A 72089-nucleotide genomic window follows, 5' to 3' on the forward strand; every position below is an offset into this window, starting at 1 on the left:
AGGGGTTGATGGAGGTCCGGTCATGTAGCTATTGTGGTCTGTTCTTATAGAGGGCTTTGTATGCATGTGTCAGCACCTTGAATGTTATTCTTCTTTCAGTGTGTACCCAGTGTATGTTGTGTAGTTGTTTGGTAATGTGGTTGTGTTGTGAATTTTTGATGATGACTCAAGCTTTGGCGTTTTAGACAGTCTGTCGTTTCTGGAAGAGTTTTCTTATTATTACTGGCTTACACAGTGCTGCTGTAGTCCATTCTGTTAGTGATGAGTGCATGGGTTAGGTTTTTTTATGAGTTACTTGGATCCACTTTAATATTTTGAAAATTATGCTGATGTGTTTTAAGCATTTCGATGATATGGTGTTGATCTGGCTATTTATTGTAATTGAGGAGTGTAGTATGATGCCTTTCTTGCTTTTGAGTTCTGTTGGGGTGTTTTTTGTTTTAAAGGCAGAAGGCCACCATGTTTTGTCCCATGTGTATGAGGTGCAGCAAAGTATGACGAGTTTTATTTTCTCAGCGTTGACTGTCAGCCACCTGTTGCTCATCCAGGTTGCAATATCGTTCATCCCTTCTTGTCCATTGCTCCTACTTTAGTTGTCTTCCTTGGTCAATTTTAATATGACCTTGTTGTAATTTTTCTACCAGACAATTTTTTTTGTTTTTTGCCATGGTTGTGAGGTTTCGCTATGTACACGTTGATGAGTGTGGTGGTGATGGAGGCTCATTCTTGTACTCTTCATCTGATATCTGTTGTTTCTGAGACAAAGGGCAGGTGTCGGATTCAGTGTTCTGCATGGGAGGAAAGATCTTATCCAGTTTAATGCTATTTCTCACATGCCGACGTAATGGAGCCCATTGACGATGGTGTTGTCCGAGATGGTCTTTAAGCCTGCTGATAGCTCCAGAATGATGAGGGCTGCCGTGTGGCTTTTGTCAAGGAGCCTGCGTATGTTATTTGCGTCAGTGATCAGTCTGTTCTCGTTGCTGTGGTTTTTGCTGATTCTGATTCGAGTCGTGTCTCTCTTCTTTTTTCTATATAATTTGCTATCTCGGAGTCCAAGTCAGGTTCGATTAGTTTTGTGGTGAAAAGGAAGCATAAACACTGTCATCATTTTTGGGCGATTTTTTAGTTCTGTGGTGGGCATCTTTTAGTAAGGTGTTTACTTTGTCGTTCTTCCTGTTGTCAGTGAATTTTTGGCGGTCTTCTTGAATAAGTTCATATTTCTGCAAAGTTCTGGTTTGAAGGCATTGTCGGCTCTGTATAAAATGTGCATCTTGCAGGGCTCAGTAGGTGCTACGGACTGAATTCTTTTTATACAGTTTAAGGGGTTTTCTGGTTTGACAACTCTTCAGGTTAGAAGGGTTTGTTGGATGGCTTTGTTTTTCATGTTGGTTTAGTAGGTGTTCTTGTTTTTGTTCTCAATTTTGTATTAGAGCATTTTTATATTGTAGTGAATTAAATTATTTATTTTTTACACCAGTCATGGTATGCTTTGACCTTTTGATTGTTCGATATTTTTTTTGTAGTCATTTACGATGCCCGAACATTTACTTTGATTACTTGGCGTTTTCAGACTATTATTTCTTGGATGTCTTGTTTTTTGTGCTTTCTGATGAGTAATGTCTTGGTGGTGGGCTGTGATAGCTTATTTTTAGGCGTGGTGTCACTCTGGTGTTTTTCCGTTTCTGATCTTTTTCTCCATTGTTTGGCATGAGTTCTTGGATTCCTCTAGATCCATTGTGAACCTTAATGCTTGCATGGTGTGCTGTCTCTTGTTCGTCTTGATTGTGGGTGATTCTTTTGGCGCATTTGGCGATTCATTGTTAGACTTTGCTTGCCACTGTATTGCACTCTGTTGTATTTGGTTAAGGAGTGTATACTTTGTTATTTGTTCTGCATGGTGGTACAGCGTGCTTTTTACATCACATAGATATCTGCTGTGCTGTTCATAGCTCTTGTAATTTATAAAATAGTCTCTTACGCCTGATTTCATTTCCACAACTGTATTGTTTATGTCATGAAATTGAAATATAATTTCAAAGACCTAAAAATGTTACTATGTTTTGCATTGACATTTGCTATTCTGTATACTATTGTGTTCTACAATTGTTTATTTTTGTAAACTGTTCTAATACCTCTTTTTGTAGTGAGCTTTTGTCCATTTTTTTTTTAATACAACAAGATTGGAACTTTATTGGCCTGTATCCTTCATGGGGTTTTGCTTGGCAGTCATTAAGTTACTATCCCCTGCACACTTTTGTGTTTTGCTATATGTTATTTTGTATTTTAAATACTTTACTAGTCAATATAAACCATACATCTACCAAAGAACATACATAACCAGTCATATAATTTTTAAAGAAATTCTAAGAATTTATTGCCATCAATCTCGAATCATATACTTTGTTTCTACAAAACAAAAATGTATTTTTAATTCCACTCCTTTTTTTTTAAATTAGCAGTATGTTATGTTTTGTTAATATTCCCATAAATCATCAAAATTACATTTTAACAGCTAACAGCACCACCCGCCGCAATCTTATTAATGTCTGATGCTCTAGCCACTTTTGTGTGTACATCCTAATGGGATGTACAAGAACGCCGCACCCTTACCGGTCGGTAGTATTTCCGACAGGTATGGCTGGCGGTAAGACAAAGTCCCTCTTACATATTAATGTTCCCCTAAACATGTATATAGTCTAAAAAATATATATAAGTTACTTTTCATACAATTATTTAAAATGATCTTTGTTACTTTATCAAAATTATTATTAAAAATGTTTGTATAATATTTACTAGCATTATTCTTTTTTTCCAATAATATTTTGATTAGTTATAATTTTTTTTCATTTTTGTGCTTCGAAGGCTGACATGTTAGTTCCTTTCTATATATGTTTTCAGTATTTATTCATGTTTATATTTAATCTTAAATTATCCTTGATAATACTTAAGTTTAATTTATCATTTCCTCTCTTTTATATAGTTGTTTTTATGACCCTGTTGGTATTTGGCTGGTTTAAATGTGTGAAGTACTTTAAATACAATTACATTTTATTCATATTGTAAATTAATATTATGGGCATTATTACAATGTCAGGTGTTAAGCCTCTGAATGCTACTTGAAGATTTGCTGACCAACATGTCAGCTTTACAGTTTGACTTTTGAATTGGGATATTGGCTCTTTTATTGAGAAATACTTGATTGTTCCCGCTTGCTTTCAATGTGACTAAGGAGCCCATTGGCCAGTTGGAAACTAAATTCAAACCTTAAGGGCATTGTTTTCATTATCAGCATTACAATGTTAGTCATTATTTGCATTCATGTTTTTATGAATTTCAGGGGCTGTCATGAACTTCCTTTTGTGTCCTGTATCAGGGCCCCCTTTACTTGGAGCCTGCTGGTTTTGGCAATGTACCCCCCCTTGAAATCCATGCCCCGTGTGTTTTGTACTTGATGCTCCTACTCACACGTTGCTTATATTCTCACAATTTAGCAGTTCTCTAAGATACATTTTTTTACGCCCTCTTTTTGATCACTACACATTCTTCCTTATGGGTATAGGTTTTTGCATCCACGCTATGGGACCCATTAGGATGTCTGGCATTTTCATACACAATGCGGCACACACCTCTGTGGCTAGTGCATCCTAATATTGAGAGCTTGACCGCCGCTCAGCTTGCGGGCAGTCCCATTTTCCGCGAGGGTGGCATCCTAATGATCCCCCTATGTTTTTTTGCTATGTTCTCTGGAGATCAGTTCTGTGGCTCTACGGTTGCCCGGTTCACACACTACACCTTTTTCAGTGAAAGGCAACTATGGCCCACATTGGAATAGGGACACATATATTTCAAGGATACATATTTTTTTTTAGATTTAAAACATTCTTTGGGTGTTTACGTTTCTATCAACTCTTATTTCTATTTGTATGTGTATGGGCGTAATGCACCAAATATTAATTTTTATTAATTGAATATATTTTTTGTTTAATTGTGATTTATGTCTTGTTTGTTAATATTTTACAACTGTTAAACACTGTTTATTTATGTAATACTATAAATTCTTTTAAATTTAAAAAGAATTATGTTTTTAATGGCAATTATATTTAATTTTTTTAATGTAATAAGTGTCCCTTGTCCAATTTGCTATACAACATTCTGCACATGGATTTAAATACACTAGCTTTGTCATTTGTAATTTTTAAATCTTCCTATAAAGTTCAAGTTTGCAAAAAAATGTTTGCATTAATTTTGTTTCTCTTTTTTTTTATTTGATGTGAAGGTCTTGTTGGACATTACATTACATTACATTATTATAGCTAAAATCCACAGTTGTTACTTTAATTAGTAATATTTATTTCAGTTACGTGCACATACATTTTCTTTTGGTGTGGGTGAAATGTGTTATTTTGTCTTTTTGCTTAAAACTATGGAATAAATGTTTTTACAAAAGAAAACATACAACTGCATATTTTATTTCATATACATTAATTTTTAGAATGCAATTATACTCTTTATTATTTTACATGTTAAAAAGATGGCACTTCTTGGTTGGTTTCTATATTCAGATTTCTGTTTTCAATATTTTTCTAATTATATCTTAGAATTCATTTGTTTAATTTTTTATACTTGTCATTTCTGTGCACATAGACTAACCAGACCCATTGGGGGGGATTGACCCACCATAGTAATTACCTCGAAATGTTGGGAGTCTGAAATCTCTACATTAAGAATAATATTTTTATAGACATCAATTTTATTTTTTTAATTTATTTTTTTAAATTAGAAATATACAATGGTTATTAGATATAATGTTTGTTAAATTTTTAAATAGTGTTATGTAGTTTGGTATATATTTTACACCTCAGGCACGTGTTTTTAAATAATAATTACGTATTCTTTTGAAGAAGTGTTTTAATTGTATTATTTTATTAATTTGAATTTTACTTTTGTTTTTCAATTTTATAATCATGGTGTAATATGGTGAAAATGTTTTCATTCATAATTTTTTGTTGATTTAATATTTTTTCATTATTTATTCACTTTTTTAATGTAGGTAATTAATTTTGACATGAATGGTTCACTACTTTCAAGTTTGTTAATATTAATTGACTACTTGTTATTATTAACGGTAATAACCCAATCCCTGTTCATTTATTGTTAATTAATTAACTCTAAAAGTATTTTTACATTTTGCAATTCATTTTATTTGCATGTTCAATGTTTTATAGTTTGAAACAGCGTAAATTAAATATTTTCAGCCATTTATTTTTCTTACAAAATAATAATTTATGTGAATATTATACATGCAAAATATTAAATATTTTGTTACATTTGTGAAGTTTTGTGTATGTGCCTTAAGTAAAGATAGTCAATAAAGTTTAATATTAAAAAAATTCAGTTTTCTTCATATTAACTTCTTTTGTATATTTCATAGTGGTAATTATTTATATTGTGTTGTGTGTGTTGCATTACTATGTCTAAAAGTGTGTTGATGAACTTAAATTGACAGCATTTTATTTTAATTTCATATACGTTTTTAAAAAAAGAAATTCTAATGTTTTTTTTTTCTTTTACAGAAATTTACTTTACTATGATGTTACCTGTGTGGTAGGGTTTACGTTTGTTAAGATTAATCATTTCAAAGACTTTGAATTATTACTAATTCGTGAAATAATAATTACATCCTAATTATGTGTTTTTCTAAAAAATTTAAATTACTGTTGTTATGAATATTTTCTACTCTTACACTTCGGGACATATCTAACAATAACATAGTAATGTATAACATTTATTTTCAAAATAATTTCAAATTAAATATATTTACTTTACAAATCAATTTTTATTTATGCAACATCTATAAGGTCGCCTCATATGCTTTAGACATTATACTATTTTGTATTTACATTTTAAAAATCATATTTAAATGTATTAGATATAATTTTATTAAATTAAAATTTCCTTTTTTAAGCTATATGAATAGTTTGGATTATCTTTTTATTTTTTTAATTGCTATGTAGCTCACTTTAGTCACAATAATAATTGCTAACCATCTCCAACCTTAAAATTGCACTACTGTAGCTTTACTTACTTTATGACTAGTATTTTTTAAACCTTAACTATCCTTAAAATTCAAAAATGTTGGTCTTACAACATTTGGAATATTATTTTTTAGTCCATTGTATCTAACACTGTGATTAATGTGGCGCAGGATGTAGTTTTACTACTTAACTGTACTTCCTCCGGTTGGAAACACTTTTACTACTGGTATACTAATTGTATTGTAAAAATTACATTTGAACCCTCCGAAATTGATCATTTTTATTATAGTTTCACTCGCTATAGTGGGAAGAATATATTTTAATTGTACGCTAGCTAACACTATCCATAATGTTGAACTTAATGAACTTCATGCAGTAGATTTTATCCCTACACTACACTTTACTTTTACTACTGTTGCACTCCCTGTATTGTGAACAATACTTTGGACCTGTCCGCTATCAAATACTTTCCCTATTGTTGCACTCACTTTAGTGTAAAACGTTTGACCCCTAGGCTCTCCAACACTTTTCCGACACCTGCACTAATTGCAGTTTTATAAAATATGTATTATAACATACAATACAAAACTATTACATACAGTTACACACAATTTAGTGTTACTACTATATTTTACCCCGAATATATTACACTTTTTTCCATTTGTTCCACATTTTTGATGTTGATTATTAAATTTTGCACGTCCGCAATCAACACATTATTAAATACACTGTAGTGGGAATGCTACTTTTTGAACTTCCGCGATACTACACTTGCACCATTGTTGCACTCACTGTAGTTAGAACAACAATTTTTAGCCATCTATTTTTCAAAACTTTCCCTAGTGTTATATTTTGCGACTTGAAATTTTGAGGCCATCTACTATACACCTTTTTTCCTACTGTTGCACTCTTTGGCGTTTTCAATAAAATTCGAAACATTGTCTACATTACTTTAGGGTTACATTAACGCAAATAAAACTTACATTTCTTTTTATGTTCCTTGAGTGCTTAGATTAAAATGTTTTATATATTTTGATATACAGTTAGTTACATTACAAAAGTAACAGAATTTGTTACTTTTTTGACATGTATATTAAATCACTCTTTTTGTTTATTATTACATTTTACGTATTAAAGGAATTTCATATTACTTTATAATTTTGTAAATGTTACATATAATAAAACTATATTTATTTTTTACCGGGAAACTTAAATGGAGTCTTTCCTTTTTCTTTTGACATTTTTACATCTATATTTATAAGATATACATTGTTTACACACATATTAAGTTATTTCACTATTTAAGGCTATGTTCTATCTAAATTCAATTCATGATAATGTTTCACAAATTAACCATTCAATATATAATTATCGATTTCTATTTTTCCAAAATTAGTACTGGATTAATCATTTAATAAATACCATTTCAATTGGTGCAAAAATATTACATACTCACATTACGCATCTAAAACTTTTATATTCTATTGGCCTCTCTTTTGTGTCAATACAAATTATTAACTCTTTAACAGCTCTAAACTTTATCATAACTGGGTTCATACTTTAGTTCTTCATTTACCCCTACCAATCCAACATTTACTCTATCTTGCCATTAAAAATGATTTCTGTGAGTTAATTTGAGCAAACTGCAATACAATACTTCACATTGAGCATCATTTTAACATACATTACATTTGCCTTTTAACAAGACTTTCTATGGTTATTGTCACTGGATTATGATGTAACCACAGTCAACCAGTCAGGACCACAACCACTTCTATCTGACCCTTCATTATTTCAATATTGATTAGAATGGTCTGCCGACATAGCGCAGGCAGATACACCGATCTCCATGCATCATACAGGATTAATGAGGTAGTACGAGTGACTGGAATCCTTACAACATTGGCATTGAATGAGCACTCAATACTACTCACCTTATAATTACATTTTCTTCTTGCTCTGTAATACAGTTAAACAGCCATGAAGTGGCAGTCATAATGGGGTTACAAATTGCCCATCCTACACCCATTCCCCGTTATCTCTCTAAGAAGGTACATGTGGGCCACCTATGGTTCTCCCCTACATATCCCTGTACTGTTGTGCCTGACTCATACTACATGGATTGGTGACATCATATTTTAAAAATGTTGCGGCGTGTCATGCATGCCACCTCACATGCTGCAACACAAACAATACACATTGCATTTCTTCTGAATGTGCATGAAACGTAATGATAGAATGGGAACCTACAAATCTTAGTCGGCCAGTACTTATTCCACATCGTTTATTAAGACGTAACTTCAACAGACCTCATATTCAAAAATATGGTGCGGTCAAAAACTCCAGGTTGTCTATGGCTGTTTCTCTTGTGGTGAGGCAACAGCCCGCAGCGCAATGACCATATTTTAAAATTTTTGCTATGTAAATCCATGCAATCTGTGCCAGGCACCTTATTGCTGATGCAAGATAGTGCTTTTATTTTTAGGATGGCACCATACGTACACCCAAAGACCAAAGCCGTACCCCCTCTAAGTATGGTGGACCGGCCATGGACACCAAAGACACTTTCTATTTGCATCAACTGCTCTGTGGCAGTGTCATCATAATGCTGATGTTGTAAAAACTGACTGCTAAGGATTTGTACGCCATTCCAAATCTTCCACGCCCTCATTGATCAAGTCATAACCGAGTCATCTTTCAAAACTACTTTGGAGTCTGTCTTCCTTCTTTGCGATATGGTTGATGGACTCCAAACAACCCATGACAGCATGAAATTCTAAGATTAGCGACTGTAGCTTTTCTCCTCTAAAAATTAAATAAGGCTGATAATTTTATAATGATGATAGAGAGTATTAAACATTTTAAGCACTCACTCCGTTTACACTTAACATACAGTTCCATTCAATGACTGGATCATTGCGATTTCATTGTAGAAATGAAAACATTATAGTTTTTATTATGTAATTTTTTACCGATATAGAAATACTTAATTTATCCACTCAGCAATAAAGAGCAGGTACCATTAATGTAGCACTTTGTTATGATATATATGTACTTTTAAGTGCTTTTTGGCTACACCCTTTTTTGCGATTTATTTCTATTTTTTAAGTAAATATGCTACTCTAACATTTCTACAATGTTTACATTTAGCCATGTTTTATGCATACATTTTTTAAATTAAGATACATTATTCACATTACCAATAACCTTTCGTATATATATATTTATTTCGTGTAAATTTTTATATTCTTTGATCAATAATTAAACTAATAATTATAACTTTTTATTTTAAGTTTATTTTGTCTTGCTAAGTAAACCGATTTGTTTATGATATTTGTTAATTTTTAGTAACTCTTTAACATAATAAAAAATGTATTTGTTAATATTTTATGTTATTGTGACCGAGGTGATATGTTTCACAATAAGTGCAGATATAAATATGTGTTAATTTCTATAGTAAAACTCAATAATTTATATAATTTACATTTAAAAATATTAAATACCTATATGTTATCTAAATATATGACTGGTATAATACACACTGTTTCGGTTAAAATAAATAGCACATTTTATATATAATATACAATACGTTATTGAGTACAACTAATGCCAATACTTAATGTTAATACATTAATGATTAATATGTACACTTTACAAGAAACATAGGGCCCAATTAGGATCGCGGTGAATCCGCATCCTCCGGGCCGGCGGAAGCCACCGCCGGCCCGGAGGATGCGGATTCACCACTGCGGACACAGAAAAGACCCCCCCGCCAGATTAGGATGGCTGGGGGGGGTCATGTTTCCGTCCGCCGCTTTTCCGCCATGGTCGCCTTCCAACCGCGGCGGAAAAACTCTAATATGGCGGCGGTGTCTATCAGACACCGCCAGCCATATTAGGATGCCGGCGGAGACATGCTTTCCCATGGCGGGTTTTCCGCTGTAGAAAAGCATGTGGTGTTTTGAGTATGGGGGCCCGTTACGGGCCCCCAGGGATGTTGGGGGGTGGGTGGTGCACATGGGGGGTACCTATGGTACCCCCCTGTCTTTGCATGCACGAAGCAGCAGGCACCACACGGTGCCTGCCGCTTCATGCATGCAAATGAAAACATGCACATTTAACCTTGCGGCAGGTGCTGCTTGAAGCAGCATCCGCCGCAATGTTAAATATAGGGGATGTGACCGCCAGGGTGGCAGTCACATCCTAATTCCGAGGGAGGGAACGCCGCAGCCCCTGCGGACGGTCCCTCCACCTCGGGGGTGGCGGACAGATGCTGGTCCGTCCGCCATCCTAATCGGGCCCATAATTTTTAATTCTATATTAACGTCATCTACTTTGCTTATAATATATTTCTTGTTTAATAGTAAGTAGCTTAAACATTTCCATTTACTGTCTTGTCTTCTTTGTTCCAAATTTATTTTTTCCTTTCGGTGCAACAGTGTTTCATCCGACATTTAACGTTTCGTCACTCCTTTTTTGCACTTCCAGTTTGGCACTATTAATGCAGTCTCCAGCTGACTAAGGCTCTGGCCGCTGCATTTTGGATGCGTTGCAATCAAATAATTTCTGCTTGATTAGCACCTAACAGCAAAGAGCAGGCGTAGTCCAGTCTAGACAAAACCGTAGACTGGACAAATAGCTGCCTAGTAGCCGGGTCAAAGAATTTTAATACAGGTTTCAAGCTGCGCAAAATGCCAAAGCATGTGGTGGCAACCTTTTTGGTGTGAGTACAGAAGCTAAGGGAAGAGTCTAACCAGACCCCCAGATTTTTAACTTATGTCTTAGGCATAGGAGCTTTGCCCAATGTAGTTGCCCACCAATGATCTCCCCAAAGGTGAGTGCTCTTACCAATCAGTAACACCTCTGTCTTAGAAGCATTCAATTGTAGACAGCTATCAGTCATCCATTCTGACACATCAGCCAAACCAGCTTTGAATCTTGCAAGATCAGAGTCAATACCTTCCGTAAGGGCAACCACTAGCTGCGAAAAAGGAAGCTAGTTCCTCACATTGGGCTGCAGATATTGGAATGAGTTTTGGAGATTTTTTAGTGCACAGGTCCTTAAGAATCTTGAAAATGACTTTAGCTTGATTGGAACTAAGTTTTTTCTCGGCGGCATAATATTCCGCCCGAGTCATACATATGGCCCTATGGTAGGCTTTGAGCTCCGTTAGATAATGAGCTTTTTTCGCAGATGAATATTCTTTCCTCCACTCTCGCTCATGCCTTTTACAGGTCTTTTTCAGGGCCGCTAAGGTGTCATTATACCAGGGATTGGCATCCTGCGTACATCCTTTAACCCAGGTGGCTGGTATCAGTATATCCAGTGCCCGCGTGAGCCATGCACAAAAGGAATCATATCCTGTCTCGACTTTATCAACTGGGCCTAAAGGGTCGGATACTAGCAGTGCGTGAAAGTCTTCTAGTCGAAGCTTACGCCACGGTCTTTTAAGGACAGAGCGTTGGATAGTACAGGATGTGGATGTAGGAATAGAGAAAGTCATGTCAACCAGAAAGTGATCCGACCAAGCTACAGGAATGGGCATAGTAGTGTTGGGCATCTCGATGTTAGTAAAGGTCGGGTCCAACATATGACCTCCTATATGTGTGGGGCTCCTGACTATTTGAAGAAGCTGAAAAGCAGCTAAATCAGCAGTCAGGGCACGAATGGTCGGGTCATGTTCTAACTCGAAATGAAGATTATGGTCACCAAAGACACTAAAATTCGCTGATCCCACAGCAAACGCTCCTACTATCTCTAGGAGGGTGTCTTTAAACCCGGCAGCGTGTCCGGGGGACCAATATATTAACAGCCCTGAGAGGGTAAAGTGAGTGTTAACAGCAATGCTAAAATGTGCACATTCCCCACCATCCATGTTAACCTTCTCAAAGAGGCAAGAATAAACTGACCTCGTAATCACGGCAATGCCGCCTCCTCTGGTAGCTCTATTTACCATGGAGATCGAGTAATCAGGGGTAGAGCCAGGTTCGGAATGGCCGTCATGTCATCGCTCATCCAAGTTTCAGTAACGAAAAAGATATCTGGAGATTCATCAGTTAGAAGGTCGAGTATCTCCACATGATGCGTGTCTAGCGACCGTACATTCAACTGTAATATCTTAAACTGTTGTTGAACAGGTAGTTTAAAGGAAGCCCTTATCTTAGTGGGTATGGGAAGAGATAACACGCCACATGAACAAGTTTGAGGACCACTTAAGGGATATAGAGGGGCCATACAATCCTGAGACTTAAGAGGGTGCAAACTGACCAAGTCCTTTCAGGTGTAAAAACCACCGTCCGGCACATTTTGTCCAGCATGTCCTGCGAGAGGCGATGGACTGGCACGGTCGGGCGCAGACGGGCATGCCTTTGGCGCCCTGCCGGCGTGCCCGCTGCTCGGACGAATGCCCGTGGACATTTATAAGGCAGGAAGAGGGTGGGAGAATGACATCAACTAGTCCGCCACCCTCATAATCCCACCAAAACGGCAGGTTATCCCATAGTAGTCCCGCTGCAGCACCTCATCGGCTGCGAGGGAGTCAGGGGTAAGGATGCGGCGGAGATGGGTAAGTGAACAGTGCAAGAAAGGTCTTAGTGCAATTTACAGAACTAAAAAATGAACAGTATAAACAGATTTTTAAAAAAGTGTCACAAAGCCTGACTTCACCCGGCTTCGCCTCAGGCAAGTCTCTTCAATCTAGTGTGGTTGCGATGCTCCAGGCGTGGTTAAATCCTCGAGAGGGCGGCAGAATGACAGCAACTAGTCCGCCACCCTCACAATCCCCCCAAAATGGTGGCTTATCTCCTAGTGGTCCCGCTGCAGCGCCTAATCGGCTGCGAGGGAGTCAGGGGTAAGGATGCGGCGGAGATGGCTAAGTGAACAGTGCAAGAAAGGTCTTAGCCGCTCTTGCAATTCTAAGTACTTGGTTCTTGTGCAATCGAAAAGTTAAACCAATTGCTTTACCACTGTTAGTACGTTGTTTGTTAAGGACATTTTTTTTCTAAATAAAATGTATTTCTTTTACTGCTTTAATTACAGACAATTTTAATACATAAGTGAGTCTCATTAGAAATTGGAGGGTTTCCTTATTAAAGCAACAACTTGTAAAGTTTTTTTAGGACTTTATAGGATTTTTTTATTACAATGATTCATTTGGGTGACACGGAGTGCAATTTTTATTTCACACATCTTTTATTTGTTTGTAGATAAAGGAATGTGATAGCTGTCAAAAAGAACAACCTGCACTCCAGATTTCTGCAGAGTTGAAACCAATTAAAGTATGTACTATGTGTAGTATATCCCTTATTTTAAAATTTGGAAAGTATACTGGTCTGTAGCTCAAATTTGGATTATCTACTTAAAATGATTAATAATTCTGAATAACTTTAAAAATGTTTTTAATAAAAAGTAAAAACTTTTTTAATCATTAATATGTTTTGAAATGCGTAAATTAACAGGTTGAAGAAGTTTGGGAACTTGTAGGAGTGGATTTGATGGGACCTTTACCAACCACTCCTACCGGATACAAATACATTCTCACGGCCACTGATTACTTTTCAAAGTGGGTGGAGGCGTTTGCACTCTAATCTAAATCTGCAGCTGAGGTCACATCAAGACTACTTCAAATGTACTTACGCCATGGATGTCCAAAAAGGGTTCTTTCAGACCAAGGGCGTGAATTTGTAAATGAAGTGAGTATACAATACAAAATGAGAAAACACATTAAGCATTTTGCAGAATTAATGGAATGTGAGTAAAAAATAATTATTTTTTGTTTCTCCCAAAATCTGGATTATTAACAATTTTTGTTTGACTATTTGCTCTAAAATTTGTAATGTTTAAAGAAATGTTTTTAAAATGTGTCCTGTGCATTGTTTATGAATGTGTAAAAGGTCAATACAGGTGGAGTGAAAGTCTAACATTTTGAAAAGTAAACTTTCCTTTACTATTTTATCACTTTATATATTTCATTTACTGGTATTTCAGTATCAAAATTTGTGTATGTAATGCTAACAAAAAATATTATAAGGTCATGAAAATGAAAAATGGAAATTAATTATTTAAATACGTTTCGAAATCTAATGATTACGTAATTGACAACAGGAATTAGCAATCAGTCATATTTATTAACAGTTGTACCAGAAAAAACTTTAAACACCTTCATTATCAGTATTTTTGCATCTTTTGTGTCAAAAAAGCTTTAATTTTTATTAAAATACAAGGTGCCTAGCAATTGCTACTCATTCGTCAATGTTAAGCAAAGTTAATTAAAATTGATAACATTCTTGTCGTTTTTTTATAGATTTCCTTAGAAACTTATTGCATTTTAACTATAACATGCTTCTATCTTTATTTTAACATACAGATTAAACTCCAAAACCAATAAATGCAATAATATAATAATGTGGCTTAACCAGTTTTTCTATTTTTGCTTTCAAAGGTGTCTAACATTCGATTATTAAACAGAAATATATTGTTGGAAATTGATTGAGACTATATATGCTTACTTAAAATTTTTCAAAAAAACAAATTTCTTTTTATTTCACTTTCAGCTTAATTCAGAGTTATCGAAACTATTACAAATAGAACGCTCAGTGAGTGTAGCATATCACCCACAGACTAATGGGTTACATGAACATACTAATGCTAACATAAAAAGGTAAAATTGTTATGAATCAATTGTTTATACCCATTGTCATTGTTTTTTTATTTGAAAAATGTTTTCATTTACTATTTTTTAACTTTGCCAGTATAGTTGGGTATGATTTGCAATGGGTACTGACAAAGATATTAAAATGCATGCGGTTAAAAGAATCAAACAAAGTGTTCTGTCTAAAATGTAATTTCACCATTGATTGTGAACAAATAACCTGAATATTGAATTTGAAATTGCAATGTCCCTTTCCACCTTTCATTTCATGAATTTGCACACCCAATGGAATGACAGGCAGACTGTACCTTTGTTCCTCCATCTGAGGTCCCCTTCATGCCTGTCCAACCACATTGGGGCCCGGTGGGCACCTAGGTCAATGAACCGTGTTGCACTCAAGATGCAGGGATGTGTGAAGGTATATTTTACTGTATAGTGTTGCAATTTGCAGCGAGGAGCACATTGTCTAACATTTTTTTTTGTCACATTTAAAGTAAGTCAGATTTTAATGAAGGCAGCATGACTGCGGCTACATGTCTCTAGATCACACATCATCATTGGTGCATGTTGGATAAGAGTACGACCAGCAATTAAACACCGTCTTCGAATGTTTAAGAATCATTAAATGGATATGAAATTTATTTTATGTATAACCATATGGAAATACCTTGATATATTGTCCATTACAATTATGATATGTGCTATTTTTTTTCTATTTTAGAGCACATTGTCTAAATATGTCAATGAACACCAAAACGATTGGGATTTGGTTTTGGACCATGCCTTGTTTGCATTAAGATCAAAGCCGCATTCCACAACTAAAGTCTCGCCTTTCAAATTAGTGTATGGCCGTGAAGCAAAGTTTCCAAGTGAGGTTTCCGATGAACTGGTATGAGTAAAAAAAATGAGTTTTTTGATGTTGAATAAAAGTTAACCTATTAATTAACTTTTAGTGATTTATTACAACTATTTTCGGTGAAATAATTTTTAATTATTCTTTAACTTGGAGCAGAGTATTTTGTTCAAGAAATAAATTTCACATTCAATTCATATATTAAGACATTGAATAGCTTCTTCCTACTAAGGCTGGATTTAAAATGAGAAAAATGTATAACCTGCAGCATCCGATATCGTCGTTCGAACTTTATAAAAAAGGAATGTGCAAAATCCTGTAAAACCATGCACTAAAGTGCAACAGCTAGGGAAATACAATAAAGTGCAACAGCAGAGAAAGTGCAAGTGCTATAAAGTGCAAATACAAAAAATTTCTAATGATTATAAAGTGCAAAAATTATTTGAAAATATACTGGTACTCTTGATCAAGACGACTGCTTACATTTTCGGCATCAACATCAAATTCTAATTTTAATCATCCCCCCTTAATTATTCATGGTTTTCAAAATACTTACAGTTTCTTTCCAAATTCCAGATGGCTCCCAAACTACTGGCCTAACCTTTTCGAAATCCTGAGTCCTCTTCATTTGATTGCACAAATTCACTTGGGAGGAAACTTCCATTGATTTCCAGTTCTGCAGGAATAGAGAGCGGGCAACTGTATCAGATATAAATTTAAACACCTCCTCTGCATTATACATCATCGTCTTATCTTTACATATACCAAATAGGTCCACCTCGGACTTGGGTTGAAATTTTTTACCGGTAGCCCTCTCAATATATCCAATTATTGTCTCACCGACGGTTTCTACCTGTGGACAAGTAAATAAGATATGGTGCCACCCGCCCTGACCGTTGACTTGACATCTGAAACATTTATTTTAAACCTCGTGATATCTTTTCCCCAGGGCCTCCTGAGTCAATTAGACAAGCCAACGTGATAAAAATGCCATTCTTTTACAATTATCCGCACGTAGGGATTTACTTCCCAGATGACATATGGTCTCCAAAACCATGCGCGAAAAAACACATTGTGTATCAAGGCTTATTGTATCTAAATGGCATTCTATCAATACCGTTTCTCTAGGGCGGTGAAGCAACTTATACCAATTTCCTATACCATTTTCTTTGGCCCCATAAAGGGCTACTACCTACTTGTTTGCTAAATTAAAAAGTCTGCTTATATTTTCATTAATAAACTTGATGATTTGTACATATTCTAATAAAATGGGTCTCCTAGGACTATTTGGTCTTGCCATCACCAATTGCCAGGCTATCACCCTATTTAGTATAACAAAGTGTCCCAGCTCTCTTAGTCCACAAATATCCAAATTTGTTATGTGACTCAACTTTATTTGGAGGCCCAGTCTAGTACATTCCCTTAGACTTAAATAAGGTAAGCCTGATCAGCCAGCCTTTTAAACAAAATACTGAATTCTGGAAGAATATTACCTCATCATCTTATCTCTCCTTTATTTGGAAGCTTATACGTTTTTCAAAACACTTGATTTTGAGAACCTATTTTTTGCAACATTTTTTAAAGTAAGAAGCTATCTCGAGTATATTTTACTTCCATCAATCCCGCCACTGTATCGAAAAAAGCGGCCTCAAATTATGTTCTTCAATGTGGCGAAGTAAGGCCCCCCTGGTCGGAAGAAATTTGTACCACTGGCAGCTTGACCCTGGATTCTTTTTTCCACCTGAAAAAAAACTCTGACGATCGTTTCAAATTCATTAAGCAAATAAAAATTGATCTTATTTGGAACATTATTAAAAATAAATATGAGCAGCGGTAGTATCGACATTTTAACTAGTGATACCCTGCATACTAACTAAGGAGGCAGTAGAAGCCATTGATCTAAAAGTCTGTTAATTTTATTTTTAATTCTTATACAATTCAACGCATATAGCAGGTGGTATTCGCTACTCACAAATATCCCAAGATATCTGATTGGATCTTGGGTAGCAGCTTGAACCCGTAAAAATGAAGGACAATGATTTAGATTGTTATTAGGAGCAAGGATATCTTTTTTGTTAGCATTTGTTTTTTAGACCTCAACGTGCTCATATTCTCTACAGTCTCCTTAGTATACTTTATATATATTTTTTATTATGCAACAGATATTAAACTATGTCATCGACAAAGACTTTAAGCTCCGCCATCCAGGGGATAGGGTGTTGGATAGCAGCATTATTTCTTATTTTGATTACAAATGGCTCGTTAAAAAAAGTAAAAAGCAACTGGGACAATGGACAGCCCAGTCTAGTCCCTCGTATTATTATTTTCGATCCTGACAACTTTGATTTAATTATCACCTGAGCCGAAATCCATGATAGCTATTCCGTACCATATAAATTACTTGGACTTGAAATCTGAATTGCCCAAGTGAATACAACAGTGTCCTCCAGTTAACCAGGTCGAATTTTTTTTCTGCCTCGATCATTAATCATTTGTTAAATCTGTCTGCATCTTGTTTAGAGTTAGATTTACTTGCTTTCTAATGAAAATGTTTTGAAAGGTATTACAGATTCTTTATTTTGCTTATTTCTGTATTAGAATAATATGGCTTTAGAAAATAATCATTATCATTTATGTTTGATTTTAATTTTTTTTACATGAAAGTAGTTGATTATATTTATGGATAAATAATTATCATTATGCATATTTTTCAAATGTTAAGGTATTTGAAAAAATCTTCAAAAGCGTTGGTACATCATAACTATGTAAAACAGCGATTGAGTTTAATTTTTCCTTTCATAGCTTGAATTTTTACTACCAACGGAAGCAAAATATGCATGCATCATCAACCAAAAGGAAAAACAAAGAGAAGATTTGCATAAGCAGACCAAAGAAATAATTGTGCTCACGCAGGAAAAACAACAAGAAAATTTTAAAAAGAGAGTTGCACAAAAATATAAGCCTTGTACATTCACACAAGGACAGTCAGTGCTACTAAAAAACTCCAGGCGGAGTACACGGAAAGGAGGTGTCTTAGAACATAAATTTACTGGACCATATACCATTTTAGAAATTCAAGGAAAACGTGTACGTTTGCTTAATTCGAGAAAAATCGCCCTGCATACAACACACAATGTGGACATGTTGAGGTCTTATAAGTCGAGCGACATCAGAAAATCACTGAAAGGTATGTTTATTAATTTGCAAATTAGTTCGAATTATATACCATCACCCTGAGCAAAGTGCTCAGGACTTGTTTCTAAGATATTAAGTTAACAAAGAGAATGCGTCATTTATTTTTACAAATTTACTTTCCAGAAACCATGGACAGTCATGAATATCCGGAATCTAATCCAATGGAAACACTTTCAGCCGAAAATGAGGATTTACCTGAAAAAAAAAACATTAATGATGGGGGGTGAGTTTACTTTGTTTCACTATTTTACATTGTTTACCAATAATTGATAATCAAGATGTATAGGTGTTCTCTCAAGCGTGTTTGTTATAATTGATATATTTTAATAATTGTATATCATAGTAACTCAATAATTCAATATTTTTTCTAAAAAACATTTTGCCATGCAAACATGTAGTTTAAGTACATATTCAAGTTAGCGGAGCTGCGTAGCGGGCATGTCAACAGACGTTTGAATATGGAGCTCACGCATAGTTCACTTGCAACGGCGGCTGGTCAGCCATGCACAATGTGACAATGATCAGCTTTCTTAACCTTCACAATGGCCCCCAGTGCCGGTATACCTACGTGTAGCTTTTTGCGCTTTACAAATACTGGATTTACCTACTTATGATAATACATATTCGAAATTGCGAAACATTTATTTAGTTTTTGTAACACTGGCCATGTACCAAGACATATCTACATTGACCCTCTAAGCCTGCCCCTCCGCCGAAACTCTATTGTCTGTTCGTTATCCGCTCACATTTAGCTGGACAGCCTCTTGAGTCATAGACCGATTGCAGCTGAATGGAGCTCCAGTCCACCCCTTTATGCAAATGTGACACAGGTGTAGATGCCGAGCCCTTCCAGGCTGCCGAAATGTTGCATTTGGACAATAGCTGTCCATATGAACAACAGTCAGTACGAGAAGCATGCAACAAAACCTCCATTCTCCCCTCTAGAATGGCTAGACAACTATGGGGAACAACCAATCCCAATGTCATGTTTATTTTAAGCACAATATACGGAAAATATTTGGAGTTTATCAAGCATGACAAGATTTTGAGAGTAAAGTCAAATGGTTACACCTCTCAACGTGGACATGTTTGCGTCTGGAGTAAGCACGCTATGTGTGCCAGTACTGGGATTAAGATATGTGCAAAATAGCAAACAAATTTGATTTATTGTGTCTAGCATTGTTGATATAGTTAGCACTTTTTGAGCCATCAATGCATCCCTTTTAACTTCTTCCTCCAAATGGCATATCGATCAATAGAAACAATAATTTGTGGTTTAGGAAAAAGTACGACTAATAAACTGTAATATTTCAAACCGCTGGGCAATGAGTGCACTTGTATGTATGTTCCACTCTATAATGCATGTTGATTGTTGAATAGGCAGTGCACCTTTTCCAGAAGGGCATCTGTGTTGTACTTTTATTTGAGCATTCATTGTCTCCCAACCCACAATTCTACAAAAGGAGGTCCGTGTGTTACAGTGTGGCTAATTATTTCCCCATAGAGCAATGCTTTGGTCCGTGGGAACACAATGTATTCATGCTCCAGGCCGTATGCCTGATCGTATCATATGCCATTGAAGCAATTGTTGCTCCCCAGGAGAAGTGTGGGGAGATAGTACAGGAAGGTGGTTGTTATGTCCATTCTCCCATCACATGATGCACAGTTATAACTTTGTATGTGCCAGCCGGGGATATGAGTCATCCCAAAGGAAGGTCGTGGTCAACTAATGCAGTCCACGCAAGTACCTGTGAGTCTGGTGTACCATGAAATTATGTAGTACATTGAACAGACGATGCATAACCAAAAACAGGTAAAAAAAAAAAAGTAGCAAGTACAGAGGTTGCTTCGCCTTTTTCTCCTACTGTCAGTGGGCTCATCCATTGGCCTTGACTTCAGTCAATGTTAGCTGCAGAAAGTGGATACCATGTACACAGTTGTAGCAGTTGACCGTGGGATGGGAGCGGTGTGCACAATAAATCAATGCTTCTAATTTTTCTAATGTTTCATCAATTGAATGACAGTTGTTGTAAACGTGTTCTTGCAAATTTCAAATCACTATAACTATACAGCAGTATAAAGATTGCAAATATCGATTTCAAAGTCTCAACTCTCATTAATTTCAATTATTTACAAGCTGAAACGTTGTCTTAATAATATGCTTGTCAAGAAATCAAAGTTTCATAAGATATATAATATATTTACAACATTAAAAAAATATATATTGTTAGTGTAAATGACATTTGTTCAAAACATTGCATTTATGAAAAATGTTATGGATTTCACTGTTGACTGTATAAGTATGTGCTCACTTTTTTACTTTTACTTTTTGTTTTTGGTCTATTACTTTTGTTAATACATTATTAAGATACATTAATTCGTCGTTCGAACTTTATAAAAAAGGAATGTGCAAAATCCTGTAAAACCATGCACTAAAGTGCAACAGCTAGGGAAATACAATAAAGTGCAACAGCAGAGAAAGTGCAAGTGCTATAAAGTGCAAATACAAAAAAGTTCTAATGATTATAAAGTGCAAAAATTATTTGAAAATATACTGGTACTCTTGATCAAGACGACTGCTTACATTTTCGGCATCAACATCAAATTCTAATTTTAATCATCCCCCCTTAATTATTCATGGTTTTCAAAATACTTACAGTTTCTTTCCAAATTCCAGATGGCTCCCAAACTACTGGCCTAACCTTTTCGAAATCCTGAGTCCTCTTCATTTGATTGCACAAATTCACTTGGGAGGAAACTTCCATTGATTTCCAGTTCTGCAGGAATAGAGAGCGGGCAACTGTATCAGATATGAATTTAAACACCTCCTCTGCATTATACATCATCGTCTTATCTTTACATATACCAAATAGGTCCACCTCGGACTTGGGTTGAAATTTTTTACCGGTAGCCCTCTCAATATATCCAATTATTGTCTCACCGACGGTATTACTATTGTTAATACATTATTAAGATACATTAATTCAGATTTTTTTTAATTATTTTTAAATGTGTTAAGATGTGGTGAATTATAGGGTTATATGTTGTGGGGTCATTGAAAATTCATAAATTTAATTTTACAAATACAGTATTAGTATTCATTTGATTTTAATTTAAAATTGTTATTTTACATTAGTTTAGAAGTATTTTTATTAAAAAAAATCAATTTTAATTTTATTTTTAATTGTTCAACTTGTTAATAGAATTATTCTAATAATCGTGGGCTGTACGATTTAAGGAGGAAAATGGTGGTAAATTACTAAATATAAATCAATGTAAAAATAATTCTAAATAAATATTTACTTTTTTTAAATTAGTATTGCTGATATGTTAGTCTCTTAACATGTTGTTATTTTTTTTATTAATTACTTGTTATTTTTTTTAATTAGGCATTATTAGTATGAGTGGTTTGAATGTTTATAAGTGTTTTTGTTAGTAACAAATATATTTCTAAAATAGGCTTATTTTTATTAAAAAAAAGAAAGTTTCTTTAGGTTTTAATACTTATTTCTTTAAATAAAAATGTCAATTCATGTATTAATATATATTGAAAATTGTTTTTTTAATTGTCATTTATTTATGCAAATGTTTTCATGTTTTACTTACATGATGATTTTTAAATGCATATTTTTAGAGTTAATGTGTTGTAGAATATTAACTAAATTATTGGTTATATAATGGTAAAAAATAGTCATATTTTTTATTATGCGAAAAATGTGAAAATTTTTATGTGTGATATGTGTGCTTAATAGTTGCAAATGCTGGGCAAAAGATTTAATTACGTAACTTAATGATTACATTGTATTTGATATTACAATTAACGTGTACACTTATGGGCCCATTACGATGTCTGACAGGCTCAGGTCATCCCAACATCGGTCTTGAGTCATAACCAGCCGACTTACTGTCTTCTGTTATGGCCCTGCAAGTACGATGCGACTGAATCCTGTTCAGTGGCCCTCGTATACATTACAATGGGAGCATGAATTACAAGTGAAATGCATGCCAGCATCATGAAAAGCATGGGTGCCGTTCATCCATGCACTCTGGTGCTGGCACCCCAAGGTGCCCGCCACCTGCTGCAGGTATCAATGATGCCCCCAGGCGTAGTTACACATATGGGGGACCTGCTGGGTGCACTCCGATACAGTTGCCCAATGCCTTTTTGTGACGGAAACACCTGCACGAAAAGGCAGTTATAAAAATGCCCTCGAACTCCATTGGTCTTAAATAGGCTACCTGGGGAGTACTGTAGCATTTACGGTTGGTGAACTGGGTTTCCAAACCCGTCGTTAGCCATCCGGAAATCTTCATTCTATTCCCTTCTAACTGTGCCCATCTTATTGGGTTTTTCGGAAAGGAATCTAGCCGGCACATTCCAATGCGGTCGTAAGTGCTCCGAGCATTGTTCAGGGGCATTCTCAATTAATTTTGACCTTATTTGTGTCAAATTTGTAATGATTGTATTGGGTTATGGGGGAAAAAATATGTTTTCACAAATATATTTGGCATAAAAAGAATCAATTTTTAATTGGAAAATATGTTCTGATTTGTTTATTTATTGGGTTTTTGGTGGATTTTTAGTCATAAACCTAAAACGCTAATGCCATTTAATTGTTTCTATTCAAAATAGATTTTAGTATGATTATTACTTGTTTAATTTACAGGATATTCTGTTAATAAAGGTGTTATTCCTTTTTTTTTTATTTAACTGTGTAATGCCAATTATTTCGCAAATGGTAGGTTATGTTTTTGATTGAATGTAGGTAATTATTATATATGCTTAAAATGAACCTTTATTAAAAAGTATGTATTGTTAATTAAATCGATTATTTAACATATATAAATAATGTCATGATAATGTTTCATTTTTTACTGCTTTTAAAGAAAAAATGTTTTTATATTTTATATTCATTTTTTTGATTTATATATTTTTAATTAACATTACTATCAGTTACCAACACATTATAAACAAGTACATCATTTTTCGTAAATAACACTATCCTTCGTTTACGCATTGTCTCTTTGAGAATTACACATGAACACATGAGCTCTCACGCATTTATCATCAAACTAAACAATGCAATACTTCGTCCCACCGTACCCCCGTATTGATGGATACCACGTAATCCATGCCGCTAATGGCTCAAGAACTCTGGCAAATAGCAGCAGTTACAGGACGCACCCCAGCCTGGTGCCACGTCAAAATGGGAACCACTACGACAGTCGCCCATGGACTACAAACTGTGCCTTTGGTTTTGTGCACAGCAGTCGAATCCAATACCAAAAATGTGGCCAGAAACCAAGGTACGGTATCCCCGCCAAATAAAAGGCCATTCAACCATGTTGAAGTCCATTTTGTCGTCCATATAGACAATGGCCTTATCCTCCTGTATGGTTGTTATTATTGCCATCACACCATGTACTCTTTGGACATTCATTGCCGTGTTTCCGCCCGTCATGAAGCCAGATTGTTTGTGGTGTATTAAGGTTGGGAGGTGGGTCTGCAGCCTTGTTACCAGTACTTTTGAAAGGATTTTCGCATTAGATTTGAAGAGTTAAATCGGGCAGGAGGAGACACAGTCTTGTGTGGCATTAACCGGTTTATGAATTTCAATACGTTTTGCTACTTGATGGTCGTCCAGGAGTATCCCCTTCTCAAGGCTAGTCTCATACATCCTCAGCAAGAGTGGTTCTAACATGTCAGAGTCTTCCTTTTAAAGTTCTATCATGATACCATTAGGACCCTGTGCCATCCGGAAATGAAGAACTTTCATGGCTGCATTGATTTCCTCCACTGTTAGGCTCGCATCCAAAGCCGGGGTGTCCTGAGATGTCAATGTTGGCATAGGTATGTCTTTAATGTATGTCCAATTATCTATAAACATAGCTCTTTGGTATGGGGGTATAGACTGTTTTGTAATGGTGTTCAAACGCTGTGACACTACTGTTATGGTCTGTTGGTGTTTCCCCCGAGGGCAGGCAAATCTGAGCTACCCAAAGACTGAACCGTTCTTTTTTATTTAACCAGTCTAACAGCCTGCCTGCCTTGTCACAGATTTAAAATGTGTTATGTCGCGTTTTTTTTAATCTTCCCCTTGGCCAACTCACATTCAAAATCTCTGGATGCTTCTTTCACCAGGCTTAATGAGTGGGTTTTGGTGTCAATGGTATCAGTGTCAGTCGCACTATCAGCTCGACAAAGCACCCGTTTAAGCTCATCCACCTTTTCAGTTAGGTCCCGTTTGTAGGCAGTGATTAATGAAATTTTTTGCCCGGGGAGGACCGTTTTATACACTTCACATAGTGTGATGGGCAAGGCCACTGACTGTGTGGTTTCTATAAAATAATGTTCTGATCTCTTGTGAAGGTGTTTCCAAATTCTGGGTTCTTTGAGTTAGCCCGGGTGTACGGGGTATGTACGTTTTCTTAACATGAGGTGCGATGTATATGTCATGAATATGGGCCCATGATCAGAGATACCTCTGTGGAGGTGTTTTATCTCTACTATTCCCTCCATACTTGTAGGGGAAGCAAATTAAATACGTGATTGACTATTGTGTGCTCCTGAGTGGATGGTGTACTGGAGTTTATTAGGGTTCTGTGTGTGCAAAACAAATCTACCAACACAATTGCATTCTGGCATTTCCCAGAGGGGCAATTTGACCGTCTCTTGCAACTTGTGCGAGTATGTATCTAGTGCTGCGTCCATGATTGTGTTAAAGTCTCCTCCTATAATTAATTTCCCGGGTGGAAGTGCCAAAAGAAACATACCGATGGTTGGGCGGGCAAGGCTGTGGAGGACCGGAGGTAAGTAAACTGTCACAAGATGTTACGATTGCCCCTACCATTGACAGGATAGTGCTGCAAATTGCCCATGATCGCCCTTCCAGGTCTTGGTTACTATTAGAGGACAGCTTTTATTGATCTGTATCCCAACCACTTTTTAAACAGATGTGAATTCGGCATGTACCACCATTTGTAATCCCCATCTCTCGAACAAATTAGACGCTGTGCCGAACAGGTGTTATTCTTTAATGAGGGGGACTCATGGATCGGGTCGGGTCGCTTAAGGTATTGTAATACTAATAACCTCTTGATTTTGTTCCACAGTCTATTTACATTTAAAGGATATTACTGTTAGGTTGGAACCCAGTATTTGTGGGTCTTTCAGTTGTGGCCGGGGAGGGCTGAGCGTTACGTGCCCTAGCATTTGTAAGCAATCATTCTACATGGGAGCTTAGGGTATCTAAGGTCTCCTTGTGGCATCAATCTACTGGCAAAGTATATTGGCTGTGAATATTCTTTTTGAAGTCATGTAGAAACAACAAACCAAAATGTAAACTGCACCTTTCAATCCACACCCCTCCATGCTCCCATGCAGGACGGATTCCCAAATCCCCACTACACCAACATTGCAGAGTGCTTCAGTACAAAAAAAATATCTTGCATGTGTGAGGTGGAGTTTGAGATGTCCCTCGAGGATCCACATTGTCAACAACATTTATATCTCTTTGCAGAACAAATATCAATGTTTGTCCCTTTTACTGACCCAGTCCTTCCCACCGCAAGCAGGACTGGATTGGTTGCATGGTGCTGTCCATTATGAACTCAGGTCTCGCAGTCCTCCTCCGGCAGGTCCCTCTGTTGTCGCGTGGACTTCCTTTCTGGCATCCTTTCTGGCAGTTTCGTGACCTCATCTTTCAGCTTGCCCTTGGGATGATTTTTGCTTCTCGCCACCATCTTTTTCCCTTGACGATTTGCCCCTCTGTGTTGTTGACTTGCTGGTCTTACTGTACATCAGACATTGCGCCATCCCTCTAGCCAGTTATGTGCCTCATCTGGCGCTTTACAAAAAAAAATGTTTTTATGTCCGTCATAACATGCAGCTTACCAGGACAGAACAACATAGAGTAGGTCATTTTTCTGAACATTATTATTTTTTTTAAATGAAAGAAAAATCCTTCTTCTCTTGGTGACTGCGGCAGTATAGTCAGGGAGGAATGACACCACTGAGTTCAGGATGCACAGTAGCGTGCCACCGATGCCGACTGTACAATGACGTCGCGTTTGCAAAAGTAAAAAATGCGTGCCAGTTCTGCTCCGGTGTGGGCACCAGGATTTGGGAATTCCTCAAGGGAGTCTATGTGCCCTCTCGACCAAGAAGAAACTGGATAGTCTCCTCAGCTGGAGCCTCGTCTTGATGTGCTCTTTGACGTAAAAGTTCCATTTGCGGTCCATTTTATCTATCTGTAAATCCCTTAATCCTGACGTTCGTGCTTCAAGAGCATACTTATTGGTCACCCTGCTTAGCAGCCATGATCATGTTTTTTGCTTCTAGTTGCTTGACTTTTCGTTTTATAGTGGTGTTGTCTTTAACAAGGGATGACGTTTAATTTTGAACCTCATGTCACTCTAATGACCATTTTTTGAAAATCTGCACAAAGGAATGAGATGTCACCCGTGATTGATCCTACTGTTTCCTGTACATTTGTGAGGGCAACTATAATGTTCTGCAGTGTAACTTCATGTTTGCCTTGCTGTTTGGGTGTCTGCTTTTTGTAGGCAGACTTATTGGGTAAGGCAGGATAGTTTTTGGAATACGCATATTGGTCTAATTTGAGGTGCTGCTGTGAACCCTGACACCTGCCCCACATGAGCGTGCGAAGAATGGGCAAAAGATGCCCAGTCCGGGTGCGGAGCATTATTCGCCGCTGCCAGCTGTGTGGTAGTACCACTGTACAACCACACAGTGGATTGTACCACTGTAAAGGAGAGCTAGAGCCGCAGAAGCATCGCCAATCATTCAAAACCCTCTGCACAAACTACTGTTCCATCTTTTACGAAAAACAAAGATGTGCTTTAAAATCATCCCTATGCGTGTATAACATGAACCATAAAAGAAATTTCAACAGATATCATGCACCAGAAACTCTGCTTCCCGTGGGCTGAACACTCAATCAGCACACTACATGCCCCTGTGAGGCCTTCCAGAGGCATAATACTAATTGCAGGCCGATGCATTTTGTGCACTGCGTGGCTTGCCCCACCCCGGTGAAAGAGGTATGCCATCACTTGCGGATGGTCTCCATTGCTTCTCACTAGTGCATACTTTTGGCCACTGAAAAATGAAGTAGTGGCCTTTCGCAACGGACAATCTTGATCTGGACTGTTTTAGTCTTGTTTCATGCTCATGGCTAAAGCAGCTGTATGCGCACCTCGGTTTCAGTTCCACAAATGTGTAATTTCAGTTACTAAACAGTTGTGATAATACGGTATTTCATAGTTGTCCGCTGCAATCTTAAAGTGCAACTACGGTGTTTGTATTATAAAGCACACACCTGTTTTTAATTTTAATTTGGCCACTTCTCTTGTTTGTAGGTTATCTTCTTAAATTAATGTTGATTTGAAATTACAAAAATACAATAGATTACATAAGTTCCATTTTGTTTTTTAAAAGATCTATATATTATTGAAGGTAATATAACTTCTTGCTTCTTACAAGTGCTGTTTGATTTTCATCATAATAAAATTTATAAATTTGTGCTACCAACAACCCTAAGGCAGGTGATGGAACCCTGCAATTAGGATGTGCTCTGTCTAAACAGGATAAATCTAAAATTTTAACAACACCTTTGCAACAAGGGGCATGCCAATAGGTTGAAAAATGCTGATTGTTACATTGGAAATTAACCCTTTTAGCCTAAAAAAAAATGTTTTGCTTCCAAACAACAAATAAATCTCTGATAAACAATCACAGATTTTCTGATAGATAAAAAACTCACAATCACGAATGTTGGAACACAATGTTTGTATGTATTAATGTCTAAAAGTACTCGTCTAGAACAACTAGTTTTATCCTTGTACAAGATACAATTTGAGTAAGTGGTCTTAATCTAAGCCTACCATGTTTGTGGGTCAGCCTTCAACATGGGGTTGGCGGCTTTACATTCCACATTGTAGCAATGTATGAATAATACAAAGTAAATTTAATGTTTGGCAATAGTTTTAATCTAGATAACTTCAAATACATTAAAATCAATATATATCATTCAGTTGTTTTTTTTGGTTTATTTAATGTAAGTATTGAACGTAGTGTTTGATTTTTGGAAAAAGTTTTAAAATTATGTTTATCGCTTATGTTTCCACAGAGTTAAGGAAACATGCATTTAAAGACGTTGAAAAACTTTTTGCAGTGTGGCGTAAACCAGTAATTGGGCGTTTGGAAGCAATAGTCTCAAACTTTAAATTGTATGATTCATCATTCCATTGTCTAAAATCGACCCAATGGATATTTGAAGAGGTTGGTCTCCATTTCATGTATGCACAGCACATGGCAGAAGAAAAAATACAAACATTTATTATCCTTGTAAACGAATTTAAACAATTTCCAGCGAATATGGATGTGTTTGAAGTGAGATAATAGAAATTGATCCTGCGTGTTTATAATTGATGTTTAAGCTTGCGAACATCATGTAATTACCAGCATGTTTACTTTTTCAAAACTAAAAAGTTTTTTTTTAAAAAAAATCATATCAAGAATTAACTAACAATTTTCATGCACTGGTAGTTTTTAAAATTGCATACTGTTCATGAACAAATGTGCATGTCGATTTCAGTGCACAAAATATCAAACCCTGTCTGTATCCACATTTTTACAGGATGTACAAGTGTTCCTGTGTGCACCCCTTGTTTTCCACTCCGCCACAGGTTAATTGAAATGGAAACCTCTATCTAACAGTAGGTGGTGATGATACTCCTAATATGCTTTGTGGTAGCCTGGTGAATACATCAATCATATATTTTGCTTTGACAGTGCTGGCAGTGCTGCTGGTGTGGCGGATGCTGAACCACCACTGATAACCTTCATACAGTCTGCTTGTTTTCAATCGGACAGAGTGTAAATTAATCTTTTGTGCACTACTGATTCTAATTGTTTTAAATTTTATATTTCATATGTAATAGACGCGTACCTTGCCAATTTATGTCTGTCAAGACCCAATGTACGTATAGTTAGAACTATTTTGAAAAATAACACAAATTAAAAAAGATTTGTATGGATATGTTTAACGTGATGCTGGGTGTAATGGGATAGATAATTTGAATGTGATTATGAGCACTTTTTTGATTGGTTTGTTACAGTTTTCAACAGATAGATTTGGGGGATCAATGCTGCGGTGTAAAAAAAAAATATTATTAAGATGGGAAACCTGAGGATCTGTTCCTGGAAAATACGTGGTCTCAATGACAGGAAAAAAAGGGGGGTCTGCGCTCAAATTATACACTCCATGAGGATAGACTTATTATGTCTTCAGGAAACGCACCTCACTTGGAACAATAGGCATTTATTTAATGAATTGGGTCTGTATTTATTGGGATGTACCCGTCAAGGTACCACCACAAAGGGGGTGGCGATTCTCATGAGAAGAGGATTGGGCTTTGTTAAACGCTCCAAGGTTGATCAATACGGGCGATGGATGATTCTTGAGATCACTATAGACAGCAAAGATTGGACAATATCCTCAATTTACGCCCCAAATGTGGATGACCCCGACATTCTGAACTTCTTAAGCTTAGAACTAGCTGACTGGCCTTCTCCTTTAGTAATTTGCGGGGATTTGAATATTCATTTGGGAAGTGGTTTGGATATACGGGGTGAGTCAATCTATCCTGGTCTAAAAAAAAAGTCATATAAGGCATAGAGAGGGTTAGTACTGGATTTTGGTTTGTCTGATGTGTGCTATGTAAAACAGCCACTGTTGCCAGGTTATACATTTTTCTCCGCTCCGCATCAGAAGTTTGTCCGGTTGGACTATTTTTTTATAGATACTGAGCTTATTAATTGTATTTTGTTTGAGTTATTATATAGAATAATCTCAGACCACAATCCGGTACTGATACAGATTAAAATAGAGGCAGGATTCAAAGCAGAAGTAAGACCGTGGTCGTTTGACCGAAAACTGTTGGCAGACCCACTATATATCGACTCTATGGGTAACTGGATCAGGGAATTTTTTGAGTTCAACAGAGGAACTGCTTCTGTCCAAAATGTGTGGGATGCTTTCAAAGCCGGGGTTCCGCGGTTTAGACACTAGCATACTCGATTAAGAAACAAAGAGATATTCGGAAGAAACTGGATGGATACTACAAGGCGGTACAGGAATGGGAGGAGAAGTTAGTGACAGCTATTGGTCTATCCCAAGATATAGAACATATCCAAAATACTTTAGCTATACATAAAGCAAGGCTATATGAAGTATTCGCGACAAAACTGGCGGAGCAGTTAGCAATTTTCAGATCACAGGTTTACGAAGTAGGGGAAAATTCTGGCAGAATCTTGGCTAAAAAAATAAGGCAAAAGGAGGCATTCAATTCCATCAAAGCAATACAGGATGAGGCAGGCCAGATTCACAATAAGCCGGAAGAAATCCTTGAGGTTTTTAGGCAGTTTTACTCCAAGCTGTACGAGCAGGATCTTATAGGGTATAACAGTGACTCAATTGTGACTTTTATCACTGCAGATAACATCTCGAAATTAACCACCGCGCATGCACAAATTCTGGACTCTGATATTACCTGGGAGGAAATCAATCTGGCCCTGATGTCTCTTCCGGCTCGAAAAGCCATGGGACCTGACGGTATTCCTCTCAAATTTTTTAGATTATTTAGAACTTTATTGAAACAGGATTTGCTGGCTACTTTCTTGGCAGCACAGAAAGGGGTGGAGCCAGTGTCTTGGAGACAATCTACAATCATGGCGTTTCTTAAAAAAGATAAATCTCCCCTCAATCCGACCCCTTATAGGCTGATCTCGTTAATAAATGCAGACAGCAAACTCTTCTCAAAAATTCTAGCCTCTCGAATTGCAGGGATAATTTCTTGCATAGTTTCACGATGGCAGCACGGGCTCATTCCCGAGCGGGATACCACTGATCACGTACGGAGGGTCATTGCTTTGATGGACTGGGCACAGGGCACTAATACAGGTATAGGGGTCACCCTGTTAGATGCCGAGAAGGCATTCAACAGGGTAGCCTGGCCCTATCTTTGGGATTTCTTATCCTTGAAAGGGTCTGGCCCGCGTATGATTATGGCCCTGAAAGCTCTGTACGAATCACCATATTCTAGCATCAAACTTGGATCAAATAAATCTGATCTGTTTCCTATTTTTCGCGGTACAAGGCAAGGCTGTCCCTCCTCTCCGCTTCTTTTCGCTATTTACATCGATCTTTATCTGAATAAACTGAATCAGGCGGCGGATATAATCCCGGTAGATGTAGCGGGCACCAGTTACAGAGCATTAGCCTATGCGGACGATGTGGTGGTGGTCACCACAGATATTGTAAAGGCTTTGCCAAAGATTGAGGCGCTTGCTTCTCAGTTTGGTGCCTTTTCAGGTCATAAACTGAACATGTCCAAGACCCAAACATTATATGTTGGACAGAATCCCCCTGCACATCTTAACTTAGTACCAGTTGCAACCTATTTGGGAATCAAGATCACAACTCCGGTATCAGCTATTCCAGAATTACACTTTGGTTTAGTTGTTAAGAAGGCTAATTCCACATTGGAGCGCATCGACCACCTACATTTGTCTTTATATGGGATGAATAATGTCTTAAAGATGTTAGTACTCCCGAAACTGCTATATTTATTTAGAACTGTGCCTCTTGAATTTCCTCTTAGCTTTTTCAAACAATTAGAGAGGATGGTTGGGAGATTCTTATGGGGCTATAAACGTCACCGCAGAGCCTATAAAAAAATGATTCTTCCAAAGGCAAAGGGGGGTGGGGTATTCCACATTTCATTTTTTTTTATTTTGCGTCGGTACTACAGTTTATCACTCCCTTAATAATAGGTGCTAAAGCTCCAATTTTAGAATCCCATTCTCCATCCATATTTGAGTTTGCTCTAGGGGTTGAGGCCCGAGGCTGCTTGTTAAAAAATGTAGAGCCCAGTTACTACAAAAAAACAAAATGTAAGGTTCTCCAAGCAGCATACCGGGCTTGGACTTTAAATTCAGCGACATGTAGGGATACCAAGAATTTTGAGATATACGCCTTTGACCTCCCAACATATTTTTCCACCGATCTTTAGAGACCATACAATGACTAGATGGCGTAATGCTGGAATCAGCTCTCTTGGTGATTTATGGCAGAATAATTCTATGATATCCTTTACAGATCTTTGCCTCAAGTTTAGTCTTACAAACATTGATTATTTCAAATATCTTCAGTTGAATAGCTTTTTTAATACCCTTACGCCTTCGGAACGCTTGGGACTCTATAAGATCCCCTTGATTGATAGCTTCTATAATAAACAAAGGATTGTTTTTTTCTATAATTTTTTAATCTCTTTGTATCCAGATAACTTATTGAATATTCAAGCGAAGTGGGCTGAGAAGTTGGATTCTGATAATGCTATGGTTGAGGAGTCCATTTCATTGGCTAATTCCATTTTGCTGTCGGGTAGAACTCGCACACAGCATTACATGGCTCTTTGTGATCTCTACTATTCCCCTGCAAAAATCTCTAAGTGGGGTACTACAGCTGGTAAGTTATGTAGCGGATGTGGGCTACCTGGAGCGGATGCAGTTCACATGTTCTTCTCTTGCTCTAAATTAATCCCAGTATTGGCGGCAATTCAATCCTTTTTATCTATACTGTTTGGATCTCCAGTAAAATTAACAGCAGAGCTAGCATTGATAGGGGTATCTGTAGATACAGTGGCGGACGAGAAGAGAAACCTGTTGTATATATCAATGGCGATTTTCAGGGGCTGCATTACTCAGGAATGGATTAGCCCAGAACCATCATCTTTTTTCACATGGAGGGCTCGTCTTCTAGCTATGTTTAACTTAGAACATGCCATATATAAAACAAAAGGCCGGAAAAAAAGAGCTTTAGGAGAGAAAATTTGGGTGCCAGTCCAGCGGTGGATTCTGGGGGAATTGGGATAGCTGTACGCTGTCGATCTGTTTATTACGTATGTCTGTTAATTGATATAAACTGGAAGCCAATGTTAAAATTATCTTGTTTTTGGTCTCCCGATAGCTTTAGCTTTACTTTTGGTTGCTCTATCTTTTTCAGTTTGTATTTATGTTTTTCGCTCTTGGCTGTCCTTATATACAAAGTGAGATGTATGTAGTCTTATATTATTTGTGAATTTACTGAACTACGTTTGTATCCTGACCTGCTTCCAATAAAAAAAAATAAAAAAAATAAAAAAGGATATGTTTAACGTTTTCATTTTATTTTAACATTAGTGTTTGGCACTTTCTGCAACAGTTTCATCCTGTATATTCATGGGTCAATATCGTTCGTCTGTGTTTCGGGTAAATACATTATTTCCTTGTTTGACTTTTCAAACTTTCATGGTTTAATTATTTTTAATTGCAAATATTAAGGAGCATATATGAGGCATACAAATATGAAATTCAAAATTTTTAGCAATGGTCAACATCTCACCTGTCTGTATGCTGTGAACCTATGTCCCTGTGAAAAAAACAAATATGTTTACTTTGAGGAATAACATTTTTAAAACATTGAAACCTATAAAATAAACTAAGTTTAATAAGTATGGAATACAAGACACACCTTCAGTAATTCATGACAACATTCTATTATATGCAGGTACCTTATGAGAATAAGGAAACTGTTCTGTGTCCCACGAATACTGGAGCACATTGGATTCTTTTAGTGAGTGCAACTTTTTTTCTTTTACGTAAGAGCCAGAGTTTTTTACTTTATTGATGACAAATTAAAGAAGGTTTGTAACTGTAATAGAGGACTTGAAGGAACGTAAAATCTGTTTTCAGTTCCACACACACTTTTTTCTGGTCTTATTATGTATGTATGACAATTGTAATTGATTTCCAGCAATTGTAATAAAAAGTATCTGTGCTACGTCCACACATTTGACAAGGTGAGTACTTAGGTATACTCAATAGTGGCTACTGGTGTACAATTGTATGTTTAAAAACGTAAATAAAATGAATGTCAACAGGGCATAGTCAAACCAGGTGTTCTGCCAATTGATGAAGCATGTCATATGCCAGACTGTAAGAAAACTCTACAATATTTGTAAGAAAAATGCAATTACAGCATATGTAAGCTGATGCTAGCAGCAGTTTCTAAATGTAAATGTTTCTCAATTTATATTTTCAATATGCTTAAAAATTTAAAGTCAAACATAAATTAGGCCTTTGACTACTAAAGTCCGGTTGCTTTGTTATACGTTTATGCATGACAGAGCATGTGACTGACGCACAGACAGCATACGTAGTCCATTTGTCCCTCAATGTAAGATAAACATTCATTAGTTTATATGGTGTGACCTTCGCGCATTGTGTTTTGAACAACTAAAAACTGTCTACAACAAACCCTCCCATGTTTTAAAACCAACATGTTGGAGATATACATTCAGACATGTAAAACTTTAGTGGGATGTATCTTTAAATGCACAATAAAGCTTCTCTTGGAGGCCCACAGTTCTTCGCGGGCCTGTCTTTCATAACTGAACTGCAAGGTAAAGCTGCTGCTGCAAATAAAATGTTCTTCCCTACTGCTGATGAATCTACTTTTCAACAGTGTATGCCATAACAAAACATTTCGTGTCAAGGCTAGGTGTGACCACCTACCAGACATCGATGATTGTATTGCATTCGGCTAGGGGTGCTTGGTAGCACCTCTGAGATTGATTAAAGTACTCACTTGGTGCCTCCCTTGCAAACTCTACTTTGAAACCATGTCAGATAGATGTTTCCTCCAACACTGGCTTTTAACTGGGCAAAGGACATGGTAGTTTTTTCCCCACTGTGCAGGCCCATTTTTTATGTGGTGTTGGACACCACATTCATCCAAATCCTTTACAGTCGGTAATAAATTGATTACTTTTTGGTGTGTTACTTAGTTCGTCATTGGGCTAGTTTTACATCACATACCATTTAGCGTTTGACCATCTGGACACTCTCGAATGTAGTGGACCGCAATAAATGGAACCAAAAATGCAATTGGGGAAATTCCAGCAGATCCTGCTATTGTCATATTTATTTTCTTTTTTCTGAAACATCTGTGTGTGTGAACCATACAGGTTGTTCACAATGCCTGTGGTGAATCAAGACATCAAAAATAATCAAAATTTGAATGAGATAATTGTAGGAGAGTAGGGTCTGCTATCCTATGGTCACCCCAAATTTTTGCTTTTTGTTTCACTGGTTTATGACTTAATGTGGCTGTGGGCCTGCTAATCAGACCCAAAGCCTGCTGTTCTCTCTCTAAATTAATGCCAATGCACACTAGGTGCATTACGAATTGGAACTGGTTCACCCTATTGGCCCCTGTAACAGTGTACCCCAGGTACCCAGGGCATAGGTGTTTCCAAGGCCTACCAGGGGCTGCAGCACGTATTGTGCCACCCCTGGCGTGGCCTCCATATTTGACACAACTGGCTGATCACTCAGCTGGGGTAAGTCGGTGTAATCACCCCTTACTTAGGTATGGTATCTCTATATCTAACTTAAAATGGACACATATGTTCCTATCAGCCACTCCTATGGAAGGCCTGATCAATCCTGGAGGCAGAGTGCTTGGAAATATGTGAGATGGTGCTCTAGCATGAGCTGAGCCTGTCTGCAGCTTTCGGAACCACGTCCTTTAGCTGTTCCATGATACTGCCATACCATATAATCTTAAGTGCATTATGAACCTCGCGGTTAAATGCTGCCTTTGGTTTGGCTTTATCAAAACATGTCGAGTAAGGTATCATACGAATTGGAATACTACCCCCTCGCCAGTTTTGGCGACGGGGGTAGCATTCCACCCTTCTAGAGGGAGACGACATGTACATAACCTGAAACCCGGGTAAAGTTAAACATGAGCCTCAGCATCACAAAATGGATGCTGCCACCACAGACACAAGTCTGACCTCTTGCTGCTGGGAGTCCTTCCAGCGAGGGAGGTTTGGACAAAGGGTTTCCTGCCTTGGGAGGTGTTAGCACCACCCCAGACAGGATTTTGTGTATTGGGTAGGACAGGGCTGAATAGAATGAGACATGCCTGGGGCACACAAGGTGTCCCTGTGCATAGGCCAGTTCAAACCGGTGCTGGGGCTCTCCAGCCCCAGTCTTGGCGCGAAGCTGGACAAAGGAAAGGGGGTGTAACCACCCCCCTTCCTGGTCCCACCCAGAGGAGGGACCTAGCAGGTAATCCGGCCCCTAGATTTGGAATTAGAGTAGGAGCTGTGTCCCAAGACTTCAGATCATCCTGAATTCGACTTGAAACTAAGAAGAAAACTGGACTTCGACATTCTGCTGCACAGAAGACTGAAGAGAATCTCCCTTGTGGCCAAGGAGTGACCGCCCTGTGAATACAGGCACCAACCAGCAACTCGACATCTGATTTGCCGCCGCCAGAGCCCGACAAGACCTGGATTCCCAGACATCTCACAGCCTGATCCACAGTCCCTGAAAAGAAGAGACCCGTGGAGGCATCGAGAGACGTGGGACCAGCCATCTTGCAAGACCCCCGAGAAGCTGACTGCGCGGCACCCGAGGCCCCCTCGATGCTGTGCTTTGAAGTTTGAGAAGCCCCACCACCGAGCAGCATCTGCACCAAATATCAGCCCCCCAGCATCTCCACGATCTGCGTGGGGCCCTTTTGCACTTTGCCACTTGACGCGTCATCCCGGTCGCTAGCCCGTTGGCTGGTGGCCATCTTGGTGACAAAATCTATGATTGACACCACTGGTCTGGTTGCCCCAGAATGGCCCTCGCTCCTGTAAAAAGGAGTGGCCCCTCTGACCTTGCTGGTCCGAGAACTAAGCTTTCTTCACTTCCTGCGCGGCTTGCATTAGCCAAGGCCTGTTTGCTCCAATCAAGTTGCCGATACTGCCATCAGCTAGAGCCTTTGTGGGACAGCTTGTGATCGACTCCTGGACATCCTTGACCTCTTTGTGTCCACGTGGCTGCGGAGACAAGCTGCACCTCATCACCTGTTTGCACTCGACATCGCCTGGTTCCATCCTGGTTCCACGGTAGTCACTGGCTAGTGACTTTGAACATTGTCCCCTCTGCTTTCAGGTCTTCACCTCTTCAGATCCATCCTTGGATCCACCGGAACTCTCCTCGACAACCCGCCTGCAGCATCTTCATCTCCAGGCACCATCGACCTGCGTGACGAAACCCGACACTACTTGGCATCTATGCACCCGCTTCCTGTGGGTGAGGTAACTCAGCAACACCGGTGTTCCTACACTGGTACACACCTCTAGTGCCTAGATCTAAAGTTTTGTCCTTCTAGGTCAGTCGGAACGTTCCTAAAACAGTAACTTTATAACTTTTACGCACCATTGACATTGCATTGGTGCATGCGTGCATTTTGAGCACTGAACCCGAGTCCCGCTGGCCTTTCCCGACTTCTTCACTGTTAGTCCCGAACAGCTCCAGGGATTCCCCAGGCCCTAGGCCTATTTCCTTTCCCATTGGTGGTTCTTATACCACTATTTTAGTATATGGTTTAAGTGGCCCCTAGGGCTCATCCATGTTGTGCAACTTTTGTGTATTTAAACTGTGTTTTGTTTTAACGCATTTGCTTCTGTGCTCATAAAGAGTATAGGGGATATTTGTAGTAAATAAATATATATATATTTTCAATATATATCTGTGTGGTGTCCTTTCATTTGGTATTCAAGGGGATTGTGTATGGTAAAACAGCTTGCTTCACATGCCTTTACAGAGTTTAGCCTAAGACTGCTTTGTCCACGCTACTAGGATAGCTGGTCTATAAGGTTGACTTACAACCAATCATCATAAGGGTTGCTTGGCATGGTACAAGGTGATCACTAGAACTAGTGAGCATCATATACCAGGCCAACTTCTCACATTGGTGAGCAGCGGTTGGGATTTGAGCTTGCTGTTGTTTTACCATTACAATCTTTGAGAGTATCATTTGAAAGATCATACAGGCACCTGTTAGGTACATATAAAACAAGACTAGTATACTTAAGTTCTACTGAACTTAGTTGTTGTAGACGATAGGGAGTAGCACACCCTGACTACAACTCCTAGATAGGTTTAGTAGGTAAACACCAGTGTAGGTAGATTGCAACATATCCACCCACACTAGAGCAATGTCTGGAGCAGAGGGATCCACTGTACCTGTCCCTGTTGAGAGTGACCCTCCAAAGGCACCATCCAAATTTGCTATGTTAAACTTTAAAGAAATGAGGCAGCTGTGTACCTTAAGAGGTGTCAAGACGGGTCCAACCCCTACTACAGCACACCTCAGGGAGCTTTTAGACCAGTCTGAAGCTCTAAAGACCTCCCATCCTAACCCCAAAGGGTCTGGAGAAGGAGGCTCTCCCTCTGAAGATGATAACACTGATGTCCCTGTCCCTGTCATCCAGATAGATGAGGAAAACAAGACCACTGGGGATACTCAGCCTGAGTATGAGGAAGAGGAAGAGGAGGAGGAAGAAAGTGATTCTGGTGATGGTAGAAATAGTCAGGTGTTAGTCAGCAGGCTTAACCAGGCTAATTTAAGCCTATTTGGGACTGAAAGTGGGTCCAACCCATTCAGACCCCCAAGTGGACTTAACCAGGAGCAAAGGAGGAGGAGGAATCACTCAGGTGAATCCAACACCTCCCAAGCTTCTAGAGGTTCTAATGGTCACTCCAGAAGGGGGTTGACTAGCCCTCAGAGAAGAGAACATGAGGCCAAAATGAGAGAGGCTGAGCTTAGGATCCAGAAGCAAGAACTAGAAGTTGCCCTGGCCAAAGAGAAACTTGCTAGAGCAAGACAGCCTAGAGAGAGTGGATTAGGATCCACTGGTGGCAGCACTATCCTTAGGGATAAAGACAGGTCCTATGACAATAGAAACCGGAGTAAGATTGTGCCCCCCTACAAAGCTGGGGATGATATCCACAAATGGATGACGGCACTTGAGAGAGCCTGCAGAGTACAGCAGATCCCTCAGGAGCAGTGGGCAGCAACTTTGTGGCTCTCCTTTGAAGGTAGAGGCCGAGACAGACTCCTCACAGTTAGTGATGGGGATTCTAGAAACTACCTGGTCCTGAAGAGTGCTCTGATAGATGGGTTAGGCTTAACCACTGAACAGTACAGGTTAATGTTCAGAGAGACCCAGAACACACAGACTCAGGACTGGTCTGAATTTGTTGAATGTGCCACTAAGGCTCTGGAGGGCTGGTTGCTGGGAAGTAAGGTTACAGACTATGAAGGATTGTACAATTTGCTTATGAGAGAACAAATTTTAAATAATTGTCAGAACCAGCAGTTGCATCAACATTTGGTTGACTCAGATCTGACCTCTCCCCAAGAATTGGGAAAGAGGGCAGACAAATGGGTTAGAACCAGAGTTAAGCAAAAGAACCAGAACCAGAACCAGGGTGGTGACCAAAAGAAAACAGACCAGAAGGTTGGGGAGCAGAAAGCTAAAGACCAGAAGTGGTGTAGTGTGGCTCACTGGCTAGAGGCTGCAGGGCTGAGAGCAGAAGTCAGCCCGGGACCAGGGTTCAATTCCCGACGCGGCAGGGTCGTGGACCTTGGTCAGCGGACTCGATAATTCTCGCTTCGGTGCTTACTCTAATCAGGGGTTCCACTCGGCAACTCTGGGCATTAGCTTGCCTAATCTCCACAACGGCCCCACCAATTCCGGGGATGCCTGGCTCTACCTTGGGGACTCCCAGCAAGGGACCATCCCACAGGGAAAGCCAGGACGGGTTCCCCAGAGTTATACAGCGTCGGGACGCCCCGTTGCTGGGGCAGCTGTGCGCTTTACAAGTATACTACATTTACATTTACATTCAACAGGGCCCCAAACTAATACTGAGGGTGGGTCCCAAACTTCCAAGAAGAAGAAGAAAGAAGGTCAAAGAAAACCCTGGTGTAGTATTTGTAAAAACACATCTCACTGGACCAGTGAGTGTAAAAAGGGTGGAGCCCCCAACACTGCAGCCCCTAAGGCACCTGCACCCAATAGTACAGTCAGCACTGTTGGTCCACAAACTAAGGGGGTAGTAGGTATCACCTTGGGAACTGAGGGAGAGTCTGACCTAGTCAGAACCCCTACACAGGCTGTTCTGATTTGTGATGTGGAAATAGATTTGTCCACTACTGTCAGCCCCAGTAATCTGGGCAAGTACAGGCAGACGCCTTTGATTAATGAAAAAGTGGTTAAAGCATACAGGGACCCATGTGCCAGTGTCACTATTGTGACACCTAACTTTGTGGACCCTGGACAATACATACCAGGTGATAATTACCTGGTGACCAATGCTAGCAATGTCACTACTACACATAGTGTGGCAATTGTTAATTTCTCCTGGGGAGGGGTAACTGGCCTAAAAAGTGTTGTGGTTAGTGCAGATCTCCCAGTTGAATGTTTGTTGGGCAATGACCTGGAGAGCTCTCTATGGTCGGAAGTTGGGTACAGGACTCATGCAGAGATGTTAGGGATATCATCACATGTCCTTGCTGTGACCAGGTCACAGGCCAAAAAGTGCCTCTCTGAACCTCAGGTCTTGGATCCTGGAACAATGGACCAAGCACCTTCAAAGAAGAAGAACAGGAGGGTAAAGGCTGTGCCTTCCCAACTGCCTACAAGTGAGGATCAGCCTTCACAGGAAGATAATCTTGAGACCCTTGAAGGAACTGTCCCTGAAGAGCTTGAACCTGATCAGGTTGAGTTTCTGGGGACAGGGGGACCTTCTAGGGCAGACTTGGGGCAGGCTCAGTTAACCTGTCCTTCTCTTGAACCCCTCAGACAGCAGGCTGCTGCTGAGGCTGGTGGGAATGCTCAAGGTACCCATAAAGTGTATTGGGATGATGGGCTCCTTTATTCAGAGGGTAGAGACCCCAAGCCTGGTACAACCAGGAGGTTGGTTATACCTCTGCAATTTAGGGGCTTCCTTCTAACCTTGGCCCATGATATTCCCTTAGCAGGACACCCAGGCCAGAATAAGACTTGGGACAGGCTTGTCCCTCACTTTCACTGGCCTCACATGTCTGAAGATACAAATGAGTTTTGTCGCTCCTGTGTAACCTGCCAAGCAAGTGGCAAAGCAGGTGGAACAACAAAGGCCCCCCTGATACCACTACCTGTGGTGGGGGTCCCCTTTGAAAGAGTGGGGATTGATATTGTAGGTCCAATGGATCCCCCTACAGCATCTGGGCACAGATTCATACTGGTGGTGGTGGACCATGCCACCAGGTACCCAGAGGCAATTCCCCTTAGGACCACTACAGCTCCTGTTGTGGCCAGGGCCTTACTTGGAGTTTTCTCCAGAGTGGGGTTTTCTAAGGAGGTAGTATCTGATAGAGATGCCAACTTCATGTCAGGATACTTAACAGCTATGTGGAAGGAATGTGGTGTAAACTACAATTTCACCACTCCCTATCATCCACAATGCAATGGGCTTGTTGAGAGGTTCAACAAGACCCTAAAGGGTATGATCAAAGGATTACCAGAAAAGCTCAGGCGCAGATGGGACATCCTTCTACCCTGCCTTCTGTTTGCTTACAGAGGTCCCACAAATGGGGGTTGGCTTCAGCCCCTTTGAATTATTGTTTGGGCACCCTGTAAGAGGACCCCTGTGTTTAGTGAGGGAAGGATGGGAGTTACCTCTCAGAAAACCCAAGCAAGACATAGTGGACTATGTACTCGGTCTCCGCTCCAGGATGGCTGAGTATATGGAGAAGGCATCCAAAAACCTTGAGGCCAGCCAAGAATTACAGAAAGCTTGGCATGACCAAAAGGCTGTCTTGACTGAGTACCAGCCTGGACAGAACGTATGGGTGTTAGAGCCGGTGGCCCCAGCAGCACTCCAAGACAAATGGTCTGGACCCCATACTATCATTGAAAAGAAGGGAGAGGTTACCTACTTGGTGGACCTAGGAACTCCCAGGAGCCCCCACAGGGTGCTCCATGTTAACAGATTGAAGGCATATGTTGACAGGGCAGACATGGGCTTGCTCATGGCTACAGATGAGGGGCAGGAGGAAGAGAGTGACCCTCTCCCAGACCTGCTGACTCAGAACCCTGAGGATGGCTCAGTTGATGGTGTGGCCTTAGATGGCAGCCTCACTGAACATCAGTAAAATGACTGTAGACAAGTTTTGCAGTCATATAGACAAATGTTCTCATTGACACCCAGTCAGACTAACTGGTGTACCCATGTGGTGGACACTGGTGATAGTCTTCCTGTGAAAAACAAGATTTACAGGCAGCCTGACCATGTCAGAGACTGTATAAAGACTGAGGTGCAAAAGATGCTGGAATTAGGTGTTATTGAGCCTTCAGAGAGCCCCTGGGCTAGCCCAGTGGTTCTGGTCCCCAAACCTCACACCAAAGATGGCAAGAGAGAGATGGGGTTCTGTGTGGGTTACAGAGGACTCAATGCTGTCACCAGGACAGATGCACACCCTATTCCAAGGGCAGATGAGCTCATAGACAAATTGGCTTCTGCCAAGTATTTGAGCACATTTGACTTGACAGCTGGCTATTGGCAAATCAGGTTAGCGGAGGAGTCTAAAGCCAAAACTGCATTTTCTACCCCAGGTGGGCATTACCAATTTGTGGGGATGCCCTTTGGTTTCAAAAATGCACCTGCCACCTTCCAAAGGTTGGTGAATCAAGTCCTTACTGGGTTGGATGACTTTTGCGCAGCATATCTGGATGATATTGCTGTCTTCAGCTCCACCTGGGAGGATCACCTGGTCTACCTGAAGGAAGTGCTAGAGGCTCTGCAAAAGGCAGGCCTCACTATCAAGCCCACCAAGTGCCAGATAGGTCAGAGTAAAGTTGTATACCTGGGCCACCTTGTAGGTGGAGGCCAAGTTCAACCACTGGAGAGTAAGATCCAGACCATAAAGGACTGGTCCCCTCCAACTACCCAGACTCAGGTCAGAGCTTTCTTGGGCCTGACTGGGTACTACAGGAAGTTTGTTAAGAACTATGGGTCCATTGTGACTCCTCTTAATGATCTGACATCCAAGAAGATGCCCAAAAAGGTTCAGTGGACAGTAAACTGTCAAAAGGCATTTGATGACCTGAAGAAGGCCATGTGCTCTGCACCTATCCTGAAGAGTTCTGACTACTCAAGAGAGTTCATTGTCCAAACAGATGCTTCTGAGTTGGGAGTGGGAGCTGTGCTTTCACAACTTAATGTAGATGGTCAAGACCAGCCCATTACTTTTATTAGCAGAAGGCTGGCCCCTAGAGAGAAACGTTGGTCAGCCATTGAGAGGGAGGCCTTTGCTGTGGTGTGGGCCCTGAAGAAGTTGAGACCATACTTGTTTGGCACTCACTTCAAGAGTCAGACCGACCATAAGCCCCTCTTATGGCTTAATCAGATGTAGGGTGAAAATCCCAAACTGCTCAGGTGGTCCATTTCCCTACAGGGGATGGACTTTATAGTGGAGCACCGCCCAGGGACTGACCATGGTAATGCAGATGGTCTCTCCAGGTACTTCCACTTAGAACATGAAGACACAACTGGTCAAGGTTAGTCTAATGTCCCTGCGTTTGGGGGGGGGGTTGTGTAGAAGAGTAGGGTCTGCTATCCTATGGTCACCCCAAATTTTTGCTTTTTGCTTCACTGGTTTATGACTTAATGTGGCTGTGGGCCTGCTAATCAGACCCACAGCCTGCTGTTCTCTCTCTAAATTAATGCCAATGCACACTAGGTGCATTACGAATTGGAACTGGTTCACCTTATTGGCCCCTGTAACAGTGTACCCCAGGTACCCAGGGCATAGGTGTTTCCAAGGCCTACCAGGGGCTGCAGCACGTATTTTGCCACCCCTGGCCTCCATATTTGACACAACTGGCTGATCACTCAGCTGGGGTAAGTCGGTGTAATCACCCCTTACTTAGGTATAGTATCTCTATATCTAACTTAAAATGGACACATATGTTCCTATCAGCTACTCCTATGGAAGGCCTCATCAATCCTGGAGGCAGAGTGCTTGGAAATATGTGAGATGGTGCTCTAGCATGAGCTGAGCCTGTCTGCAGCTTTCGGAACCACGTCCTTTAGCTGTTCCATGATACTGCCATACCATATACTCTTAAGTGCATTATGAACCTTGTGGTTAAATGCTATCTTTGGTTTGGCTTTATCAAAACATGTCGAGTAAGGTGTCATACGAATTGGAATACTACCCCCTCGCCAGTTCTGGCGACGGGGGTAGCATTCCACCCTTCTAGAGGGAGACGACATGTACATAACCTGAAACCCGGGTAAAGTAAAACATGAGCCTCAGCATCACAAAATGGATGCTGCCACCACAGACACAAGTCTGACCTCCTGCTGCTGGGAGTCCTTCCAGCGAGGGAGGCTTGGACAAAGGGTTTCCTGCCTTGGGAGGTGCTAGCACCACCCCAGACAGGATTTTGTGTATTGGGTAGGACAGGGCTGAATAGAATGAGACATGCCTGGGGCACACAAGGTGTCCCTGTGCATAGGCCAGTTCAAACCGGTGCTGGGGCTCTCCAGCCCCAGTCTTGGCGCGAAGCTGGACAAAGGAAAGGGGGTGTAACCACCCCCCTTCCTGGTCCCACCCAGAGGAGGGACCTAGCAGGTAATCCGGCCCCTAGATTTGGAATAAGAGTAGGAGCTGTGTCCCAAGACTTCAGATCATCCTGAACTCGACTTGAAACTAAGAAGAAAACTGGACTTCGACATTCTGCTGCACAGAAGACTGAAGAGAATCTCCCTTGTGGCCAAGGAGTGACCACCCTGTGAATACAGGCACCAACCAGCAACTCGACGTCTGCTTTGCCGCCGCCTCCCGCCAGAGCCCGAGCCCAGAGCCCGACAAGACCTGGATTCCCAGACATCTCACAGCCCGATCCACAGTCCCTGAAAAGAAGAGACCCTTGGAGGCATCGAGAGACGTGGGACCAGCCATCTTGAAAGACCCCCGAGAAGCTGACTGCGCAGCACCCGAGGCCCCCTCGATGCTGTGCTTTGGGGTTTGAGAAGCCCCACAACCGAGCAGCATCTGCACCAAAGATCAGCCCCCCAGCATCTCCACGATCTGCATGGAGCCCTTTTGCACTTTGCCACTCGATGCGTCATCCCGGTCGCTAGCCCGTTGGCTGGTGGCCATCTTGGCGACGAAATCTACAATCTACACTGCTGGTCTGGTTGCTCCAGACTGGCCCTCGCTCCTGTAAAAAGGAGCGGCCACTCTGACCTTGCTGGTCCGAGAACTAAACTTTCTTCAATTCCTGCGTGGCTTGCATTAGCCAAGGCCTGTTTGCTTCAATCAAGTTGCCGATACCGCCATCAGCTAGAGCCTTCTTGGGACAGCTCGTGATCGACTCCTGGACGTCCTTGACCTCTTCGTGTCCACATGGCTACGGAGACAAGCTGCACCTCATCACCTGTTTGCACCCGACATCGCCTGGTTCCATCCTGGTTCCACGGTAGTCACTGGCTAGTGACTTTGAACATTGTCCCCTCTGCTTTCAGGTCTTCACCTCTTCAGATTCATCCTTGGATCCACCGGAACTCTCCTCGACGACCGGCCTGCAGCATCTTCATCTCCAGGCACTATCGACCTGCGTGACGAAACCCGACACTACTTGGCACCTATGCACCCGCTTCCTGTGGGTGAGGTAACTCAGCAACGCCGGTGTTCCTACACTGGTACACACCTCTAGTGCCTAGATCTAAAGTTTTGTCCTTCTAGGTCAGTCGGAAGTTTCCTAAAACAGTAACTTTATAACTTTTACGCACCATTGACATTGCATTGGTGCATGCGTGCACTTTGAGCACTGCACCCGAGTCCCGCGGGCCTTTCCCGACTTCTTCACTGTTAGTCCCGAACAGCTCCAGGGATTCCCCAGGCCCTAGGCCTATTTCCTTTCCCATTGGTGGTTCTTATACCACTATTTTAGTATATGGTTTAAGTGGCCCCTAGGGCTCATCCATATTGTGCAACTTTTGTGTATTTAAACTGTGTTTTGTTTTAACGCATTTGCTTCTGTGCTCATAAAGAGTATAGGGGATATTTGTAGTAAATAAATATATATATATTTTCAATTTATATCTGTGTGGTGTCCTTTCATTTGGTATTCAAGAGGATTGTGTATGGTAAAACAGCTTGCTTCACATGCCTTTACAGAGTTTAGCCTAAGACTGCTTTGTCCACGCTACTAGGATAGCTGGTCTATAAGGTTGACTTACAACCAATCATCATAAGGGTTGCTTGGCATGGTACAAGGTGATCACTAGAACTAGTGAGCATCATATACCAGGCCAACTTCTCACAATAATAAATCACCTGCATGTACAGGCACCCTAACTCTGCTGCACTGTATGCCTATTATGGGCTCCCATTGACTCGAACAGGATCAAGGAACATACTTTATGGTTCAGCATCACACTCAAGGCATGATCTGTACTGTAAATAATTTTTAGGCCAGTACACTGCATTTTATGTGCTGGAACATAAACCCTGTGCACTGAGACAACTTGCTGTTGTAATTGCGAGTTGCCTCCCCCAGAGATGTTTAGGCTCAAATGTGTTCATACCTCCATCATCATCTTCATCCAAGATCAGCACCTGGATAAACATTCTCTGCACTGCATGCCTGCATCTCTTTGTTGGCTGCTAGTGGCCCTTTAGCTACTCGTGTCATTTTTGACTGAGTGTCTTGTTTAACACCAGTGGATTGTACCAATTGCATGTGACTTGCTCTGACTCACCATCACATGGTGAGTCCTTTTGACCTACCTTTATCTGACACTGCACAATTATTGGTAACCTCATTGTTGTCATCTGTAAAGAAATATTTATGACCCTGTCGGAAAACGATCACTTTCGCTACAAATCGGATGTAATAAAGGTAGTATGCGGATACTGGTCGTCTAAGGCATTGCCAGTTCGACACATCTTGAAAGTTTAAACAAAATGTTAAACTCTCCTGCATTCCTGCATAGGTTGGCATTTGTATTCAGTGCCTCCTGGTCACTCCTGAGTGCCCATGACTCTGTAACCTCTGCTTGCAGGTACATCTTAACTTTATATCACGTCTGTGTTCCACAACTCTACATACTTTTTTAATGCTCGTATAGAGTAGTGCAGGCGCTGCCTCTATGAGGCATTAAGTAATCTTTCAATTGAGTGACGCTCCACTCAATTTCTACTGCCTCTTCCCATTGGTTTAACGTTGGCATCCTTTTTCGAAACGGGCTTCATATTGGCTGTAGAGCCGAAGCGTCACTTCCGTTTATTCCGGAAGCAGCACTGCCTAAAAACATTTTTGGTGCGCTTTCCTGGAGTTCCCTTATTCAGCACTTGTGTTTAATCAACTCTTTTTTAATTGTCAGACCACAACCAGCATTGCAAATGCTGGGTGTGCTCTGTACACTCATGCCGCCGCAGCGTTGCTTTCACCCATCTGCCGCCAGGTAGAAGCACCGTGTTCATGCTTTCACATTGATGCCGTTTTGTTTTCTTTGAAGTGGACTTTTTAAAATAAAATATAAAATTTTGAGTAAACATTTCCAGCAGCTGTGCATCCTGGAACAGCGAGTAATAAAAAAATGTAATAATGTTGCTATTTTAGTACTCTTATGTTTTTTGGAACTGCCTCAATAACATTTATTGCTATGGTGCAATGACTAATTTTGTGGAGCATTTCATGATATTTTATCTGTTTGGAAATTGAAATAATTTGAAGTTATCGCAGATTAAACTTTTATTATGAAATTGAGCTTGATTTCATTGTGCTAGTGATTATGTTTTTTTTGGAACACTGTATTATTATTTTTTAGTTACCCTTGTCCCAATACATTATGCATATTGAAACAAAGCTTTTTGATACTCATTTGGGACTAAGCAAAAAGGCAACTATTATCAGCTGCAACTTATAGAGCTTTACTAGGTTTTCTTACAAATCTAAAGTCGACTCAAATGGGTATTTTGTTTAGTGTATGGTGTTCCACTTACAAAAATAAGCACCATATACAAAAACAGTTGGTCAAATGCCATACTCAAATCTTGCATATGACAAAAATATTGCATAGTGTTTCTGCCTTACCCAAATACTAATAAAATCCACATTTTATATTAAATTACAGGATGAAACAGAAGGAATAATGTGAAGCTGTACGTGGGTACTTGTGTGATATTATCTGTGCCCATTTAATTTTTTTGAACTATTTAAAAAATTTTGTCAATACATTGATCGGTATGAACAGAGTGTTTAAAGTACAAATCACATGTATTTATTATGTTTGTATTCCCAATGGGGTTTTTCAAATTAAATTTACTTAATTCCCACAGGTATTAAAACCTATTACAAAGAAAGTTAGAGTGTATGATTCTATGACAGCCAATCTTCAGAGCTACAAAAAATTCTTGAATAATTGGAGGTACCCATTTCAGAAAAATGCTAGAATAATAAAAAAACAAAATGTATTTCTTTTAAGAATCAATCATTATTTATGACAATGGTTTTTACTTGTTTCATATTGATTTTGTTAGCTGGACCAGCTGTAGTTTGTAACATCTAAATTCATATGTCTCCAAAGGGCTTTCCTAGTGGCTATTAAGCATCCAGACGACCATTTAAGGGAATTGGTGATACAATCTACTCCCAAGCAAAAAGACACTTAAAACTGCGGTGTTTTTTGCATGATGGTTATATATTTTCCAAACCCTATTTATCATTAATTGTGTTAGCAAATGTAAGAATGTTTAATTTTTTCCGAAAAACTTAATTCTTTTTGTGATATAAATGATTGTTCTCAGTAATGTTCATTAACAGTAAATAGAGTTTTGACTAAGCCAAAATGTGTGGTACAAGGAAACTTTGCCGGTTATTCTAACAATCTTTCATGTTAAAACATTTCAAGACACTTTGATCCCTTTTAAGATGCTAGTTTAAATAATAAGTAAAAAACACAGCAAGACTGGGGTCAGAGCTATTTTCTACCTGCACACTGTTCCACTATGTATAGTCTATTATCAAATGCTCAGAACCCTGTGCGTATTGGTCGAGGGCGTGACCCGTGAACACCCCCTAAATAGTGATGCAAAACATCACATACAATGAGAAAAGCACAGTGACCCGCAAAAGGGAAATTATACACAAATTATAATTTTTGCCAAATAGTGCAACAGTATTTTTCAGACATATAACATAAACACTTTCCAACAAAAAGGTGAAGTCCAAGTCTTGAAAGTTGTGTTGGGAACCTTTTTATTCAAGAAAATTGGAAATTCTGAAAATTGCTAGCTGCCAACGCGTTTCGTCACCAACGTGATATTAAGACCTTCTTCTTTCGCATAAGCAGAAACACCAATAGTAAGTCAAATTACCCAGTTTAGATAATACGATCGGATATATGGGTAGGTCGTATGATCCGTCAATATTATCAATTGTAAGTTGTGTTTATGCCCGCAACAGTATGAGCATAATGAAAAAAGCTGATTTTACAGTTGGCTTTGTTGTTGTTTGAAAGAATGTATAACTTTACAAATGAAAAAAACGGCATATTCTTTTTTCTTCATCTTTGGTCATCCTGTCTTTCAGCTTTCGCAATGTACTAATAAAACACTTATTTATAAGAAAAAGATTAAGCATTCTGAATACTTCCAATTTACCTTTGTGAATGTTGCCTAAATTATTTTTCTGAAATAAAATGTAAAGTCTTTGTTCTCTTTCCCTTTTTAAGTTAAATGCAAAATTTAAGAAACATGGCAGAATTGATTGTGAGCAACAGTTAAATTAAGTAAGTGTGTCATTTACTTGACCTGCTTGATGGTGTTTCTTCTCTCTGGCAGGTATCTGGCAGTGCCATGATACATGTTGCATGTAATGTTTTTGGGGCACAACTTGTGACCTCGAATTTCACAATGCGGAGGGCCAGGGGGACATGTGGCCCTGTTATTGTTCACCAAAGTAACTTTTCCAATGCCTTTTAATTGTGTGCTAACCATTGTAAATGGGTAGACGAAATCCAGAAAATTCATCTTAAAATGTATGCTATGCGGTATGCGCTGACTTTCAAAGATTTCATCGCTCACAACCGCACAGTCAATGTCAATGAGCCCATTAAAGTCTGAGCAGTATTCCAGCATGGGTTTTAACCAGACCACTAGTATGGCAATAATGCAGTCTGGTTTCAGACCTCTGATGTGTTTGTGGAAACTCCAATGAGCTTTTTTGCCTTTTTCTAATCGACATCCTATTAACACAATTATTTAGTTAAACATATTATTAATAAATATGATCATTTTTACAAACATTACTTTGTACTCGACCATTACTTATGCTAGTATGAATTTCATATGTCTTCTTAGTTTGCAGATCACTACCTGAGTCAGCAGTCACTAGCAGACATTGATCAAAAAAAAACAAAAATTGATGATTTAAGATTAAAGATTGCGCTGGATCTAATGTATTCATCAGGTTGGAGTTGAACATTTTTTGTAAATTTTTTTGAAATTGGTCATGCAATTGAGTCAACAGATTGTTTATATTGGTTTGTTATCTATTAATTTTTTGGGATAATTATATTAAAATAAAAAACATTAAAAATATTGAAAAAAGTATTCAAAAGTATAAAGTTATGTAAATGTTGTGTGTGAATGTATAAAAAGGTCCAATGTTTTTATATTTTGGGACTTTTTGAACATTTCTTAATCACAGTAATATGTATTTGTTGCAGTAAAATTGTTAAATTATGTTAATTTGTCTACCTTTTATTATTTGAATATTACCTCTGTGATCCTTACCTACCGTTCAATATGACACAGGAAGGACATCAGTCCACCAGCCGTCATATTGTTCACGGTACCACCATCAAGATGTACAGCAGTGCCATCAGCACAATTAGAATGCGTCAGACAGTAATGCGGGGGCATTTTTGGCCTTTCAATTTATGGACGGTGATGCTGGCTGCTTTACAGTGTGCAATGGTAAAAGTCAACTATGTATTTTTCTAAACCTAAAGGGTGTGCACACGAGTGCAGGTAATTGCTTGCTAAACTCCAAAACAATATAGACTTTTTTCGCACTGTGCTTTACTAAGATCATGCCTTTGAAAAAGCACATTTAATAAGGTGCATTATCTTTCTTCTTTTCAGCATCAACTGAATGAAACTTGTTTTTATAATTATCAAGAAATACACAGAACTCACGATACTAAGGAATCTCTGGGTCCTCTTAAACTCCGCATTTGATAGGTACTTTCCTAAATATTAAATATCCCCCTATCCCTGTGAACTAATATGATAATTTAGGAAATATCTCTCACTTGAAAGTCAACTAATGTTAGTGCATTTCCTTCCTATGTTAATTTTTTTCTCAGTGCTTAAAACGAAGCCTTCATCTACTCGGCTTCCTGTTTTTAAGACTTTTCCAGCTCTACTCAAGGTAAGAATTGTAGGATAAAATAAATAATAGAGTAGCTTCTCTAGAATTAAAAAATAGATCAAGTGAATAACTAGGGATTATGTAATAACTCTATTTGAAAAGTCTGGAATAATAGGCCCTCTCTTTTTGATAGCATGCCACAATAGATGTTTTTCCCCCCTTTTTTTGTAAAGTTTCGTCGGGCTCTTCAGATAGGTTATACTATGAGAGAGAGATGGGAGCATATCTCCTTGCGAACGATAAATTAGATAGGCAAAAAAGTATGGCATAGATCGTAAACTTTTGTTCCCCCCTCTACTAATTTCCCCTTTCCCTCTACCCTGACCCCCTCTCCACCTTCCTTTCCCCCCCGTTCTCTTCTCTCTACCCCTCCCCCACCCCCCTTACCCCCCTTTTCTTTCTTTCCTCCTATCTTCCTGTTTTTCTCTCTTTTCTTTCTTGTTCTCCTCTTTTCTAGCCCTAAAACATTGTGAAAATAAGTTATTGATTTGCTTACACAAATGTTTTAGTTAATTGTATTGTAAATTTATATATATATGTATATAGAAATATGTGTATATAGGAAATATATCTGTCTAAATGGTCTCTCTAGCGATGTATCATGTTATATATATATGTATTTTTTCATGTCTGACAAACAGATGGTAATATCACTGTATATAGTAATAAGGCATTAATTGTGACTGACATAAGGAGATTTTGTGACTCTTTGTTTGTTTAAACCTTAGAATTTTGCTGATATTGTCCTGAGGAAGACACAAAAAGCTGTGTCGAAACGCATCGACAGAAATCAGCATCCTCAACATTTTCTGGGCATTATCATTATAACGTTTTTGTGACCTATGTATATTTCTTTGGAGTAACAGCTTATTTTATAAAAATCAATTTTTTTATCCTCTCATTTTTAATCATGTGTATCAATGAATATGTTCATATCAATGTTTTATTAATGTAATTAAACTTTTCACTTTATCATATAATAATTTTCCTTGAGTCCCTCTTCTCCTTATGGTGTGTCTTTCTTCCTGTTTTTGTCAGACTTTGTATTTTTGGCTTGGGCCTTTACCCTTGCATATGTTTGCTTAACCCTGACCCAGGAAATTTATCCCTTTCAGGGGGTCCCTGTTACCTCACCAAAAGTCAACTATGTACATTTTTCATGAACAATATGTCAGGCAGAACGCGTGGACTGACACTTTGTTCATTGAAATGTATGTGTGTTCCTGTACACACCAAGGGCACACCCCCAATCCCACAGAGGGTGCAAGCAACATTCCGCCAAAGACATTCCCTGATAGTCAATTTAGCAGTGGGAATATCAACAGCTGATCCTAATCACTACGTCAGTGCGTGTAAAGCACGGATGCAGTGATGCCATTGTGCAGTGGTACGCAAGGCGAACATAAACGGACCACCTTGCTTGACCCGCTGCGTAACCAATGAGATTCCCAAAGCCATTCCAATGTTGCATAGGGTGAATCAGATTGTGATGGTGGTAGGATCGCCAATGCTGGTGCGGGGCTGGTAATCGTCACGCCATCATAAAGAGCACCTTAGATACAAAAAAGGTTGAATAAAACTAGCACTAAATGATAATTGCTTTGAATGTACTAATTTGTATGCATATGAACATGCAGAGTAGTAGTCAACATAGAATTTCGATGATTCGTATTTTTGGTGAAATTTCTGCCAATTTTAATAATAATAAATTTCCATCCTCTATACATACCTGCCCTTAAAAACGTTTTTTGCGGGGTGGTACTGTTTAAAACATGTACCAGATGCACCTGAAATGTTTAAGGTTTTATTTTGTTTCACCAATAAGATATTCTAATCAAACTCAATATTACATCTAGATCCCGTCGACGATTTCTGCAACCAAAAAAAGTCGCATGAAGATGCAGAAACATATATGGTAAATATCATGATTTTTTAAAATAAGAACAATTGTAAATAGCAGAATAATAATAATAAATGCTAAAGAATCGTTTTTTCAAAAAATAAATCACTTGCAGTACTACATTCTTTTTGAACATTGTGTTTGTCCCTTATTGGCTAAGTAGTTGGGCTGCTGTTGATCGGGTGACCTTGTTATAAAACAAGGGGTAACCCGATTGTAGTCAAAGGACCTGGGTATCAAGTATTATAGTCAACAGTTGGTCCTAGACATCAAATCAGCATATACAATATAAAGATATAGTTTGATTAGTCACTTTTGTCATTACTAGATTAAATCCATTATGGTTCATTTAGAACAGACCATGACAGATACAGTAGTCCAAAATATCAGTTGATACAAGAAAAAATACACATAAAACCAAGCAATTATGTCTCACCAGAGTCCGAGAGACTTACTCATTTAATATATAATTTTTGAAAATAGCAAATATAAAATACAAATATTTACAAATGGGGTTCACTGTCAATAAGTGTGCACAGAAAAGAGTGAAAGTAAGTGCTCGTGTAAAGTGACCAAGATGGTCAGTGTAGAAAAAATAGAATTTTTTAAAATGACAAACGTAAGTGAGCCTGTCCTAAAATAAAAGCTCGCAAAAATGTGATTCTTTCTTGCTGGCACATGGTTGGATAGTCCTCCGTATTCCTGGATTGGCACAGGAGACAACGGGAAAAGGGAGGAAGGGGGAAGGGACAGGAAAACGTTGGTACAGGCTCCAAAGGAAGAGAATTGTCGACGTTTCGACCCAAAACAAAATACTGGGTGGGTAGGTTCCTCAGGGGCGGGTCTTTATCAGGACGAGGGAGGGGGGGGGACAATGTGCACGTAGGTTAATGACCCCAATATCAGTGGGTACCTGTAACAACAAATGAATATGCGGACTAAATATCTCCAAGTACTGTCATGGAAGTTGTAAAACGATCAAAGACAAAACGGCACTCACCCTTAACCGGCGTGCCACATGTGCGACGTTAGTCCGCACCCAAAAAGATTTGCCAGTGTGCTGAAGTGAGCACTAGAAAGAGAGACACACAGTAGCCATTAATGCTACTAATTGTCACATGGAGTCATCATGTAACACATGCTTTTTTAATTTGCACATCGTACATTTGCCAAATAACAACACACAAACACCCTGGAATATATCGCCATGTAGGTGTAGATTCTTAATTTGGGTAATGGCAAACACATCAATAAATAATGAACACTCTCAGTATTGTTCATCATTATTTGTCTACCTACAACGGGCCACAGTGGCTCACCAAATGACTCTAAAGTAGCGAGAAGGTTCTCAACAGTTCTAATCTGTAATTGAAGCAGCGTAATGCAGTAAATGAAACACTCACCAACAAGACGTTCCTTGACACAAATCTCGGTCTTCGATATCAATTCACTACAAAAAGGGGACAGAATATCTCGATTACAAACAAACTCCCTACCCAGAACGAGCAATCGTTAAATAAATAAGTCAGGGCCAGCAGTTCTTAACCTCGTACCTTTAGTCCGTCTCCCAAGACGCCAAACAACCAGTATGCCTCCGTCCACAAGTTGTAACGGCTCCGATCGGGTGACCAGCACAGTTGTGGCAGCTTGGGTGTGCCTGATCTACCTAATGGCAATCTGGCTCTTTGAAAGCCCCATTATAACTTGTACCGGCGAGCATCACTGGAACTGTAATGTCTTCCACCACCATGAAAACCATGTATGGAAAGTAAACGAATGTGCATGAGTACCAAATGCTTGACAACGATGTACAATAAGCGCTGGAGCATTTTAATTTTACACTGGGATCAATGGAACATCATGTGCATTTACAAACTACTTTAACAGTTGGTAAAGTGCGTAAGAAATGCAGCACTCTGCCCTTATTTCCCTCACTTAAATCATTGATTCGAATAAATACTCTCCCAGGCAAATACATCTATTAAAGTAGGTGAGTATGATCTGCTTTCTAATAGTTACCATCACATTATGGTGATGTATCACTGGTTTACACTTACACTGACTGGGAAACGTCTATTCAGGACCACAGTCTAGGTGTTTTGTCCTCTACACTGACTAAATTTATTTTAATTACACTCCAGAGTGTATTCCGTGGTACCCTTGCCAATGCCTCAAGAATGGTACGAAATGTAACATAGAGCATCGTTAACCGACAAAACTCTCGATGACTCAAACATGTTTTGTGCCAACCCCGAGAGGACATTCAAAATGAAACTATAGGTTCGCTACAGCAGCCTCTGTAAGGTGGTGCATGCAATTATAAATCATCGCACATATAAACCTTTAATTCACGCATAATGCAGGCATTATCAATCTTGATGGCAGGGTGCTTGTTTTTTTGTGTGAGAGGCAGCAGCCGTAGTAAAAAATTGTGCATGGTTGTCTGTGGTGCAAGCTACAATATATATTATTGGTGCATTATAACCTGGCAGAAATTTCTAACTTTAAGAAAGATGTGTACAAAGATATAATGGTTTGTGTCAAACAACTTCGAACCATAACTGCCCGCAAGTAACTGACAGGAGGAGGTATGATTGCTCCCTCTTCGAAATACTTATGTGTAACCAAGGTATACCTGGTACCAGCTTCTTCAAACATAGGAACACAAAATGGATGCTGCCAGCACCCAAGACATGTATGCCCTCATGCTGCACTAGCAAAATTCGAGCAGAAGAAGGCCTTACAATAGGTTTGCTGTCGCAGTGAGTTGTGTTCACATCTCAGCAAGGCTTTTGTATATTGGCTCTTGGTGAGTGCATGCTTAGAGTGCCATACATTCTGCACTGGGGGCACATTTATTATCACTGTGGATAGTGCAGCTGAAACAGGTTGCAGGGGCCATTTACTCGAGCACTGGCACACGAATGGACAAAGGTTATGGGTATAGCCACCCTTCTGTCCTAATAATCCTTTAATAGAGTCCAATTGCATCGTGCACCGCGTGTAATTGGGTATGAATTAGCAATCATGAATAATAATTTTGTTGATTTTCCATTGACTAAACTCTGCCAATAAAAACCAAATAATTTGATGGTTTAAACAGCCTTGGATAACTGAATAATCTCCCCTTCACCAGAAGACAACCAAACGTATCTGACCCGTTCGTATATCCCTTGATCCTGACAAGTCAGAAGTTTTCTCAAAGACAGGAGGTGGGTTCTTGAGTGTCTGTGAGGTCCATCAGCTCACCCAGCGAACCTGAGACCGGTATCCCTCGTGTGTAGCATGCAAACTGTAAAACTTGTGTAACCTGTATTTTTGCAGAAGGAAATGTTTTTTTTGTCAGTCGTTGACGGTGTGCTTTTGCGTACGTATTGTCCAGACTACCATCAGCATTTCCCAGATAAAGATGTACGGCCCCCAAAACATGTCTGCTCTGTGTGATGGTGTTTTTCAAGTTTGATCGTGGTCCCCTTGCAATTCCAAGTCTGTTAGACTGTGTGTCCTGGCGCGTGTTGCTTTGAATTACTTTTCCCTTCCCTGGTTGTTCCATACATTACTATATTTCCAATTATATTGGAGAGTCTCCTTTACCATGCTAATTCACACCTTAACCAGTTTCCTCTGCCCTTGTGTGTTTACTTTAGCAATGATTGTTGGTGTTTAATACGTACAATGACCCCTCGGAAATGAACATCATTTGTGTGACATATCAAATATGGACTGTGGTAATTGTGTACCACTAATGGTGACCATGGGTAAAGAGTCATGCATTCTATCGTCACACAATTTAGGCTGATAAAAGTGTAGTGCTAATTATTTCTTATAGTAGATTATTAAATTATCACGATACGCATTATTGATTAAAATTACATCTATTTATAAATACATTATTTTTATTGATCAATATAATATGATATTGGAAACCATGTAGACAGTATGGAACTTATCTATAATTTGTTTTCAATTTGTCAGCAATTTTTGCAACACAAGGCGTCTATAAGCATACTGATTGATTATAGAAAATAATGCTAAATGATATAAAAAAAAATTAAAGGCATGTTGCTTCCATTAATGGTTAGCCGGTGGGAAAATCTAATAATATTAACCAGCGTTTTTTTTGTGCATTCTTGGAAATGTTATTCATCATGTAAACAGGAAAAAAAGGATATTCAGAAAGCACATGTTGTTCTTCACTCTAAGGTCTTGAAAGTACTCCTAAATCGAACATGCAAGGGTTACTACCCTGGAAATTCATGGACAAATTTTAAGTCTGTTCTTCCTTTGACTTGTTTCAACACCTTAACTGCCCAATTTTAATGCAGAGTAAAGTATACGTTAAGGAACAAATTCATTCAACATGAGAAATAAACCTGTTTACATATGTAACATTTTGAATGGGGAACATCCTTTACTACGCGGTAATAACACCGCAGTGCCATTACCACGCTGGTTTCACAACTTGCGCTGGAGGGCGCTCTAGGCTAAGGAAAAGTAGATTTACTATTCCAGCACCTTCCCTACTGTACGTAGGCTGGTGTTGGAATAGTAAATCTTACTATTCCAAAGTCCAGCACACTACAGTGCAAGACGTGTTAACGACTTGCATTGTAAAACCTGTGTGGTGATGGTCTGTGGTGTTTTATACCGCGTTGTAGTGACATACATCCCAATGAACACCTTAGTTATTGTACATACTCTTATAAACATTGTAAAGAATCTTAGCAATCTCATTTTTTTGTTGATCTATTTTGAATAAGGTACTTACAATAGAATATGATTCTCTTTTAATTTAGTTTGTTTTGTCATTAAAATGATAAGAAGTAAGTGTTGTTCAATTTGTGTTTAACGATGTCTAACTATCTGCTGTTTTTTTTTAAGTTTTACATACACATTTAGATGAATAAAGCATTGAATATTTGTAAACCACCCATTTAAATGTAATGTACATTTTTTTAAACCATAAACTTTTATATAAAGAAAAATAGAGATGGATATAATTCAATACCTATGCCAACATGAAATAACTCATCATCGGTGATGACGTGTTCGTGGAGGTGCCACACCACCCATGTTGGGAAACTTACTGCATGTCAAAGGACCCAATGTGCCATGGATTGAGGATGTACATTCCACAATCTGTATATACCTGTGTTACATAACAATTTTTGTTCATGCTTCCAAGAATCCATGTTTCAACAGCTGATTGAGTAACCACCCTGTTTGGAACATATAACAACTGTCTTTGCCCTTAACAGGTGTAGTATATTCATTGTGCGAGAGCAGTCTATCATCATCTGCGGGTGTCAAACTTGTCTGTGTTGGCAGTCTGCTAAAAACTGACCAGGCAACAAACCAGTCATCACAAGTTCTTTATGTTACACCCTTAACATGCACTCTGTGTTTGAAAATTAAAGAATCCAATGCAGTTATTGGTATGTGTTTATCAATACAAGATGTTTAAGGCCAAACATAATTGGTTTACGTTAGACCATCATTGCCTTGGTAAGGTTAATAGTGCCCGTACTTTGATCTAATTCTATGTTCAGTTGTACTGTCAGTAATTGGACTGTAGAGTGCATTGTTAGATGTGATAATCCTAATATGTTCTGTTACTGACTAAAATGAACAATGCCTTTTGTGATAATAAGGTATGTTGTATTGTTGATTTTGAGATATTTCCGTCATTTGGTAGTGCGCATAATAAACAATTTTGTTTTCATAAATTGTAATTTAAAAAATATTCCTTTTTGCATTATGATATCCATGCAGTATTGGGACTCTGTGTGTGGGTTTCTTCAAGGATCTCATAAAAGTTTCAATATATATGCATTTACTTCTAAGGGACCATTTTTAATACCCATATTTGGTTTTAAACATGTTTACCACTTAATGGAAATTACCCGTGGTGCTAACATCCATCTCGAATGTGAATCAAAGTATGCATTTAACATGGTTTTTGAAAGAATTTGCGCACTATGTGAAAAGTTTGTATGAACGTATTTACAAAAAAATTAATTTTCACCCTTACATCACAAAAAAAAGAAGTTTAGCCGCCTTATTCAATTGGTACAGGGTCTTATACATACTTTATACAAAGTCAAATACATTTTTAAAAAAAATGTAGATAAGCTTACATTTTAAAGTGAATAATAAGTTTTCTTTTTTCCCTTTAAAAACAGGCGTTTTGTGACGATTGTGGACATTGGATTCATCTTCCTTCCATTAAAACAAATGTAACTTCCTTATTACAGACTGAAGACTTTAAATGTAACAAATGCATTTAATACTAATCTTGTTAAAAGAACTGTCAGAGTATTGAAAACACTGTCTCAGTGATGTGAATGGATTTTTTAACATACCTTTAGCGTATTTTCAAATTGTTGCAAAGACGAAATGTGTTGTTTGTGTTGCTCACATTTAATCTTATTTATGCAAATATATATTTAATAATTATTTTTCAATAGCAGAACACAATTAACTTTTTTGCTTGCAAATAGTTTTTATAACGTTTGATAAATAAATTAATATTGTTTCACAATGTATTGTGTTTTATTAATTATAGAAAATTCACCATTGATAAAAAAAAAATCCCTTTGCATGACATGATAAATAGAAGTTTTTGTCAACGTGTAGCAATGGTAAAATGTAATCATCATTTAATATTAAGTAGCCAGTTAAAATGTTGATCTTTTTTACCCAGTCTATTTAGTTACATAAGAAAAGAAAAAAGAAACATGCTGCAACATTCTTCTTTGTTGCAATTTGTTTTTTGAAATCTGTTAAGATAATACATCACCTAAATCTTCATGATTATTGCGCGGGAAACAGTATGAATGTAAAAATACTAAGAATGTTGAGACACTTAGTGGTAAAACATTTCTTTGTAAATGCATCCTAAGCAATAAAGTCACAGTTGATGCATTAGTCTTACCTTTATAGCAATCCTAAAGCCTTAACTTAGAAGAATGATAAATGAAACAAGCTTCAACTTTATTTTGTTTTAACTTTATTGATAGTGTAATCTCTTATTAAAGTAAATCACATAATTCATAAAAGTGTTTAAAATAAATAAAAAGTATGTTCAAAAATTAAAGTAAATTCCGATACAGCTGTAACCCTTTTTTCCCTAGTGCATCTGAAACTATATATATATATGACATTTTCTTTGATAAGTATATACATCGTATGTCTACTGTGTGATCTAACCCACTCTGAAATGGCCGCTGCATTTTCTTGCACTGTAAAGTATTGTCCGTTTTTCAGTTCGTTGGCCAACCTTAAATGTTGCTGCCAGATGGTCGTAAATGTAAACACTGAAAAAGGACTTGGCGTCCGAAACGCGTCTGTTGCACGAGTTGAAATGGTTCTGAGCTTGGATATTTACCCCGAGTATCGGCGCGAAGCTTGCACCCGCTATTGAGTGCCTTGGGATTGCCGGTGCATCTTGGAGCTTCAATATATATATATATATATATAAAGGGTATTATCTAATAAAAAGCAATCTAAAATGAAAACAACAAACATGAAGAACAATTTTTTTATCTTTAAAAATGCTTAATATGGTACAGGCATGAACTAAACAGAATTCATTAACTTTAAAAAACTGTACGTAAAGCTTGATCAGTAAGATAGTTTACAACGGAGAATCTGTGTACCTGACGAAGTTGCCAGTGTACTAGTCAAGAAGTCTTGAAATTATTGTCCGCCATCATTGTGAGATTTGCTTTGAATATGTAGCCAATTCCTCTTTTTAGACATTATACCTATAACTTTGATTGCTTTCCATGCCATAAGCGCCTAGCCATTAATTAACTGAGCGTAGAGTATTACTCAATACTACTATGGCCTTAATGGGAACTTTCATCATTGAAAAGAGGCAACAATGTGTCATTAAGGCATGTGCCGCTCGATCATGTTTAAGAAAATGCATTTCCAAATGTAGGTAACTTGTCCTTTTTGATTAAAACTGAGTACCAAGAGTTAACTCACCTCTGATCGAATACACAATCAATGCATGAAACATAGCTTTGACTGTGTCAAATTGAAAACAATAATTCCTGCATACAGGACAAACAGGCCAACAGTTAAAACTTGGGAATGTAGGCAGTAGTATGCACCGTCTTTGGGATGGAATGGTCAATTTGATAGTTGATACTAATGTTGAATAAGAAGACTATGCTGGAGAGCTGTGGTGGCTTCCTTTGCCAGGGACAAATGGTACATAAGAATGTCATACGTTTTTTCCTACAATAAGGCATAATTGATCTTGAAATAGAGCATGGGTACTCTCAAACTTTTTCTCGGTGGCCAAATTTACATTATGGTTTGTGTCCGAGGACCGGGCCGGTGGGGGCGGGGACAGTGGGAAAGGAGGCGGGGCTAGAGCACAAATAAACCTGTGACCATGAGGTTGATCACAGGTCCCTGAAGCGGACGCCTTCGTCCACTGAGCCAACGGACCCGGCATACACACATCTCGCTCTCTTTCTCTCCCTCCCTCCCTCCCTCTCTTTCTGCCTCTCCCTCCCTCTCTCTCCCTCTCCCTCTCTCTGTCTGTCTTTCTCTGTCTAACTCACTCTGACTCTCTCACTCCCTCTCTCCATCTCTCCCTCTCTCATTCACTCTGACTGTCTTACTCCCTCTCTTCCTCTATCTCACACACCCTGACTTTCTCACTCTCTCTTTCTCTGTCTCCCTCTCTATCAGTTTACTTGTCCATCATTCTATTTCCCTCTCCCTCACTCTATTTCCCTCTCCCTCACTCTATTTCCGTCTCCATCACTCTATTTCACACTCCCTCACTCTATTTCACACTCCCTCGCTCTATTTCCCTCTCCCTCCTTCCCTCTCCCTCCCTCTCCCTCATTCCCTCTGTCCCCCTCTCTCTCCTTCCCTCTCCCTCACTATGAGGTCTCCATCACTCTGAGCTCTCCCTCTCTCTCGTTCCCTCCCCCTCAAATTGAGGTATTCCTCTTTTTGAGGTCTCACTCTCTCTCCTTCTGTCTTCCTCCCTTGCTCTCCCTCACTCCTCTCCCTCCCTCCCTCACTCTCGCTCTCCCTCGCTCCTTCGCTTGGTCTCCCTCCCTCACGCTCCCTCCCTCGCTCTCCCTCCCTCGCTCTCCCTCCCTGGCTTTCCCTCGCTTGCTCGCCCTCCCTCGCTCTCCCTTGCTCCCTCGCTCTCCCTCCCTCCCTCGCTTGCTCTCCCGCCCTCCCTCATTTGTTCTCCATGCCTCCCTCGCTTGCTCTACCTCGCTCTCCCTCGCTTGCTCTCCCTCCCTCCCTCGCTCTTCCTCGCTCCCTCACTCTCCCTCCCTCACTCTTCCTCGCTCCCTCACTCTCCCTACCTCGCTCTCCCTACCTCGCTCTCCCTCCCTTGCTCTCACTTCCTCCCTTTCTCTCCCTCCCTCCCTCGCTTGCTTGGTCTCCCTCCCTCGCTCTCCCTCCATCGCTCTCCCTCCCTCCCTCTCCCTCCCTCGCACTCCCTCGTTCCCTCACTTGCTCTCCCTCCCTCCCTCGCTATCCCTCCTAACCCTGCCTGTGTGTGCCCTTGCTGTGACAGCTCCCATGCATGCACACACACAGCCGGTGCGGCCACGGAAGGCTTGCCGGGCCGCTACCGGACCGCGGGCCGTACTATGAGAACCCCTGATATAGAGGATGACCATGCAGGATAATATCATCATTTATCATGTCCGTCCCGTTCTTTTATCAATCAAATCCTAAAAAAAGTAGTTGAGTCTCCATGAACTCGTTCTAGTAATTTAGATTAGCATGCATAGTAAATAAACGTTCAAAAGGAAAATGTTACAACCTTACTTAAATTAAATTTACATTGTGTGTAGCACAACTTTAGCTGAACATTTTGGTGTCTGCAGCTCACTCATCCGACTTATTTGTTTTATTGTCATGAAAACGAGCACAGTAAATACTGTGAAAACATATAGGACAGTGTTTCCCAGACTGTGGTCCGCGGACCCCCAGGGGTCCGTGACACATTCCCAGGGGGTCCGTAGGCAGCAGTTTTAAAAGCACAGAAAAGTTTCTTGTGTAATTAGCAGCTTTCCAGCAACAATAAAAGTGTCAAGATAATGCCAGTGATTAATTTACCTGCTGGAGAGCGAGGCGAGTTTTGTTCAGTGGCAGCTTTGACTTAACTTATGTAGCACAGAGGGTTAATGTGCCTACTGCAAAGAACGTGTAACATGCATTTTAGAAAAGCAGTATTTTATGTGCATAGGTTCGTGGTTACTGCTTTTGTCACAGAGATTATTTTGTTACTGTGCACTTCATAAGTGGCAATCGTAATCTAGCAGAGGGACCTATAAACTGTCATCATAGAGCTGCTTGCAAACTGCATGGTACCAGTTAGTAACTTATGTTTTTTCCCAGTTATTCATTATCCTGATGCTGCTAAAAAGATTTATTTGGGCGGAAATACATTTTTAATGTTACTAGCCACTGTGTTATGTTCTGAATCCTGAGTTTGTGCTTTTCCAGACCAAGCACTCTTCAAAAATGCCTACCAGTATGAATGACATGTGAACCTTGTAGTCCCCTTTACCTTATGTAACATTTTATATACACACTGATTTACATGTATGATTCAATGTCTCTATATGTGTGTGATTTAAAGTGCTCTGACATCCTACAATGGTATGAGAGATGCTATAAAACAAATGAAATACATGTGACAGAGAGGCTGTTCCTTCAATATAAAATACTAAGGGCCAGATGTACGATCCGTTGTCATATGAGAGAATGGGTGTGTGAACCCATTTGCGCATTCAAAAACCTATTGGGCCATGTACATAGTCTATTTTGCGAGTCACAATTTGTTTGCGACTCGCTAAATAGGTTTTGCAACTTGCGATTTGGAAGGGGCATTCCCTTCCAAATAGCGAGTCTCAAAACCATGTACAAATGTTTTTTGGTCGCAAAACACTTGCAATTACCACCTACTTCAAGTAGATGGTAATGCATTCGCAAATGGGAAGAGGTCCCCAGGGGTCGGGGACCCCTTCCCCTTTGCAAATGCATGCAAAATTATTTTTTAAGGGGCAGGCAGAGGTCCCAGGGACCTCTGCCTGCCCTTAAAAAATGAAACTAAAACGTTTCATTTTCTTTTTTTTTGTTAAAAATGCACGGTAAACGCCTGCATTTTTTTTAAAAACTGCTTTATTTAAAAGCAGTCCCAGACATGGTGGCCTGCTGAGCCCAGCAGGCCACCATCCCTGGGAGGGCGGGCATTTCCAATGGGCTCGCAAATTGCGAGAGGCTCATTAATATTAATGAGCCCCGCAATTTGCGACCCCATTGGGAATCCCAAACAGTGTTAAACACACTGTTGTACATTTCATTTAGCGACTCGCAATTTGCCACTTGCATTGTGTCGCCAATTGCGAGGCGCTAAATGAAATGGTCGTACATCTGGCCCCAAAATCCTTAGTACTTTGAGTATTTGTTTTGTGTGAACACGTGTTTTTTTTTTATTACTGTTTTAATATTTGAAATTTAACTCATACAAATTGCTTGGAGGTCCCCGGCTTCCAGTGGTGACTCAATGGGGGTCCTCAGGAGTCAAAGGTTTGGGAACCACTGATATAGGACACTTGCAAGTTTGTTAAAGATGTGTTGTTATAAAAAAAATTACAAACAATTTGGTTCCACTTAGGCATAAAGGAAGATAGATTGCAGTAAATAATGTCTTAAGACCTTCAATAATCTATGTGCAAAAAGGCACTTATAAAGCGATGGCTGGTTGTGCATCCTTATTTAATAAACAAGGGCCAAGCAATAGACATTCAAAGCTTTTGTACAAGAACCACAGAGTGCCAAAGAACAATTAATAACTGAATATCTGGAATTGAAGCAGATAGGTCTTTGACATGCCATTTCTTATAGTTTGAATAGTTTTTACTTTGCACAATTGTAGATTTGAATATCTAAAGGAAAAAGAGTAATTAGAGGACGAAGGTAGATGTGGAATAAGGTTTAGTGAAGAGAAAGCATTCATGAAACCCCATCCTGTCTGTGACAAAGCGCAACTGCCACACACGCAGTTCAATTCATTGTCCAAAATCTGACTCTACATTTTGGAACTATTGGAGTTTATACAACAGGGACATGTAGGACACCACACATTGATATACTCATTTGGTGGCGGGATTGACAGACTTACACAATAACTTCAAAGAGTTTGTTAAGAAGGATGAAAGCTGACAACTGTCACCGCTCAATCTACAGGCAAGAAGGCAAAGGTTGGACGTGTTTGGCTGGAGGTTCATTCCCCCCAACCCCTCTGCTTCTGTGAAAGAAGATCATCGTTAAGTGGGAGCCTGATTGGAGGATTTGTTTTATGGAAGGAGTTAAAGGTACCGTAATCCATATCCATATCAGTGCCTATATAATGAATTCTGGCCAGTTATTCCTGATCTTTTACATAACTTGTAAAAAGTGGCATGGACGTTATTGACTAAACCGGTCCTAAACACTACTAAAAAAAAAAGAATACTAAGAAATATAGACCACTAAATTCTAAATCTTCAAAAGTACAAACACTGCTAGTTTTCATCTGAGTCGAATAGATCTGAACAAATATCTGGCAAATGCTCATAAGAGTCCTTGTGCATCGACTGAACAGAGAAGACACTTGTGTGCTGCAAGGCACCGTCAGCTTGTTTTGTGCGTTCTGGCATTTACGGAATCATACATTTTATAACTGTACAGGGAAATACACTATAGTTCCTGCAAAGTTCAAAGACACGTGGCATCACCACAGAGGGATACCGGAAACAAATCACAAAGGTTATAGCAGTACCACATAGCAGTAAGGTGTATGACACCACAAGAACCAGCCTACCTTGAATGATTGCAAAAAGGCTTTTAGTGACAACCGGATTGTCAGAAGGTCCAAATATTTCATTTTGACCCTGGTTCAAACCGGCGATAAGCATCCTCTAACAACCACCTCTCGAACATGGCCTCCGGTTATCCAAAAGGTATGTATCTCTCACTAATGTTCCTTTTGTGTTGATAAAAATAAGTGTTCTGCCTCTGATCCTGTGTTTTTTTTGTTACACAATGCAGAGCTTAACCTTTACACTCAAAGATGTGAACAATGTTGGTGTGATTAACCTGATGCAGTTCCCCGTGGAATTTCCATGCACAATGTTGACAGTAAGGGCCCCATTAGGATGTTAGGCGGATCACCACCGCCATGCGGGCAGTGGCGATACGCACAACATCCTTACCCGCCCACCAAGTATTTCCCCCCCGCAATAATACTATGGCCGTGGAGACCGCGGCAGACGGAAAGACCGTCCGCTGCTTTTCCACCCAGTGAAGGAGTTGACCCGTCGGAAAACGTATTCATATGGTTGCGGTGTTTGTTAGACACCGCCATTCATATTAGGATGTGGGAGGGAACATGCTTTTTCGTAGCGGCTTTGCCGCCACAGAAAGGCATGCGGGAATGTCTTGTGGGGACCCGTTGCGGGCCCCCAGGTACTCCGAGGGTGTTGGGGGTGCACATCGGGTACCTATTGAAACCCTTGCAATTCACTGTACAACGTAGCAGGCACCGCACGGTGCATGTCGTCTTGTGCAGGGAAGCGCGCAATGTGCATTTGTAGCATTGAGTCTGGCTGTGCTTTCAGCACCGACTTCAAAAATGTTAATAATGCTGGATGCGCCCGCCAGTGTGGATGGCACTTTTGCGGTCCCGCAAGGGACCGCCACCCTTATGGTGTGCGATCCCGTTTAACGCCAGGATGATGGGCTGACAAAGTCCACCCGCAATCCTATTGGGGCCCTAAATGTGCAATCTATCACTGTCCAAAAGCTGGGTACAAGTAGCAAAACTGCCTCCAAGTGCTTATCTCTGAAACGAAGTATAGAAGTACAAACATCAGTATTGTAGATTCATTTGCATTGAATTGCTTCTTTGAACAATAAGTCTTAAAATGCACAATGTTCAGAAGTAATACGATGAAAGTAAGTGTATGAGTGAGAAACAGGTGTGACTCCATGGAGTTTAAAATAAACTGTAGCAAATGGAGGTGGTTCGCTGTAGTCAGGGGGTTAAAGACTGCTATGTTTGATAACACAGTAAAGAACCAATCATTTTGATGACGGAAGTCTGGAAATACTTGTCTACAACGATGGGCTGTGATCCCCACTATCTCCATAATGCATATTGGTAAGCAACATCACATTTCTCAGGAAGAGTTTGTGCAACAGACTGTTTCATGACTTAGGTTAAGTTCTCATACATATTTGTGATTGTTGTGAAACACACCTTGTGTGGTCACCTCCTAATTGAGTGTTTTTTTAAGGACCGTCAAAAAGGATGACCTTTTCAGATACTGATACGGTATGGGTTGTAAGTAATTCATTAGAACAACAGTGACATCCCGGCTCTAAGTGTGTATTGATTTATTTTTTAATTAATATTGGTAGAAGTTATTTATTTCTATGAAAAGACATTATTGGTTTTTAACTCATATATATCTATATTATTATTATATATCTTTTTGATTTATAAAAAATCTAAATATTGTGTTATATGTTTAAAAATATATAAACCAAACACGATTTTTAATAAAAATAAATAGCAAGCATACATTTTTAAATTGATTATTAAAGTTTTCACCTTTTTTTTTAAAAATGAATAATCGTACATTGTTTCCTAAGAAATATATCTTCAAAAATGAGTTAATCTACTTTTTTTTGTCTATTAGCAATGTTGGCTAAAGTACGGAATAAAATATTGTTAATTAAAAATCTATTGTTTTTGTAATTACTCACCATGCAAATCCAGTTCAAACCCAACTTCACGACAAAATGTTTTAAACATTTTATTATTAATATAAATAATAATACTATGTATCCTTTTCCATTTGTTCCCAACAATGTCATTTATTTATCAATACTTAGTTAAAAGCCATAAATCTGTTGATGCAAAAAATCATAATACATTTGAAAAATTTATTAATTGTTCAATTGAAGATGTTTGCAATTTCTAAATTAGAAAATAAAAAAATATATATTTATATTAATGTGCCATGAATAATAAAAAAAACAGTATAATGCTAACATATTATTGACATCTTTAAATCAAAATGTATTTTGAATTTTTTTATAGAAAAAGATAGCCACAACAACTATGAGGTCATTAAAATGTCAGTCAGCGATATTGCGCCTAACACCTTTTACTATTTGTTATTTTACGAACTAGAGTTCGACAGTTGAATCTGACAGAATGCTATGCTTCAAGAAACTGTTCTGGAGGAATGCCATTCAGTATTATGGGAGCCCGTGTTTGCACCAACTACAAAAACACAAACGTCTATAATGGAGATATCTTACTTAAGAAAAACTGACAACTTGTCCAGTGGATTTATCCGAGTCCCTGACATTTAAAAAAAAAAGTTTTATAGTTGGTGGACATAACAAATAAGAAAGGCTGTCAGAATAAAAAATATGAATGGATCACTTGTACAATGTGTATGCAGATCTGTATGGATCGCCTTAGACATACTTGGTATCTTCGATTGACATTCATGACAGATTACAAAAAAGCAAAAAGTTAAACCTTCTGACCGTCAGCATTATCAGTGGTCTTGCAGATTTGATTGAAAGATACTCTGGAAGATGGGTTAGGACTAAGGCGATGGAAACACGACTGTAGAGACCATTTTTCCCAAACAACATGAGGCACTTACTGTTGATTTTTAGTTTTTTATTTCACACAACAATATTTAAACAATGCAATTTTAAAATCACTATCTGTATGTCACACTTAATTTTTGTAATAAAGTTTGTTAATCAACCAATTTGTGGTCTATATTTGGTTTGAACGCTGTGGACTACATGCCGCTGCCTACAGCCTCTGTTTGCATGGGCCTATACCGTTGGCATTGACAGTGACGAAAAAGACAACGCCTAAGGACAACTCTGCACCGATCACCGTTGAAATGTGTATAAGAGTTTAAAATGTGTAACAAAATTCCTGACGATCCTGCTTTTGCCTGCCGTTCAAAAACTTCAGCCTCGTAAAACCAGAACGATTCACTTTAATTTGCATTGTGAATCAAATTTGGATGTGAAAAATGTAATCCGTGCGTCATAGTAGCGTTGGAAGTAAATAGATGTTGTTGAAATGGAGCTGTCCCATATTAAATTTAAAAAAGGCGTTTTTTATTGCAATGTACATCAAAGGCAATTCTTGCCATAACTGTTTCTCCTTACATAGCACAATTTTGGAGACCCTGAAAACTGCATTCTCGACATTGTCAAGATAAAGAAGTATATTTTATTAACCATACAAAACTGATCTTATTGTTTATTTGGATAAATTATAAATAAAGTTAGTTTTGTTTAAAATTTTCGTAAAGATCTCCATGATTCATGCTCATCAAGTATCGAATATTGTGAGTGTTTGCAGTTGCCTAAATCTACTCGCTTGTAAGCCTTCTGATAATATACGTCACCACACTGTAAAATTTATATTTGGATTGGTCGAGCAAGACACGGCCATTTTTAAAGGAATAGTAGGAATCTTTTATACATGAATTTCCTTTATGATATTCTTAATAAAAATCCAGCTTCCTAAAGTAAGGCACATGTCAATCCGGCATGTAAGCCAAGAGCAGGTCCATAAGCAGACCGAGTACACGTCTGCTGAGAGCAACGTGGACACAGTCCAGCTTCTAATTTTCAAAATCTGTTTGGTAAACTTGTTTTTAAAGAGACTTAGGAGACATGTAGATGATGCCACACTTAACTTTGTGGATTATATATTTATTAAAATTTGTGGGCACCTGAAAACGTGAAGGCCACAGCTTGGGTTCACCAGATATTGTGTTGAAATATCATGCTGTGCGCCTAGGGGCTCTGAGGACAGTTGTAGACTGGTCTGGAACAGCTTGGATTGTTAAATGACCAGCACACTCTGAAACAACATGTAAGGGGACTGCACGAATAAGGTTCACCTCTGTTTATCCACCACAAGTTGCATTGCCGAAAAGGGGTTGCAGATTAGATTAGCAGTTAGGCCTGGATTTGAGTGTGCATGTCACAGGAAGGATCACTCAATGTGGGCTGGTGATCAGTGTCACAGTGCAAGATTAATGCAGCCCCAATGGCAGGGCAATTTTTCAAAGCAAATGTTTGAAGTCCACAGACAGTGAACAACTGCGTATGTACTATAGTGTTCTGCCACAGTGAAATCAAAAGAGAGTAAACTGTTAATATCAACCAGTCTTCTCTTTAGACGGGGTTGTAATACATGCCCTGTTTCCTTTGATTGTGTGCAATCACAGTGGTTAATGTAGCTTGCTGACACAGTGCTTGAGTGCTCCTTGAGGGCAACTGTGGGGATGCACGCAAGGAGGCCACCCCTATAGCTACTTCTGTTGTTTGTGAAATGGAGGTTACATTTATGAAGAAATGATTGACAAGGTCAGCAAATCTTACCTCTAGATGTCACTTGAGTGTTGTACATGTCCCAGCTCAATTCAGATGACATGGACCAACTCTCAATATGTGAGGGTGTCTCTAGTATGACTATGCAAAGTTTTCCAAAAGCAGAATATGTGCTGCTGGCACAATTATGTTTTCATGATTACTTGTAAAATACCTCATTCATAAGAAATTCGATATCCAATTATGCATGTCATCTACTTTATTAAAATTGTCAATTTTTTGCCTAGGCTTACAAGCAGAGTTATGTAGCTTGATTCCTTTTTTTGGGCTGAAGTGGACAGTGGCATATGTTTATGATGTATGGTTCTGCTTTAAGTAGACTGTTGATAAGCAACTTTAGTATTTGCCGGATATATCATTTATTATGGAAGAATCAAGGTAGAGAAAGACGTGGGAAAAAAGTTTAATTTGTTAAAGTTAAGATATAATAATAGCTGAAATTTTGAAAATTGCTATACCTCTCTGAAGAGCTCTAATTAGAGCGAAACACTGTGTCAGGGGTTGCTTTTACTCATTTCAGGTTGGCTTGAGTTGGTATTTCACTAATTCAAAGC

The 72089-nt window shown here is 39.1% G+C and overlaps 1 pseudogene; it reads left to right on the forward strand.

The window, feature by feature from the left end:
* Positions 1 to 18864: 18864 nt before the first annotated feature.
* On the forward strand, positions 18865 to 49441 carry LOC144752651 (uncharacterized; annotated as a pseudogene).
* Positions 49442 to 72089: the final 22648 nt, after the last annotated feature.

The sequence above is a fragment of the Lissotriton helveticus genome, chromosome 5_1 (genome assembly GCF_964261635.1).
Source record: "Lissotriton helveticus chromosome 5_1, aLisHel1.1, whole genome shotgun sequence".
NCBI classification, from domain to species: Eukaryota; Metazoa; Chordata; class Amphibia; order Caudata; family Salamandridae; genus Lissotriton; species Lissotriton helveticus.